Genomic DNA, 68,015 nt, shown 5'->3' with positions numbered 1-68,015 from the left:
GTGGGGGAGAGGGAGATAGAAAGGCATAGATAGAGAGAGTGGGAGAGAGGCCGAGAGAGAGTCATAACTAATTTTATTAATAATCCAGCATTAGTCGTTGCTGAAATATCACTGTTACAAAATGAGACAGCTATATGACAGCAATACCAGTAATGTAAATACATTTACCTTCGTGAAAATTGGCAACAGCATCCGTGTGTATTTGTGCATGCATATGTATGTGTGTGTGTGTGTGTGTGTCTGTATGTGTGTGTGTGTTTGATGTAGTCTTGTAAAGCTGCAGCTGGAGTGGGTTTACCCTGAGAGCCACCATTCTGTACTAGTAAACCACACCACAGAGACACACACACAGACGCACACACACACAGACGCACACACACACACACACACACACACACACACACACACACACACACACACACACACACACACACACACACACACACACACACACACACACACACACACACACACACACACACACACACACACACACACACACACACACACACACACACACACACACACGTGTACAGATGCAGTCTTTAATAAAGCTATTGTAAGGGGAACACACAAGTCATATATAGATTTAGATCCCTCTGAGCAAAATACAACCATGTTCAAATGAATGAGGATTCAATTCAAGTGTGAAACTGGTTCAGAATCAGTATTAAAACAGTAATCATGAGGCTATTTCAAGAATATTGTCAATGTGCTCATGGGGAGGTGTGTGTTTTCTTCCGCTTGGCGTACCGCCTGTCCCCAGAACTAGAGAGCTCTGCTGGCGAGCTAATAGCTAATGCTGGTAGGCTCTTCCTAGGCACAGGTAGGAATAATAGCTTCCATAGGGCTGGCATGATATGCTGAGCGAGAGAATAAACAGATCATGCAAAAACCTGAGACATTTGATCAGAGAGGATTATCCGACGGCTCATATTCCAATAAGGCCCATGGCTATTGTGTTTCAAGTTGTCCATCACTTATCCACATGCTTCTTCAATACATTGCTGCAACTGCCGGATGTTACATGAAGCGGTACTCCTACCTGAAGAGTTGTTTTTCAAACCTACCATAAAAGCATAGGGGTAAGCATACAATAAGTGTGCAGTATTTCTTGTTCTGTCAGGACATTCTTCTTGCTTGGTTCCAGGTATCTCCGGAGCAGCCCCCCCCCCTGCTACACGCACACAATGCAACAGAGATGTGCCGATATTGCAGATTTTCACCGCTCACTTAGTAAATCCAAACAGTCTTGCTCGGCCCGCTTTCACTCCCACGCGTCCGCCTTCCGTCCGTCTGTGGCCACGACTCTCCAGAGCCTTGAGGCAACACAATGCAAGACATCTTTTTGGAACAAGCTCTGGTTGGACGATCTCCCGTCTTGTACTCTGCGTTCATTTACCTTTATTTCCTGGGAACAACGCTGCTTCTGGGCACTGTTGTTGTGAGTCGGATGGTGATCCCGAAAAACAAGACATAACAGTCATGTTGCTATGCTGTATTGATTATTTAATTGAGAAACAATCAGTAAGGCCTAGCCCTGTATATATGAACATGTTATTGTCAGTAGCACTAGTGCAGTAGTCAGTAGTCGAAGAAGACATACTGGCAAAGCTTCCACACATTTTAATTGTTACAGATCAATGTATTGGATCATATAAAGAGCAGCAGGGACAATGAGAGTTTTGAAAAAGAAAAGTGTTTTTCCTGCTATCTGAAACCAAAACGACTTGGGGGACCATCAACCAGCCAGGCAGGCCTCAATACCAGCTTGGAGGCTAGAGAAAACGAGGGGCAGGTGCAAGGATCCACACCATTTATTCTATTTTTCCATTTGCGGCCATGTCTCTGTTTGGATAAACATTCGTTTCGGCCAGACTTCAGAATTAGTCTCCACCGCAAATATCGACATATTTAACCCAAAGCCCTGTTCATCGCACGTTTGCATGTCAACAGATGTCTTTTTTTCTTCGAGTGCTTATATTCAATGACATCATTGGGCAGCTGACTAGGAGCAAACACTCCTATTATAGAGCCAGGGACCGTTTCCAAGGAGATGGTATAATGCATTCCAGATGACTGCCCTTAAAGATTATTTCATTATCATAAACACCACGTGTGTGTGTGGGTGTGTGTGTGTCTGTGTGTGTGTGTGTGTGTGTGTGTGTGTGTGTGTGTGTGTGTGTGTGTGTGTGTGTGTGTGTGTGTGTGTGTGTGTGTGTGTGTGTGTGTGTGTGTGTGTGTGTGGGGGTGTGTGTGTGTGTGTGTGTGTGTGTGTGTGTGAGTGTGTGTGTGTGTGTGTGTGTGTGTGAGTGTGTGTGTGTGTGTGTGTGTGTGTGGGGGGGGGGGGGGGTAGGGGGGTCTGTTACTGCTTAAATCTTTACTTTTCAGACAATTACCAGAAACTTTCTTTTGAGGACTTTTTGTCTGCAAAATGGAACCCTGTGATTTGATGCTTTGCTCAAGGAGTGGAGCTGATAGTCTTGGACTGTATTGACTCCATTTAGCCAACTGCTCATACCACAAGACTACTAATCAACTTAACAGTGACAAGGGACAAGATAAAAGACAGCAGAAGTTATAATAATACACATTTATTCCCAAATCAAATACATTCAAATGTATTGAGAAACATTTGCTAACCATATCTTTTTTCAGAAATGCATGATATATTTTTTACAACGTAATATAACCAAATAAGCAAATATTGATTGGCCTTCTTGACGACCAATTCTTACCGTCAATGTCTGTTTTTCTTCTTCAGCGTGTTCCGCCTCAGTTGCCAGGCCGAAATGCTGCAGGTGAAACGTGTCATCATGAAAACCATGACAAGCTAAGGCTCGAGTGGAAGCAGGATCTATATAGTGTCAGGAAAAACAAAAATAGAAGCTTATATGAGTGTATGAGTGTATGCTCTTTATCGGCTTATGTTGTCCCATTTATCGCCATGTCTTCCTCCCCACTGAGGCCCTTGTGTTGGCCCCCCATTGCGTATAACACATGAGACCATCATTATATCACAACATGCAGCTATTTGTCTTTAGCGGTGACCTGCATCACCGGCCCCTCCTCACTCCGAATGCATAAAGAGCCAACTTCTCCTCCTTCCTCCTCAACAGCACTTTGACTTCCTCTTCATAAAATAAATTGGAAATCGGAGGAGGAGTGAGTGGGAAGGACTGAGATGATGAGGTGGAGAGACGGGAGACGGAGGAATTGGAGGAAAGAGGTCGTAATAGGAGTAGCTTCCAACAGTAGCCCAGACCTGACACACTGCTCCATACACTCCCCTCAGCGCCATAGTAGGAGCTTCCACATGGTAAAACCATCACACACGCACACATACACGCACGCACGCACGCACGCACGCACGCACGCACGCACGCACGCACGCACGCACGCACGCACGCACGCACGCACGCACGCACGCACGCACGCACGCACGCACGCACGCACAAACGCACGCACGCACGCACAAACGCACGCACGCACGCACGCACGCACGCACGCACGCACGCACAAACGCACGCACACACACAGGGACTCACACATGTATGCAGACAGACTCACTCATAGTGAACACGGACACAGATACACACACACACACACACACGCACGCATGAACACATTTCCACACACACAAACACACACCCTGATAGATACGATAGATATTGATTTTTGGTGAGAGGTGGTCGGATAAATTGGCATGTATACATGTAATGTATACACATTCACAGGTATTTATCTCTTAAGTTCAAAAGTTCTAAGGTCGAGGTGCATTAGTAAAGTGCTTGAGGACCAGTGAATAAGATGGAGGACCAGTGAATAAGATGGAGGCCAACAGAACAAGTAAATAAACCCAGGATGAATACCAATTTAACATAATAATATTAAAAGTAATATTAATAATATCAATAAAGTACTAATCTTAATCTTAACACTTGCATCAATAGACCGGGTTGCCTAGCTAATGACACATATTGCTCTAGTGTAGCTTGCTGTCATTCTGGTGGGATCATTCAGGCACTATTGAGCTCTTGAAGCACAAAGGCAGATCTGAGACGTCCAGCTGACTCCTGAACAAACAAGTATTGAATGGTCACAATAACAGCCTTATTAATCAGTTTTTAAGTACGCGTCAGTGGATCCAAAGAGCACCATTATCGACTACAAGTTTGAAGGAACTAATCATAACTCAACAAAAATAAAAATCAATGACCAATTCAATATACTTTCTACCGTTTAAATGATTGATGGTTAGTTTAAAGGAAAATAAAACAGTAGGCTAAATAAAGCATACGGCGTGTCAAAGAGGGTCAAATTCTAAAAGAGTGACCGACTTCAACAGCTCCATTTCCGCAGGTGAAACACCGGTTATTGTGGTTGTTCTTTTTGATTGGCCGTATGTGATATGAATGTGGCCCCTTTCCACCCAAACCAGCCCAAACTGGGGTCCGGTCGGTTCTGTCCCAGAGGCTCCATTGTCACCGTAGGTCCCCTCTTTAAAGGGGGTGTGGTTGTATTTCCCGCCACAAGACGGGGCTAGAGTGGAGAGGGAGCTGGACGGTCTCCACGACGACCCAGCGGTGGTAGTAGTGGTTGAGGAGTAGGGGGAGGAGGCGGGTGTTGTCGGGGAGGGAGGGGGGAGGGGTGTGTGGGTGGGAGGGGGCAGCCCATAATAACTACCAGACATGAGTCATTCACCGTGGAATACCACAGCGCCCACAGACCTGTCTCTGGCAGATCGGGAGCAGAAATCTGACCCAGCAGAGTTTGTGAATGGGGTAGGAATGAGCTAACCCAGAGGAAATTCAGCCGTGCTCCAGCAGCTTTCAAGCATTTCAGAGCCAAGAGAGAAAAAAAACGTCAAATTATTTGCTTTAGCGAGTTTTTTCTTTTTTTTGGTGTGTGTGGGTTGGTATGTCACGTGTCTGAACGGGGGGATATGATTTACAGATGACGTGTTCGCTAATTAGCTAATTAGTTTATGTTCACGTTTCCGTTTAGTTTAATATCTTGTTTTGTTTCACTTTAAATTAAACATGGGTTATGGCAATTCATCAGTAACATTTTCTTTTCTTCCTAACAGACAGCACAAAAACAACATATCACATTGTCAGATGTCATTCAAGCCCTCATCATCATCATTCTTGCATAGACTTCCCCAACGGAGTAAACCATTTAACTTAAACTATACCATATGCTGGATATTCAATTCATTACTCTGCTAGAACACAAATTAAGGTTTTCCATGATAGAGGCCAGACGATCCAACGTGTTAATAATCCCGCTATAGAATTAACATATTTTGAAATTACAGTTTGTAAAAAAAAAAAAGAAAAAGAAAAAAGAAAGAAGCTTTACACGGGGAGCGGGACGGTGAGCCATCAGCGCATAAAAACAGCAGGCAGGAAGTGTTTTGCAACAGCGGAAAATCTTCAGGTCCAGTCCGACCACCAGACGGTCACACTTCATCTGGTCTCGGGCTGCTGCGGTGGACGCATGGATACCTTCCCTACCATAACGGTTGGATATGTTGTCATACATTTCTTCTCTTGCTGCCTCTTTTTCCTTCTCCTACCCCCCCCCCCCCCCCCATCCCCCACTCTACAATTCCCTCTTCTGCTGTCATATCTAATTTTCACATACTGTACCTCCAACTTCCCTCAATCCTTCCACCGTAACTAGCCCCTCTTTACGCTTTCTTAACTTTCCCGGCTACACCTCAGAAAAGGTCTCTTACACTCTAACCCCCCCCCCCCCTCTTCCTCCTCCTCGCAGCCTCCCCCCTATCTTCGTCTCAAACTTATCTTGGCATCCCCTCTCGGTTCCTGGAGCTGACTCTCGCGCCCCCTCAGACATTCATATACCTTCCTCATGTTACTCCATCTCGCCCCCCTACCCCCTTACTCCGTCTCTCTGTTTGTGGTCAGCCACACTTAATCTAGCGCCGTCCATCTGTTTCTCTTCATTTGTTAACTCCGGCCTGGTTTCTATTAAGATTACATCAGGCTTTGACCTATTAGTGGGCCGTGATCCTTTTGAAGCCCTGCTGTGGTTCCAGGTTAGGCTTAAATCCCACCACTCTACCTAGTCCCAATCCTGTGGATAGTATTGGGGGGAAACGTATTAATAACAACGGTCCCTAAACTTTTTGTTCAGCCAGGGCTCCAATTGGTTTTCTTTCCCCGTCTCCTGATCCATGATCATTAAATCATAACAGTATTGTTGTCATGTGGGAGCCCAGTAGACATAGGCCTGGAACCCATTTCAGCTCTCAACCCATAATTTAAGACACTGCTGTAATAATACACCCCCACACCCTTAAATGACAATCTGTAAATTGTAATATATAGTTAATTTCACTTCGCATTGGTGGGATTTGAAACTCATTTTGGTGGTGGTCCTTTTTCATACACAGCGGTTCAGTTCAAAGTAGTGGTAAAAACTGTTGCTTAACTTTCTTTTGGCTTGTTTGAAATTGTACTGTATTAAAAAGAATGTTTATTGAGTGCATTGTTTTAAACTTTTTAAAGCATAGACATTTATTGCCATTTTCAAAGGAATATTACTCTTGAACTATAACTGCAGCATACGTTTACATTTAAAATATTAAGATAATTGTTTTTATTTGTCTTGCAATACAATTGCTCCCATGTTTTAGTCCTTGAAGGAGACAAATCCAATCCTAACAATCCATGCAGTGTTTTCACCTCTTTTCCTAATCATTCCCAATTTGTAAACGGATACAAGGCTGACGTCAACTTTCCAGCTGTCGACAAAGATACCATTTTTAAGTTCCTGAATTAAAGGCTTCCCTTTTTCCCCCCCTCCACATGGATACTTTAGGGTTTGATTGAAAGGTTGAATTGGTACATCATCATTACCTGTGGGGGCGGGGTCAACAAAGGGCTATGAAGCCAATTGACCATGGCGTGATACTTCACTGACATCTATTGGCTGAGTCACCGCGTGGAAATATGCGAAAGTCATTGAGATTCATCAAGCTAAGTGGTCACGGTTGACTCCAAGGTCTTGCAACTCACCACTTCTGGTTGCGGGCTGTCCTCCCTGCCAGCAGTTCCCTGTTCTAGTGGAGCTCAGCTGGGACGAGCTCTGCACCACTGGATTCTAGTCGGTGTTCCTCGCCTATGATAACAATGACTCCTATATCGCTCTTGTTCTCCAGGCAAATGATATAATCAGGTTGAATTTGTCCAGGACTTCTCCCAAGGAATGATTGGGCCGGTTTGCTGAGCCATTTTCCTTCCGGTTGCTGATATCAATAGTTGAATGGGAAGAAGGGTGCAGGCGCTTGACAACAAGCGTTATATCAGGATGATACTTGATATGATATCAGGTATTACGTTAGGATAACATTCGAGCCGCTCTTGCGTTGTGCACCAGCAAGCAGCAACTATCTGTTGTGTCTTGGTGTCCGTTTTATGTTACGTAGCATCAGTACAGTTGGCTAGGCCCTCTGGACCACTGAGACACTAACCCATTCGCTGTTGGGTTGGTGTCTCAGTCATTTAACGTAACGTTAAATCCCTCTTCAGTATAATCCGCATGGGGCACTGCGGCCGGGGGGAGGCTGAGGGAAGTACAACCAGTTTGGTGCAATACAAAACGGCAATGTGGTTAAAGGAATTGGAAGCATTCTTCGAATTGGAAGAATCTTCCAACACAAACAACGGCAAACGCAGACAAAATGATGCTTCTTCTCTAAGGCAAACGCTGACAAAATGATGCTTCTTCTCTAAGGCAAACGCAGACAAAATGGTGCTTCTTCTCCAGGGCATCACAGTTGCCAGCTGTCAATCAACGCTTTTCAACTTTTGTAGAGAGGAGGTCTTTCGGGGTATTGTCACTGAAAGTCCTTGACTCCCCCTATCTTGTAGACTGAGCACGCAATGGATGAGACATAATAAAATATTGTCAAGTTGTTCACAAGCTTTCTTTGTGTTACAAATTAATTTGGTATATCTAAAGTTTGTTTCACTGTTGAGGAGAACGGGGGAGAGCGTCATTCCCAGTAAAAGGTGATTTCCTGTAAAGTTACTGTAAGCGGCTGTTCGGTTCAAACAAACGACTTGCATTAAGGAATCCCCAGACATTTAGAACAGCAGGCAAGATATCCGATCATCTGGTATCGCAAGACTAGCCTGACTGATATTGCACAAAGGCCTCCCAACTAGCAGAACATCAGCTCAGCTCCTTTAACCTTCAGGCCTCCTATTCTCTCCTCTCCTCTCCTCTCCTCTCCTCTCCTCTCCTCTCCTCTTAATCCTCAGGCCTACCATCCTCTCCTCTCCTCCACCCCTCTCCACTAAAACTAAATAAACAATAGCAACCCCCAAATAACAATCTTTAAAAACATTTAGTTTTGAAGTTCAAACTAACTTTAACCAATGTACACCCATCTTGAAACTGGATACATGAATTTAATTTGTGAAACCTGGGATTAAGATAGGGGTAGATTGGAAAATAATAATAAAAATATGCAGCTATATAGAATGATTTAAACTAGATAATCTTGCAGCCCGAACCTCATTGATATTTACAACGGTACATCCTTATCCGATATAATTTGCCATGTATACCATGTCACCCAATTTGGGGGTAGCTTCAGGACTGCATCCCCTTCCTCTTCCTTCACCCTCGCTGGTATCACCTCCCTCTGCTCTACCTTCCCCTTATGATTGGCTGAGGCTGTCCTGGCCAACACTCAACTGTCACCTCTGAAACCCAACCTCACTCAAGACAGCCTCACCGGTACTGCCTGCGACAGGCACTGGTCCCACGGTATTTCACGGCTAACTCAATGAAGCTCTTATAGAAGGTGAGTAGGTCCTGTTGTTTTACTTGGTGACCAGCCGCATGTCCATGTCACGTCCGACTGAGTGGAGCGTTAACCCTTTCATCTTCTGGGTTCTCTGCTGGCTGACGTCACAGTGTCTGAGTCAGCGGAGATGTTGGCAGGTGCACTAGTTCTGAGCACCGTGCTTGCAGCCTTACCAGGTAACGTTCGCCCGGGATTAGGATTCTATTAGGGTTCAAGAATTCACCCTGCATGATGTTACTTTTCAATATAATGCATGTTCATTTCCAGGGATTAAATATTAGAAATGTGTTAAGGGTTATATTGAGAAGTTTTTTTTGCATTCTGTGCCCTAGTGTGTAAAAGCTTGTGACAACATTAGATGAATTCGGGTGGATCATCTGTTGTTCATTCTGTGCTGCATGTTGTTCGGCATCCAGGTGCCCTTGCCTTTACACCTAGGTTATTTATACAGTATTGATTGGATTTTGTGCAAGGTAGTCAGCCAGTCAGCCAGCAAGGCATTTAGCAGGACAGCAAGCCACCATGGTGGCCATCAGATCTTATTATCGGTCTATTAATTGACGCATTCATCTGCCACCCCTTTTGAACCAACACATTTTCAACCTATCCAAAAGCGTACGTCAAAGGGTTTTGGCTGTGATTCTCTGTTTATGTCGATATCAATGGTGTGTGTGTGTGTGTGTGTGTGTGTGTGTGTGTGTGTGTGTGTGTGTGTGTGTGTGTGTGTGTGTGTGTGTGTCCTTCAGGAGCCCAGAGCAGGTGGAGTGTGTCATTTTCGAGGAGAGAGATCTGTGTGTGGTCTGGAACCACCGTCACTTTGCCCTGTCGCTATGACTACCCATCAGGTATCATAGGGACAAATTCCTTTTATCTTATTTGGATACACTGCTGTTATGGACCTCATGTTTTTTTGTTTCTTTTTTTATAAATATAAATGTATTTTATACACATTTATCAGGGAACTTTCCGTTTTTAATTGGTTTTCAATGCCTAGGTCGGTTGATTGATAGGTCATATTGCAGATTTCTTTTTCAGTACAGTATATTGTTTTTGACTCACTTTTTCATCAATCCATTGATATTCATTCATCGATGTCTATCTGTTATTCAACATGCTACTACCATGCTACCATGCTGATGCTATAATTGAATCGTAATGGTGGTGTATGTGAACCAGTGATCTCTATTCCACAGGCCACACGATGAAGCGGGTCATGTGGTTCCGTGTGTCCGTCGACGGTCACAGAGAGTTCACCCACCACTCGGACCCAGACCAAGTCAGCCTGTCCTACAGGGGGCGCACACGGTACAAATACAGTGCTCAAAACCAGGCAATGTGTATATAAGGCCCATTTCAATAATCCAGTGTTAACTAAGGAGCTGCTGTTTGGATCAAAGAATCAATTGTAGTCAAAATCAACTTATAAAAGCCGGGGTTAACCACAGAATATTAGTGTATGTGGACAAACACCCAAAAATAAAAGAGTTAGAGTCAAACAAAGAACACTCAAGACCGGAACATTTCTGAATGAATCATTGACAATCAGCTGAATACGTAACACAATCTCCCCTGGGTCCCCAGCTACATAGGGGGGAGCTACTCCAGCTGTTCGGTCCAGATCAAGGCTGTCAGGCTGAGTGACGCGGGACAGTACCACTTCAGGTTTGAGACGGACCAGCCCAACGGGAGATGGACCTCCCCTGACACAGTCTCCCTCACCGTCACAGGTTGGCCTCAGGTTCATCACAGAGACACTCCCGTGTTAAAGGTGCAGTCGCTGGAGAGATGAAAAGAGTGGGAAAGTGTACCATTTTGAAAAAACTTTCCCTCCCGTCTGTTCCATATGTTTCGCTGCCATTGAGAAGTTTTGCATTACACACACCTGTGAGTGAAAGGCAAGAGAGATATGTCAAACCAATCATGGATTGGTCTCGGATTTGCCTATAATCAAAATGGGCTGATACCGAGGCGGGCGCTGTCATCTCTGAACAGATACTCCCTCCGCGCATTTCCCTCCCTGATGGATGTCTGTGCCATTTCTAACAATCACGCCCACGTTAAGGCCCAATCCCATTTCTACCCCTTACCCCTTTCCCTTACCCCTCCCCCTTGTTTTGAAGGGGTAAAGTGAAGGGGTAAGGGGGAGGGGTAATGGGAAGGAGTAAAGGGAAGAAATGGGATTGGGCCTTGGGCCCAATCCCATTTCTACCCCTTACCCCTTCCCCTTACCCCTTCAAAACAAGGAGGAGGGGTAAGGGGAAGGGGTAAGGGGTAGAAATGGGATTGGGCCTAAGGCTCTTGAATCAAACCTATCTTTTTGCTATTAAGGAGCTGAGATCACTTTTAGGTCTGCACGTTCAGGGTCCAAACTTCTCTTTGAATGTCGTGCTGTTGTTGAAAGTAGTTCGGGTCGCTTTTAACTCACTTTATTTGTTAAAGTATTTCGGTATGGTAACTATGAAGCAAAAGGGAGGGAATTGTATCAAACACTTCGAGCCCCGGGCTTAGGCCCGAGGCTCTCTGCGGGGCGCCTATGAGTCTCTGACCTCCTCCGGGCTCTGCAAATGGACCAAGTAGGCGGGGCCTATGTGAAGTGGGCGTGGCCTATGTGACGTCTTAGCTGCGGTTTCCACGTCTGTCTTAAAGATGCTGCCTTCTGTGGCTGGGGTAGATATTACAGCTTGTATGTTTGATCCTGCTCCCTTGTGGCCGTGTGGGGGCAATACAGCTTGTGTGGTCGATCCTGCTTCCTAGTGGCTATGTGGGAGCAGCTTATCTAGACATTTCAAGTTAAATCCTGATTGATTCCTTTCAGTTCATGAAGTGTTTGCGTTCCAGACCTGCAAGTCCAAGTGCATCCGGTCAGACTCGGCCACATGTTTGCGTTGGGAGACACTGTGTTCCTGGGCTGTCAGGCCAGTGGATGTGCCGCCTCCGGCCGGAGCCTGGCTCTGTACAGGTATGTGATAAATTTTGCTTGGAAAGTGTCATTCTGTCACTGTAGGCGTTCAGCTGTAAACCTGTCCGTTAAGAAATCCCGGCTTCCCAGACAGAAATCCCGATTCCTTGCCAGGCCTTGACTCAGGGACAGGGACTCAGAAGCAAAACTCAAAAGACGGCAGTATGTTTAACCAGAAACGCTTTACTAGAAAATGATAACAAAAACGCTCTCATGGAGGATACAAAACTATAACAAAAGGTGCTCGCTAAGGAGGATACAAACAACAATTAAATGCAGTAGTATCTGCAAGTATCTGGGTACAAAAAACTAGCAAATACTGAGGCTTGACAATACCCAGGGGACGCAAGACGAACTGACATTAGACAAAGGGAAACAAGGGGTATTTATACATGAGGGAGGGGAACACAGGTGAGACGAATCAGGGGCCGGGGAGGCAATCACAGTGGAGGAAGTCAAGTGCCTGAAACGAGAGGGAAAAGGGAACTACAAAATAAAACAGGAAGTGAACGACAAGACATGAGTGATTTTAACTTGACATGAAAATGCTCAACAGAATTAACAAACTTTGCGTGACATGACATTCCTCCCCGGAGCGTGACTCTGTAACGTTTCCTCGACAAGCAAATCCGAATCTGATGTTATTTGGCTCGTAAACACCAAGTCTCGGGAAGTTTCCTGTTCCCTACTCATTGTTATTCTATTTACTATGACATTTAAATTTACATTTTAGGTCTTTTAGCAGAAGCTTTTAGCAGAAGCTTTTATCCAAAGCGTCTTACATTAATTACTTTGTCAGACGAAGAGAATAAACGTATCCCCGTCGGTAAAGAAAGGATGTTCATAGTAGCCTACCAATTACTCTTTGTGTATGAGTGTGTTTTTAAGTGCGTGTTCATGTGTGTCACATCTTACCAGAACCTTCTACAGTGTTCATATGATGATGTTGTCCTCAGGAACGGGCTGAACCTGGGATCCTATGAGAAGTGGATGATCGTCAACCGCTTCGAGCAGCAGAACGCCGGGACCTACACCTGTCGACCGATCCCTCCCCAGAACGTCGAGTCCCCGCCGCTGACGTTGGCTATGGGACGTGAGTGGTCCTCCGACCATGGCCTGATTACCTCATTCAGTATATACACGATTTACGCATGTAAATGAATATGTGGTTTCCATTAATCTCTTCAGACAAGACCAGAAACAGTTGCCAGATCTCACATAAAGTATCAAATGAATGTCCGCTTTGCTTCTATTTTCCTACATGCATCTCCTTTAACGCTATTGCTGCTCAAAAGCATAGACGTAGATGTACAATCGAAGAATAAAACCGAGACACACCGCTTCCATCAACACCTCACTGCGCACGTCACTCTTGCTGCCCATCAAGCAGCATTTATTCGACATACCATGTCTCTGTGCTTTCATCGTGAGCGAATCACAACGTAAAGCCCAGCTTTCTCCCCCCCCCTCCAGATGGACCCCGGACCACCGTCGTCACGGTGTCCCCGGTGGGAGAGCTGTCAGCGGGGGGGTCGGCCACTCTCTCCTGCAGCAGTGACGCCGCCCCCCCGGTCGAGAGCTTCGCCTGGTTCAAAGGTAGCAGTCCTCGCTTTATGTTTGAATGTTAACACAACAGGCGTGTAATGTGTACGTTATGGTGAATGGAGCCAGACGAGCCTCATGGGGCGAAAGAGAGGACACTATGTTACGCTGCACGATATTAGAAGCTTATAGTGCCGATATGACTGAAGACCAGGAATATAAGATCTAGATCAGGGGTGCCCAACCTTTTTTGACCCAAGATCTACTTTTCAAGTAGCCAACCTCCCGAGATCTACCAGCAAACCTACCTTCAAGCGGGGGGGGGGGGGGTAGAGAACAATTGTTGGGGGGGGGGGGGGGGGGGGGGGGGGGGTAGAGAACAATTGTTGACCGGGGGGGGGGGGGGGGGGGGGGTTGTATCGTGAACCTACGGACTTCAGTGGGGGTTTCATTCCGTCTGCGCACGGCACCTTCTCAACGATAATCAATAATCTTCCTCCCACTCAGGGTGAAAATGGTAGGTCTTAGCTTGTTTCCCCTCAGCCATGCCAACGTTTAGGAGTGTGTAACTACTGTTGACGGCTTTCAACTGCTGTTAACAGCACATGCGCTACCGCGCGTATATGTCCCGCGCAAATTTAATTTTATTAAAAATAAAAAATAAAAAAATTTTTTTTTTTTTTTTTTTTTTATTCACCCCTCGCGATCGACTTGGGATCTGTCGGCGATCTACTGGTAGACCGCGATCGACTGGTTGGGCACCCCTGATCTAGATACAATGGAAAACAAGGAGCCAAAGGGTTCAAATGATCTCAAAAGAGTTTTACTTAAAAAAAAAAAAAAACTAGAATTCACATGGTGTTTCCAGAAATATGCCACACAACTAGTGGTCCTTGGATTCAAATGTCCCTATATCATCTTTCACAGTGTCCTTCACATCTGGTGAACCAACGTTCACGCACCAGCTAGTCATGCTTCTTAAGTTATAATTCAGCCGATATTATTTCTAAACTGATGTGTGGTTTCTACTTTTTATATAGATTAAAAAAGATATACATTAAAAAATGATTTTTATAAAATCAAAAGCATTTTATATTCATGCATATTGCATTGTATGCATGTCAAAAATAATGTGAGGTGCATTCCCTTAATGGCCAATGCAGCAGATGATGTTGATAGTCTTCATTTTGAGAGGCAAGGACCTTTATTTAGCATCTACAGGCTATTATTGTAAGACATACTTGATAGTCTTAATTTATGGGATATATACTAACCAGACTGCCCGGGATTCCCAACGGCCTTTACAGAGAGATGATTACGAATGTGTTACACATATTTTGTCACGTTACGTTGTGTGTGTGTTTTTCCCAGATATGGAAAGTCACAGCATACCAGCTAGCTACAGACCCCAGCTTCACCTGATAGGTCTGACGTTCAAAGATGAAGGACAGTACTTCTGCGTGGCTCGGAACTCCCTGGGCACTGACCGATCCCAGCCCATGCTACTGAACATCACATGTAGGTTTCTCATGACAAAACAACAACAATCTAGGCTTTGAATCAACATTTTGGAATCAAATGTGGGAATGATGTCATTGAATGAGTAGCAAAACATTTGGTGAATCTGTGTAGAATTAGAATTGGGTTTGTCGTACATTACAAGACGGTAGGTGTAGTTTTAAGTAGAACCAATCCTAATAGGTTTGATAGATTTCTAGAGATTTAGCAGATTCTTGTGGTGGTAATGCGTCCGAGCAATGTTGGAAATATTGCTAAGCTGAATCTTTGATCTAATGCAAAGCAGATATCTCAGCGGCGATAAGACCTTAAAGACCTTACCACCATTATGTATATCACCATGTGACTTAGTATCAGCTGAACTGCAAAGGATTTGCACCAGTTTGCATTTGTTTTATTTGAGATTATTGTGTTACATTTTCTTGAATGGTTTTACTAATATTAATGGATAAAAGGAAATTCATTATTTATTTCAGCATTCAACTCATTCAACACAATTTCCCCTTTCAAATTACCTTTCTTATTGTAGGACAAACCAACTCCAAAATGTTGGTTAAACACAGGTTTTTACAATAAATTGTTCTGATAGGCTGATCAGAACTAACATGTGAAAGAAGTGCTATCAAATAACCTGCTACAAAATATCCTCCAATCAGAAACTGCAATGGAAATGTCCTGTTTTCTGTCCCCTTTTAAGGTTTGAGTGAAAGTGTATGCTCACACTTTAAGCGGGAATAGGGATAGGCCAAATAGGGAACCTTTCTTTGTGTAATCTAGCTAATCTTCATCTGTGATGTTTCTGTCTGTCTTCCTGCCTTCCTGTCTAGACTCCCCCCAAAACACTCGGGTAGTGGTGAGTCCTCGGGGCGACATCAGAGAAGGCTACCATGTCAACCTCAGCTGTGTGAGCCAAGCCAACCCACCTGCCAACAGGTATCTGTCTCTGTGTCTGTCTGACTACTAATCACTACAAATAGACATTTCACACAATGTCAGCAAATATTTTAAACAGCACGATAAGTCAGTATTTTCTTTTATACTTTAGTGAAAGATGAAACCCACTCAGAAGTGGACTATTCCATTGCCTTCCGTGACCTATCCGGAATAACTTTAGACCGCCTATCATCCTCTGACCACAGGTTTGCGTGGCATCGTATCCTTGGCGACAAGGTGTGGGCCAAAGGAATGCACCAGAACATGTCTTTCCCATCGGTGCGCTCTCACAGTGCCGGTCAGTACTACTGTACGACATGGAACCGCCTGGGCCACCAAACCTCCCCGGTCGCTACTCTCTCTGTACTGTGTGAGTACAGCTCACTGGGTCCATATGCATGGGCAGGTGTGTGTGTGTATGTATGTCTGTGTATTTATGTGTGTGTTTGTGTGTGTGTGTGTATGTGTGTATGTGTGTGTATGGGTGTTTGAGGTGTGGTTTATTTGTTTAAACAAATGATGACACATAACAAGGAAGTTAACCAAAAACACAGCGACATGTCGGGCCTGATATCATTTGTCCTATGACTTGTGCGCCCTGTGGACACTTTTTCTGTCTGATGATAGAAAAATAAACAAACTGAAACTGAAACTGAAACTGAAACTGAAACTCCTTTTCTCGCCATCCTCTCTCCGTAGATCCTCCTAAGAACACGTCGGTCCTGGCCCGTCCCTCTAGCGTGGTGGACGCCGGTCGCCCGCTGACACTGACGTGTAGCAGTCAGGCCAACCCGGTGGTGGACAACTTCACCTGGCATCGGCTTCCACTGGACGGCGCCCCCAGGCGAGGTTTGCATCGCCGCACTCAGAAGGCGAACCACCTTCCGGATGTTTCCGGACGGTCCGCTCACTTTAGTGTTGAGATGTTGCAGTTATTCAGATTTAGACAGAGGCATAGAGTGTTTTCTGAATGCTGAAGTATGTTCTTCGTAAAACGTTACGGTGAAATTTAGGAAAATGTGTTAATTGTGATATTACAAATAATTGTGTCCATGTTTCTTCCCACACTATTTATGTAGGGTTTAAATAAAGAGAAGTTTGGGATTATCATCGTTGAACAGTAACCACCATGATGGTATGTACACCCCCCCCCCCCCCTAGTGTGGGGAGCCAGGACGGGCCCCTCCTACACCTTCTCCGAGGTGGGTCCGGGGGAGAGCGGACAGTACTACTGCGAGGCCCGCAACCGCATCGGCACGCACAGCTCTCCGGTGATCACGGTCCGGGTGAGAGGTGGGTTCGGATCGGCAGCCTCAAAGCGAAGACATGCTTTCCGCGTTCCGCATCCGCACGGGCACGCATACCACGCACACAGGGGCACGCACGCACGCACGCACGCACGCACGCACACAGGGGCACGCACGCACGCAATGGAGGGTCCGCGTTGGCTTAGGGTTCCATGCGTTCAAACGTTCCCGATCCACACTCCATTCCAGTTGGGCGCGGTAATGATCATCATAACGATGTCAGCCAACTGCCACACAAATCAAGGAGAAGAGTTCAATGCCCTTTTAATATCATCAATTTAGAAATGATTTATATTTGGGTGGACCACCCCCCCCTTCCCCCCCCCCCCCAATAATTGTCCCTCTCCAAACGTGAACCTTGGCAGCCCTGGTTATAACATATTAGGTACATGTTGTTACAAGTTATCGCGTTGCTTATTATATGTGTAATAACATTGTAACAAGGAACACTTGTTGTATGAAATTAGCAAGTGAAGCCCTTTGTGTCTGTAACTGTGATTAAGTGCTATACAAATTGAATTGCCTCGACTTGACTTACCAAGTATTACCCAGCTCTATATAAACATGACCTCAGAATACAGATGATGTAACATTTATGAATAAGAAACACGGCGTGACGAAAGCTCCTGTCCTCTCCAGGCCACAGCACGCCAGCAGATATACCGCATGGTATATTATCTCATAATGTTGTTCTGTGAGTCAGGGTGACTCAAATCTCTTTCCCGCCACGAGCATCGAAGCGAGAGTTAATGGGGTGTTGTGGAAAATTACAGCAAAGTCTAGACGGATGATCTGAGGCAATGCAGCAGCAGATTAAGAACATGGAAGCCCAAGAAAGTGTGGTCTAGACGTCCGTATAACGACGTGCGAATGGCCTGGCTTTATTTTCACTGCTGATCGCTTGATTCACTTGCTGCTATCTCACCTTTTCACACTGTTGGCAACAAAAAGAGAAGCTGGTCATTCATTATCCCTTAACCTCATTTATTCCTTATTGTGTGTTATTTTGGGATAATTTTCAAGACTACTCGAAAGACGACAAACCCTCTCAGAGAAGCGAATGAGACACACGCATGGAGTCACACACACACTCACACACACACACACAGACACACATGCGAGCGCACCCTCCTAATGTACACACACACACACACACACACACACACACACACACACACACACACACACACACACACACACACACACACACACACACACACACACACAAACAAACGCGCACACACACACACACACACACACACACACAAACAAACGCGCACACACACACACACACACACACAATCACCCACACACACACACACACGCACACACAAACAAACGCGCACACACACACACACACACACACACACACAATCACACACACACACACACACACACACACACACACACACACACACAAACGCGCACACACACACACACACACACACACACACACACACACAATCACACACACACACACACACACACACACACACACACACACACACACACACACACACACACACACACACACACACACACACACACACACACACAGTATAAACGTCAAGAGGTTCATGTATAATAAACTACAGGTCTCATGTCCTAGCCCAACTGCATTGCCCACATACACACACCTGTACCTGTCTGTTCGGTCTGCAGGACGTCTAAAGGTGATCGCCCTAGCTTCTGCCGTGGGCGTGTCTGCAGCACTCATCACACTGACGGTGGCCATAATGATCAGGTATGATCTATGAATCCATATCTATATGATGATCAGCTATGATCTATCTTTCCATATCTATATAATGATCAGGTATGATCTATCTATCCATATCTATATGATGATCAGCTATGATCTATCTTTCCATATCTATATAATGAGCAGGTATGATCTATCTATTCATATCTATATAATAATCAGGTATGATCTTTCCATCTATACTGATGTAATGACCAAGTATATCTATCTCTATATCGTCCTAATGATCAGGTATATCTATCTCTATATCGATATAATGATCAGGTATATCTATCTCTATATCTAAATTTAGCACAAAAAGTAAGGAAATTTGTGTTTGGTAGATTATTTCTCTGTGGTAACAATGCTTTTTGGCAATAAATCTTATACCGTTGGAAAGCCTGTTTAGTTCCCTTTCAAATGATGCCCCATTTGCCCCACGCGGAGAACGCTATGCTGATTGCTGCACCGATAGAATAACATCTTTTGGTGGAGGCAGTGTGACGGTGTGGGGTGGCATCTCCCTCACTGGAAATACGAGGCTTGTCATCATTGGAGGCAATCTCAATGCAGAGAGATGTAGAGATGAGATTCTGCAACCAGTGGCAATCCCATGTCTCCACAGTCTGGGACCGAACTCTATCCTCCAAGATGACAACGCTCGCCCCCACAGGGCGGGGTTTATCAGAGACTACGTCCAGAATGTGGGAGTGGAGAGGCTGGAATAGCCTGCTAACAGTCCTGACCTCAACCCCATTGAAAACTTGTGGGATCAGCTTGGGCGTGCTGTTCGTGCCAGAGTGACCAACACAACCACGTTGGCTGACTTGCGACAAATGCTGCTTGAAGAATGGGATGCCATCCCACAGCAGTGTGTGACCAGGCTGGTGACCAGCATGAGGAGGAGAAGATATGGCAAATTGTTCATGGGCACAACCCACATACTCTGCTGCTCATCCCACAAGTGGATGTTCCTTACATATGGGGCACTATTTGAAAGGGAACTATAAAGGCTTTCCAACGGTATAAGATTTATTGCCAAAAAGTATTGTGACCACAGAGAAATAATCAACCAAACACAAATTTCCTTACTTTTTGTACTAAGTTTATATAATGATCAGATAAATCTATCTATATATGTACATAATGATCAGCTATGATCTATCTATCTATATCTATATGATGATCAGGTATAACTATCTCTATATCTATAGAATGCGTGTGTGCGTGCGTGTGCATGCATCTAATATTACATAATTCTATCTTTTTCTATATGTTTTTATGCAATACAGAGAGAGTTAGTGACCAATTATTATTACAGTGACTTGTGTATCTTTGATTCCTTCCTAGCAAGAACATGCACAGGGTAGACTTGGAGCTCATAGAGAGCGTGAAGAAGGTATGGGGATGGCCTGATTCTCTAACATACTGAATAATATCGCTGATCCAATGGCTGTCATTGAGACGACGTGTTCTGGACTGTGTGTGTGTGTGTGTGTGTGTGTGTGTGTGTGTGTGTGTGTGTGTGTGTGTGTGTGTGTGTGTGTGTCTATGTGTGTGTGTGTGTGTGTGTGTGTGTGTCTGTGTGTCTGTGTGTGTGTGTCTGTCTGTCTGTCTGTCTGTCTGTCTGTCTGTCTGTCTGTCTGTCTGTCTGTCTGTCTGTCTGTCTGTCTGTCTGTGGCCCAGCGCCCGTCAGTCACAGACCAGACCGTGTTCTATGAGTCAGCCGCCCAGCAGACTGTTCCCTTGAGAACCGACAAGATGTCCGATATCCCGGTACACACACGCACACACACACACACAAACACACACACACACACACACACACACACACACACACACACACACACACACACACACACACACACACACACACACACACACACACACACACACACACACACACACACACACACACACACACACACACACACACAGCTGTTCTTATGACTACACTATGTGTCCTTTGATTATTTTCTCATAATCTGTGTGTGTGTGTGTGTGTGTGTGTGTGTGTGTGTGTGTGTGTGTGTGTGTGTGTGTGTGTGTGTGTGTGTGTGTGTGTGTGTGTGTGTGTGTGTGTGTGTGTGCATGCGAGTGCATTTTCGTGCATCTGTCCTTGTTTGTGTTTAGGAGGAGGAGCCAGAAGAGGAGGTGAGTGATAGCTCCCACCCTGCCATTGTTCCACTGAAGGACGCTCCACCAATCACAGAGCAGGAAAACGTCCCGAGTCCCGCCCCCAACTACATCACCATCCACTACTCCAGAGTACCCAGGTAAACTGGATTTAGGGTTAGGGCTAGGGCTAGGGTTAGGGTTATGACTATGGACCTAGTCCCAAATCTTTTTGGGTTTCGTTTTGGATTCGTGTGGACGCCTGAAACCGACTGAAACCGTAAACCATGACGTCATCACCCCACCCCTCGACCCTCTAGCCAATGACTGTTAAGCCCGCGGAGTCTCACCCTTTATGCGCATGCTCGCCTCTTCTTCTTATTTATTTTCCTTCTGGATTGCTGTAGCAGAAGCAGCGCCCCTTATGGGCCTGGAATGTGTACTACAGCGTTTCTACAGATCTACCCGGTTTCGCTTGACTCCGTCTTTACGGAGATACTCCGAAACCTGATAGATCGAAACCGTAACTGTTTCGGCTTCGTGTGGACGGGGCCTTAGACATTTAAACATCCTTAAACATTTGAAATATGTTTGACAAGTTGAGGTGCTAGCCTACTATCTACATTGTTATTATTATTGTTAGTAGTATCCCTCCAACTCGAGGACTATTTCTACTTTGTGCTCTTTGGGTGGTAAAGTGTGGACCAGGTGGAAGTCCCCAAGCTGCCTCAGGGTAGAAGCAAAGAACCAAAGGATTCTTCTAACGTTGTTTACAACCTGCTGTCGCAGCAACGCCGCTAGACACAGCAGTCAGAAGAACCAATCCAAGGTAGCTCTCTCGGTACCCCGTTTTTGATTCAATCCACTCTTTTAACTTGTGTTCATCCATACATACATTCATTCATCCATTCTTTCATTTAAACGTGTGACATGATGTTGTTTACCTATATGTTTATGTTTTTTTTCTCTGAAGCACTTTGAGATTCTTGAATATAAAGTGCATTATAAATAAAATGTATTATTATTATTATTATTATGTTTAGCATCACTATCGAACCAGACGAAAAAGGAAGGTCTGATATGATGGTTAAGCTTTTGACACCACATGATAGTCAAATATGAAAATAAAGTGTTTTCACTCACTTTCTCTCTTCCCACTTTTGTTTTCCTTGCAGGGTAACCCATCACCTGTGAGCGGACAACACATAATTGGCTCCCGTTTTCCCAAGACCAGAGAGGATTGTGGGATACAAAATATAACATTATATGTGAAGGCTTTCCTAACTTAGCTGAAGCATATTGAACTTGAAACACAAGATACCCCAGCCTTTATTGGACCACGTGGTCAACGTAGGGCGTTCTGTCTCTAGAGGATAATTTATGTTACTACGCTTTTGTCTTCTATCTTTAAACCTTAATGCTGAAGTGAAAAAAGTATTTAAAATACATGTTCAAGAAACAAACAGCATCCTATGTGTTTTTGCTAGCACTCCTGCAGAGGGAAAACAGATGACAACAACTAATTTGCATAATTGATGTCTTTGTTCGAATTTGGTATGCAATTCTAAATGAATGTTGGTATAACTGAATTTGCTTGATTGATGAAACAGCGATAACAGTCATTTAAGTTGTCATTTTCCGACTTTAACGCTAAAAATTACAAAACCTGATAAATGAGAAACTATAAATTTGCTTCACCGATCATTGTGTTGATCAATATTTAAAGCAATTAAAAATATTTTTGCTTGGTTTTGAATTATCTTTCGACATGGACAAAAATAAACACAGACATAAATGATTGCTAGTTAGCCGTCATTTATTGCAGCTAACCGCGTTTGCAACAGAATTAAACCCAATAAACCACCAATGTGTGCAGGGTCCGGGAGGGTAAATCGGGTTTCTAGCTCAAGCAGGCAATTTACCTCGGGGAGTGTAAACGTGCGGGCCGTGCCGCAAAATAGGAATGCATAAAACGGACTATTTGGCAGTGTAAAAATGTTCAGTAGAGAGGGCTGTATCTGAGTAGAACGGCTCCAAATGAGCAACAAAGTCAGTATAAAGTGTCAACTGTGTTCTCTTTGTTGTTCTACTAAGCAGCGGACACTTGGTGGTGACGTATTACGACCTGATGACGTATGTACGAGAGGCAACCGTACTCAGGCCCAGTTGCAGCACAGGCCAGCGCACAGCAGGGCGGGGGCGCAATCGTACTTAAGCACGTTACAGGGGGGGAACGGACTTGGGCACGGTACAGATGGCCTAGTGTGAGTGCGCCCTCAGACGACTCGATTGTCTTTTCCATATCACAGGGCGGCAGCGCCACTTTGTGGATTAACAGGGCTATAACACCACCGGGGCAGATTGCGATGAGCGTAAATGAGAACACATAAACAACTGTCATATAATAACTGCATCTAAAGGCACATAATAACATAGATATAAAGAGCGAGAGTAAATCATGTGAAAGCAAGTATGTCGATGAACAAAGTGCTGATAAGAAGAAGTAAGAGCCAAATCCCCCACTTAGGACACCAAAATGTCCAGAGCCACATACAAACATCAACGTTAAATGAATGTAGATATAATCATTTTAGGGAAGTGGAATTTTTTTTTTTTTTTTACGTTGCCGGTAAAAAAGATACGATTGGCTTAATGTGTGACATAATTTCCTCTGGTTTCCCTGAAGGACATTTTGTAGGCTAGTTTCAATACCGGGTGGTTAAAGAAAATGACTCGCACCATTCTAGGGATTTTACTCATCATTCAAGGTATAGTCCATCTTTTGAAAAACATTTATTGTTTATGGGCTCCGCCTTAGTTTGTTAAACTGTGTTTAGGGTTTCTCTGCGCAGCATCTGCTCATAACGTTAATTTTCGGACTTAAATTCTGTCTGATCTTCTTACTGGTGACCAAAGAGATTACATTTAGAATGGTTATTACATCATTTATACAAGGTGCTAGGTTGCTTTCTAAAGTCATTTAAAGGAAACCTCATGTTGTCTCATGTTTTTCTCCTTCCTATAAAAGGCGTGTGGAGCAGAGACTTGGCTGTTGAGTACCAAAGCCAGTGCGCTTTTAAAGGGACATCAGTAACAATACCATGCTCTTATAGCCATCCACCCGGTAATAAGGTCACTTCCGTCACCTGGTACAGAGGAGAGCCAAGAACTGGCGGGTGGACTGGATATCCCTTCTTCACCTCCTCCTCAATGAATGGTTTTCAATACCTGGGTGACACATCTGGTTCGTGCACGTTGAGGATCAAGAAGCTGCTTGACTCTGACCAAGCAGGGTACTTTGTTATATTAAGGACAGAAGATAAAAAGTTCACTGCCCCAGATATTACTTTGACCGTTCAAGGTAGGCTACATACTGCTTGCTGTTGGTATTTTATAAATGTAATGTTATTTTAAGTTGATTTTGTTAAATAGCAGGCCTGCACCTTCTGTTCCTTCACTAGACCCAGGGATCACTGCCGTTGTACCGACCGTTGTTGTAGAGAGGGACATGGTGACTCTGATATGCAAGACAGAATGTATTGGCTATCCCCCAGCCAACATGGTAGTGTGGTCACGAGATGGAAAAGCAGTGGCCAGTCCAACGTTCCAGGCCGGGCTGGACGATGCAGGGAGTTACCAGTGTGCCTGGGAGGGACTGCTGTCCAACACAGTAACCCTCGATGTTCAATGTGAGTTGATGAGGATCCCTATACATACAGAAGGTCTTTGCATAAGGGACAATTTCTTCATGATTTCATTGAAGGTGAAAAATATATCTGTTTAATTTATCCAATGCTTTTATCCAAAGAAATGTCCAAATGTCATTATTGTGGCAAAACAAAAATAGTCAGTTACTTATCAATGATGACTTTAATTTGAAACCTATGATTGTTTTCCTGACCAGTCCTTCCACGGAACACAACGGTGTGGGTCGAACCCCAAGGAGAGGTGTTGAAAGGCAATAGCGTGAACCTGACCTGCAGCAGTGCTGCCAACCCACCCGTACACAACTACACCTGGTGGTGGTACAGTGGTACTGCACCACCCCCCGCCAGCTCCATGCTGGTCCCCATCGGAATGGGACAGGTGTTGTACCTGGCCTCTCTGGTGACCTCTCAGACAGGATATTACCTCTGCCAGGCCACGAATACTCTGGGGGAGAGCAACTCCTCTGCACTGCTGCAGATTGAGGGAACCACACTGGGTCTGTATGTTCATATGTAGAGAAAGAGAGAGAGAGAGAGAGAGAGAGAGAGAGAGAGAGAGAGAGAGAGAGAGAGAGAGAGAGAGAGAGAGAGAGAGAGAGAGAGAGGGAGGTCCTTCCGATAGAGGGACATCTGATTCGGTGTAGACGACCAAACCTCAACAAAGTAGGCCGATAAAATTGCGCACACTAAAATAACCGTTGTGTAGCATTATGCATGATTGACAATATTAAATCCTATCAACTGCTAGATTAAGTTGATGGTCTGCCTCTTAACGAGCCCCTGGCCCATAATCCCACCCTACAAATGACTACCCTTGCTTACCATTGTTAATTTCTAACTATCTTTCTCCAGGCAGAGAATCTGTGTTAATCTTATCTGGAGTAGGAGTCACAGTCTTCGTAGCCCTCACTGTGCTGGTTTGCCTTTGGTCACGGTGAGTCAAGGAGACGAAAGAAGAAAGAATAAACAGTTAATGGTGAGATTGAAGGAACAGAATAGTGGACAGGCTAAACGCTGCTTATTACAATGGTGGCTACTGTGTAGGGCTGAGGGAAAGGACTGGTCAGGTAGACAAATGCAACTCCAATAACGTGTTATTGCATCACTGATGGTGATAGTACTGCAGTCCAATGTGCAATAGTTGCTTGCCCTTTATTTAACTGAACCTAAATTAAAATGATTTCTCAGAGGCATTTTATATTTTCATGACATGCTGAAACCACCATTCAGTAAATATTCTGTGTGGATTACTGCGATGTCTTTTTCTCAACATTTGAACAGGAAACAACAAAAGACCAAGGAAAACCAACACGTGAGTGCATATCAAGTGTAACGGTTTCTTTGTAGACCCAAAAATCACAATTTATCTTATTAATCCAAGTCTAATGGAAGACAAGCCCCATTCTGAGGGCTTTTCCCTTTCTTTAACTTTATTTTTGTTTTAATAATTCTTCTTGCAATCATGTTGCTGAAGGCGGGTATCTGTAAGAGAGCAATTGACTAATAACACCGAACACAAACTCGGTCATCAGGAGTAAATTGTAAAAAAGTGTCTGTAAAGGTTTGAAATGAACACTGTGTAGCCTGGCGACTCTGTTAATTCACTTCCCTCTCCTCATCCACTCACCCAATTCTGTTTCTCTTTGGTAGACTATCTCTGTTACAAAACAGGAAAAAAGGCATTTTTTTTAAATGGCAGGTTACAAATAACACATACTTTGAAACAAACATTTGATAGATTGAGACATTTCCCCTACCCAGAGCGTGGCTACCAGCAGCCCCAGTGGGAGGAGCCTCACCTCTTCAACCAATCCCGACCCAGACTCCATGTATGCCAACGTACACGTCTCTTCATTACCCAGTCGGTCACTGACTCCTCCCCAGGTTCTCTATGACGTCCACACGCATGACTCAGCACAGGTAGTTCTCTTCTCTTCTCCAGCACTAAAAACAACTCTGCTTCATTGCTCATTTTCACTCTCACTCTATAGACCAGGGGTACTCAAGTAGAAATGATGAGGGGCCACAATTTTTTTTTTCAGTGACTCAAGGGGCCGGTCGGTATACGTGTGACTGAGGCCGTTATATGCTCTGTTTTAGACGTTACGCGTAAGCACGTAAGATACATAACCCCCCCTTGCGCGGTAAAATATCCCCCCTTACGTGCTTAAGTGCGTCGCCCAAAATTCCTGACTATGCGACTAAAACACTACGGCCCTACGCAGCTCGCAAAGACTGTGATTGGCCAGCTAACCACATCCTTTCAGGAGTCTCACATTTCCGGTTATACAGCATAATAGCGCCATTTTTAAAAGGCCGTGACAGAAGCAAATGAAGAATTTTGAAGAAGGAGAAGAAGAAAACACAAGAACGAATTATGATAATTATAAATATAAACAAGCCAGCGTTTTCCACTTCCACGCCCACAGATTCGTTCGTTGCTCCCCCTACTGTTCTGGCGGAGAATCCCCTTGCAACACGCGCAATCCTTAAGGAACCTTAAAGGAACCGTGAATCAAAACTTGTCTAAAACAAGGTCCTTGTGTAAATTACGTGCTTACGTCTCTGCGTCTAAAACGACCCTAAATCGGCCTTGACTGCTGCTGAGATGGACTGTCTGCCTCGAGTTTGGGAGGGCTGGAGCGGTCTGTGGGCTGGAGTGCTATCTGTTTATCGTTGCAACCCCCAGCCTCGTAGTGAGATCGCGGCGCGCGGTTTCAAAATAAGAGCGCCCAGCACGATTTTTTTTTTTTTTTTTTTTTTTTTTTTTTAATAATTAAAAAAAACTTTTCAAAACAGCTCGAGGGCCATTAATAGACACCCCGCGGGCCACAAAAGGCCCGCGGGCCGCTACTTGAGTATGACTGCTATAGACCCTTTTCAAAGAGGCAGCCCAAGTTTTAAATCATAACACTAACTATTTTTATGTACCAGACTTATCTTCACTAGAGCAGCCTGCGCCCTGATACAGAACAGGGACCATCATTAGTGTTATGATTGACACCTGATTGTCATGAGATGACGCCTCTATAAAAAGGGTATATACTGCCTTCGCTGCCCTCCACAGATATCTAAAGACTTCTGATCTTCTATTTTCCTCAGGGAGGGGAAATTGCCTATTCCATCCTCGGCAATTTTGGTGGAACCAGACCTGTAAATCCCGGAGACCCAAAGCAGCAGCCATTCCAGTGGGTTGACCATAATGGTTCTATGTCCTTGGTACAGGGATACGAGTCTGTTGGTTCATTGCCCTGTGTCTTGTTCTCCCTCAGACCAACAGAAGCCGGGGATGCAGCAGGACACTCTGTGATCTACAGCTCAGTGGCTGAAGCAACATGAGAAGAGTGCAGCCGGGATTGGAAGGCCTCGATTGGAGGCCTCTGCATGCTTTTGTGTTTTAGCAACAGTCTTTTGTTTGTGTTATGACGGGAATCTACTGAATTTAACCCTTGATTAAACAAAAGATATAAGAATCATCGATGGTTTGCAGTTTTTAAAACCATTTAAGAGTGGTGGATTGGCTGAATGGGTCAAACACATGAGTTGTATCCTGGAGACCAGGGTTAAGGTCCTGTATTATTCTTTAGACTAAGGTGACCTATTCATTTACAAGTACTTGGTTAGGTTCAAGCAACAGAACAACTTGGTTAGGATTAAGCAACAAAACAAATTTGTTAGGTTTAGGCAACACGACTACCATGTCAACATAACTACTTGGTTATGTTGACATGGTGAGGGTTAGCCACGACGAATACTGCCAGAAAAGGCCGTCAAACTTCCCCCATGATTAACCGGATGTGATAGTGCACAAAGATCACAGAATGCGGAAGTACTACGTATCAGCGTGATAATCCCCTATTAGGGTATTTAGCAAATGCTTTTATCCAAAGTGACATACATCGGTTAATGCACACATTGACACACCATTAGCAGAGTAAACCATGCAAGGCGACAGCTCTACCTCCTGAGCTAAGACAGTTTGTAGGCTATATATAGGCTTTTAATAACGGATGGTTAGAAGAAAATGCCAATTCTAGGGATTTTGCTCATCATTCAAGGTATAGTCCAACTTTGTAAAATGTATTGTTTAAAATTATGGGCTCAGCCTTAGATTGTACAAAGGAATTTAGGGTTTCTCTGTGCTGCATCAGCTAATAACGTTCATTTTCTGACTTACATTCTGTCTTATCTTACTCTTACTACTAACTGGTGACCAAAGGAATTATATTTAGAATAGTTATTACATCATTTATAAAAGGTGCTTGGTTACTTTCTTAAGTAATTTAAAATAAAACTACATCTTGCCTTATGTTTTTCTCCTTCCTACAAAAGGCGTGTGGAGCAGAGACTTGGCTGTTGAGTACCAAAGCCAGTGTGCTTTTAGAGGGACATCAGTAACAATACCATGTTCTTATAGCCATCCACCAGGTCATAATGTCACTTCAGTCACCTGGTACAGAGGAGAGCCACTACCTGGCGGGTGGGATGGATATCGCTTCTTCAACCCCCCCTCAATGAATGGACATTTTCAATACCTGGGTGACACATCTGGTTTATGCACATTGAGGATCAACAGCCTACATGACCCTGACCAAGCAGGGTACTTTGTTATATTAAAGACAGAAGATAATAACTTCACTGCCCCATATATCAATTTGACCGTTCAAGGTAGGCTACATACTGCTTGCTGTTGGTATTTTATAAATGTTATGTTATTTTATGTTGCTTTTGTTAAATAGCAGGCCTGCACCTTCTGTTCCTTCACTAGACCCAGGGATCACTGCCGTTGTACCGACCGTTGTTAAAGAGAGGGACATGGTGAGTCTGATCTGCAAGACAAAATGTATTGGCCATCCCCCAGCCAACATGGTAGTGTGGTCACGAGATGGAAAAGCAGTGGCTAGTCCAACGTTCCGGGCCGGGCTGGACGATGCAGGGAGTTACCAGTGTGCCTGGGAGGGACTGCAGTCCAACACAGTAACCCTCGATGTTCAATGTGAGTTGATGAGGATTCTTATACATACATAAGGTCTTTGTATAAGGGACAATTTCTTCATGATTGCATTGAAGGTGAATTTTCTTTTTTTTTAATTTATACAATGCTTTTATCCAAAGAATGTCCAAATGTCATTATTGTGGCAAAACAAAAATAGTCAGTTACATATCAATGATGACTTTAAGGTGCCGCTTTTAATTTGAAACCAATGATTGGGGGTTTTCCTCACCAGACCATCCACGGAACACAACGGTGTGGGTCGAACCCCAAGGAGAGCTGTTGAAAGGCATTAGCGTGAAGTTGACCTGCAGCAGTGCTGCCAACCCACCCGTACACAACTACACCTGGTGGTGGTACAGTGGTACTGCACCACCCCCCGTCAGCTCCATGCTGGTCCCCATCGGAACGGGACAGGTGTTGCACCTGGCCTCTCTGGTGACCTCTCAGACAGGATATTACCTCTGCCAGGCCACGAATACTCTGGGGGAGAGCAACTCCTCTGCACTGCTGCAGATCGAGGGAACCACACTGGGTCTGTATGTTTATATAGAGCAAGAGAGAGCGAGAGAGAAAGAGGGAGGGAGGGAGAGATAGAAAGAGGGAGGGAGGGAGGGAGAGAGAGAGAGAGAGAGAGAGAGAGAGAGAGAGAGAGAGAGAGAGAGAGAGAGAGAGAGAGAGAGAGAGAGAGAGAGAGAGAGAGGGAGGGAGGGAGGGAGAAGAGAGAGAGAGAGAGAGAGAGAGAGAGAGAGAGAGAGAGAGAGAGAGAGAGAGAGAGAGAGAGAGAGAGAGAGAGAGAGAGGGAGGGAGGGAGGGAGGGAGAGAGAGAGAGAGAGAGAGAAAAAGAGGGAGGGAGGGAGAGAGAGAGAGAGAGATAGAAAGAGGGAGGGAGGGAGGGAGGGAGAGAGAGAGAGAGAGAGAGAGAGAGAGAGAGAGAGAGAGAGAGAGAGAGAGAGAGAGAGAGAGAGAGAGAGAGAGAGAGAGAGAAAGAGGGAGGGAAGGATTGAGAGGGAGAGAGAGAGAGAGAGAGAGAAAGAGATAGAGAGAAGGAGGGAGAGAGAGAGAGAGAGAGAGAGAGAGAGAGAGAGAGAGGTCCTTCCGATAGAGGGACATCCGATTTGGTTACATGTTTACATGTTTCGGTTACATGTGTAGACAACCAAACCTCAACAAGGTAGGCTGATAAAATTGCTCGCACTAAAATAAACATTGTGTATCATTGTGTGGAGTAAATACGAAACCATTCTGTTCAATTCAGATTGACAAGATTATATCCTATCAACTGCTAGATTAAGTTGGTGTTCTGTCCCTTGACACGGCCCTGGTCCATAGCAGTAATCCCACCCTACAAATGACTACTATTGCTTACCACTGTTTATTTTTTAACTATCTTTCAGCAGGCAGAGCATCTATATTCATCAGATCTGGAGTAGTTGTCACTGTCCTTGTGGCACTCACTGTGCTGGTTTGCTTTTGTTCACGGTGAGTCTATCAGACCAATGAAGGAAGAATAAACAGTTCTTGGTGAGATTGAAGGAACAGCCTCGTAGACTGGCTAAACGCTGCTTATTACAATGGTGGCTACTGTGTAGGGCTGAGGGAAAGGACTGGGCAGGTAGACAAATGCAACTCCAATAACGTGTTATAGCATCACTGATGGTGATAGTACTGCAGTCCAATGTGCAATAGTTGCTTGCCCGTTATTTAACTGAACCTAAATTCAAATGATTTCTCTGAGTCATTTTATATTTTCATGAAAAGCTGAAACCACCATTCAGCAATTATTCCGTGTTGATTACTGCCTCTGCTTTTTCTCAACATTTGACAGGAAACAACCAAAGACCAAGGAAAACCAACACGTGAGTGCATATAAAGTGTAACTTTGTCTTTGTATACCCACAAATCACACTTTAGGTTATTAATCTAAAGTATGATGGAAGGCAAGCCCCAGTCTGAGTGAATGGGGCTTTTCATCTTCTTTCACTTTATATTTGTTTCAATAATTAGGGGTCCTACGAACGACGTAGGAACCCTATTGTAATCGTTATCATTTATTTATTTTGCCTGACTTTTTAGCTCCAAAGGTTATAATCTGCAGGCTTGAAGAACTCGTAAAATGAAAAGATGGGCCAGAATAACACATATGTGGCGCTATAACAAGGCCTGGAAGTTCAGCATTTGCATGAAGCTTGTTATACATGCACCATTCGTCATGATGAACAACTTTCAGAGTGCAACCAACATAAACTTCTTTGGTGCCGAAAGTGGTTAAAGCTGTAAACTCGTCGCACATGTGCCAGGTGACTGTGCGACTATATGCTGTGAAACTTATAGCAAGAAGGCTAAAGACGGCAGAGATATACATTTTAAAGTGAAATAAATGCATATCTCCGATGTTTAAACAGCTCTAACATTGCGTCAAAAAAACATAGGCACGGCGGTCGAATTTGGCATGCCAAATCTCAAGTCTATATCTGAAAAGAACAATTTGATGCATTTGTTTGAACTTGCCTTTCTGAACTGCGGGCTCTCTACAACGCAGGCTGGGCCTTAAAGCGGTACACATGTAACTTAACGTTTTGACAGTGGGATTTGACACGGTATGCGTATGCTTTAGAAACATGGATGGTGATTGTTTTGATCTGTTAACTTCCGGTAAACCAGTTTTTAAGGCATACTATGTTACCATACCGACCAAGCTCACCATACCTCCACGTACGGAAGCCTTGGAGAGAGACAACGTCGCGGTTTGTTTAATTGCAGGATACAAGTAACACATACTTTGAAGCAAACATTTGATAGATTGAGCTGTTCCCCCTACGCATGGCTACCAGCAGCCCCATTGGGAGGAGCCTCAACTCTTCAACCAATCCCGACCCAGACTCCATGTATGCCAACGTACACGTCTCTTCATTACCCAGTCGGTCACTGACTCCTCCCCTGGTTCTCCATGACATCCACACGCATGACTCAGGACAGGTAGTTCTGTTCTATTCTCCAATACTATAAACAACTCTGCTTCATTGCCCTTTTTCACTGTCACTCTATAGACCCTTTTCGAAGAAGCAACCCAAGTTTTAAATCATAAAACCAACTACTTTTATGTACCATGGCAAAGTTAGTAGACTTACCTTCACTAGAGCAGCCTGGGCCCTGATACATAACAGGGACCATCATTAGTGTTATGAGTGACACCTGTTTGTCATACGATGACACCTCTGTAAAAACGGAATATACCGCTGTCGCTTTGCTCCACAACAATCTAAAGACATCTGATCTTCTATTTTCTTCAGGAAGGGGATTTTGGAGAAACAGATCTGTAAATCCCGGAGACCCAAAGCAGCAGCCATTCCAGTGGGTTGACCATAATGGTTCTATTTCCTTGGTACAGGGATACGAGTCTGTTGGTTCATTGCCCTGTCTCTTGTTGTCCCTCAGACCAACAGAAGCAGGGGATGCAGCAGGACACTCTGTGATCTACAGCTCAGTGGCTGAAGCAACATGAGAAGAGCACAGCCGGGATTGGAAGGCCTCGATTGGAGGCCTCTGCATGCTTTTGGTTTAACATTTGTGTGTTTTAGCAATAGTCTTTTGTTTGTGATATGATGGGAATCTACTGAATTTAACCCTTGATTGAAAAAAAGATATAAGGATTGGCTGAATGGTTCAAACACATGAGTCGTACCCTGGAGACCAGGGTTAAGGTCCTGTATTATTTTGTAGACTAAGGTGACTTATTAATTTACAACTACTTGGTTAGGTTTAAGCAACACAACAACTTGGTTAGGATTACGCAACAAAACAAATTTGTTAGGTTTAGGCAACGCAACTACCATGTAATCATAACTACTTGGTTATGTTTACATGGTGAGGGTTAGGCACGACGAATTCTGCCAGAAAAGGCTGTCAAACTTCTCCAATGCAAGGAGACCACGATCTAACCCAGTCTAACTCAGTTACAGTGGACATAGTATTCATGAATTACACAGCTTCAAAATCATTCTCATGATTTTACCATCAGGATTTGTTTATGAATGTGAAACAGTAATAGGTTGTGCATAACTTTTCCCTTTTAAAGTGAAAACACAACCAGAACACTTAAAAATTAAGGCATTTATTACCATAATGAACATAAAATCATGAAAATCAATGATGCATAAAAGCTCAGTAACAACATTCTGCTTCAAGAATAATACTAATTGTGAACATCATGGTTGTTTAGGGGACCGTATCGGAACTTCATGCAAAACGACATTTATTGAAATGTAAAGAATCCATTGTCCAAAATAATTAATGCTGCACTTCTTTAACTTTTGTTTCTTAAAAATGCCATTAAAATCTTCCTTATAAACTGTGGCTTCTGTTCTGAAATTGTGTGTTATCAAAAATAATATTGGAATGTAAAAAATTCATAGTCCAAAATGATTATTGCTGGCTGCACTTCTTTAACCTGTGTTTCATAAAAAGGTCATTACAATCAGCCTTATAAACTGTTGCTTCTGTTCTGATATTGTGAGTTATCACAAATAAATAGTTAAAAAGAATGACCTCCTTCCATGAGTCCTTTGCTAAAAAATGTCAAATCGTCGACCATCAATCAAAGCAATTCGGAATTACCCTCGATACACAAAATGAAGATTTAATGAGCTCATTACATCATCATAGGGCTACAGTCGTTCCTGCTTCTGTGTTCTGCACTGTAAAGCAGAACCCTTTCAGCAGACAAAACACGCTTTATTACACATTAGTTAAAAGACAAGTTAGAACAAAATCCATATCTGATATGTATTATACATATTGCAATATTTATTCCCTCGCTCAAGATGCGGTTGGTGAAGATTATATTTGGTACATTTGCGTAATGCTAATTGTTACAAAATAAATTGAACATGAGCTTCAATCTCTGCAATGTATTAAAAAATTGATGGATCACTGAATGCATAAGATAAAACATCCTCATTTATTGTTATTAGCCCTGTTTAAACAAGAGATTTAATATCATCGTTTAATATCATCAGCCCTATTAACAAGTGAGAAATGTGTGGATTCTCTATTTGTTTGTTAAATCTAGATTGTGTCCGGATTCTAAACACGAAGGGCTCAACATCCTCACCACCGCCTCAGCCTGTTTCCACACACACACACACACGCGCGCACACGCACACACGCGCGCGCGCACGCACGCACGCACGCACGCACGCACGCACGCACGCACGCACGCACGCACGCACGCACGCACGCACGCACGCACGCACGCACGCACGCACGCACGCACGCACGCACGCACGCACGCACGCACACACACACACACACACACACACACACACACACACACACACCCATGGTCTGCACAATCTCCCTGAACGTGGGCGGTGGTCACAGAGCGACCAGGGGGTTCCAGCTTACATTGCTTTTGACAATGCCAACGCAGATAATGTTAAGTAATACACTGCAAGCCCTAGGAATAGGACAGTTGCATAGAGAAAGTAAGGCGCGGCATGGTGTTGCTTCACAGAAAAATGTTCACGTGACTTCCCCCCTAGCTTAATACTCTGCTTGATGACCGGCGACACGAGCCAAGCATGTGACTTGACAACGCTACCGTGAGGAAGGCTGTCTACACGAAAAACCTGTCTCAAGTCAACCTAGATTGAATGTGTGTTACACCATCCGCAGAGGTGGTATTCACAGTGGTGGGCTACATCCCCCACCAGGGGCGTAGTTATGGATGCTGCTTCCCCCGATGGGGCTCACGAGGCCCCCCAGGGCCCTAGAGGTACAGAAGAGAAAAAAGCCCCTTCAGGGTCAATTTCTTCAATGGCAGCCTGGACATTATTATCAATCAGCTACTGCAGACGTTGTTGCTCTGCGTAAAACCAGTGAACTTTTCCAGGCTATCCAACCCTCAGAACTGAATAGTGCCACTGATGAGGCCCTGTATGAGCATGCACAGCGCCTTGCTGACCGCTACAACAGGGACATAAGCCCATGTTTCTTACCAGTTACCAGTCAGTGGTCATTATCCAAGCTCAAATTGATGAAGACCTATCTAAGGATTGCCATGGGGCAGGAACGATTGAGTGGATTGGCCGTACTCTCCTTCGAGAAGTAGAGAGCTAGGAAATTGGATTTCACCTCTATTGTGGTTAAATGGCCGCTGTGCCAGGAGTACGTGTCCATTGGCTATGTTTGCTTTTTGGATTATTTGCATTCTGTTTTTGATCGTAGGCTAGTGTGTCACTGATGCAACAAGTCACTGTCCGTGGTTCTGATAATCATTGCGCTTGCGTCCTTTTCCCTCTGTGCTCGGATTTTGTCTTGTGTGATGTAGGGATGCTAAGTCACTGTCCATGGTTCTAATAATGATTGTGTGTTCTTGTTCGTCTTTGGGTCCTCGGCTGTAGGCCTAGCCGCCAAGGCCCTATGGGGAGCGGAAGCATGTTCGTGATGCGTGCGGGCGGATGGTGGGGGGCCCACCGCAAGACTTGCACCAGGGCCTTGTGCAACCACGCTACGCCACTGTCCCTCGTGCAACCGTTCACGCCTGTTTAGACAGAGAAAACATCTCTCTTTGCATCAATACAATTAGGGCATTTAGGAAATGCTTTTATCCAATGTGACATAGATCGTTTAATACACACATTAACACACCAACGGCAGAGTCAACCATGCAAGGCGACAGCCAGCTTGTCAGGAGCAGTCAGGGTTAAGTGTCTTGCTCAACACAGCAGACAAGACAAACACGACACAAAAATAGGAAGCCATAGAACATTACATTTTGAGAATCATTCTAGGAAGAGGAACTTTTTTTTACATTTCCTCTTGCCTGCAGCAAAGACAGTTTGTAGGCTATAGTTGCAGTAACGGATAGTTCGAAGAAAATGACAATTCTAGGGATTTTGCTCATCATTCAAGGTATAGTCCAACTTTTATTTTTTTAAATGTATTGTTTATGGGCTCAGCCTTAGATTGTTCAAAGGTATTTAGGGTTTCTCTGTGCTGCATCTGCTAATAATAATAATAACGTTACTCTTACTCTTACTACTAACTGGTGACCAAAGGAATTAGAATAGTTATTACATCATTTATACAAGGTGCTTGGTTAATTTCTTAAGTAATTTAAAATAAAACCTTATCTTGCCTTATGTTTTTTTCTCCTTCCTATAAAAGGCGTGTGGAGCAGCAACTTGACTGTTGAGTACCAAAGCCAGTGCGCTTTTAAAGGGACATCAGTAACAATCCCATGCTCTTATAGCCATCCACCCGGTAATAGGGTCACCTTGGTCACCTGGTACAGAGGAGAGCCACTACCTGGCGGGTGGAATGGAAATACCTTCTTCAACTCCTCCTCAATGAATGGTTTTCAATACCTGGGTGACACATCTGGTTCGTGCACATTGAGGATCAAGAAGCTGCTTGACTCTGACCAAGCAGGGTACTTTGTTATATTAAAGACAGATGATGATGATTTCATTTCACCACATATTACTTTGACCGTTCAAGGTAGGCTACATACTGCTTGCTGTTGGTATTTTATATATGTAATGTTTTATTTTATGTTGATTTTGTTAAATTGCAGGCCTGCACCTTCTGTTCCTTCACTAGACCCAGGGATCACTGCCGTTTTACCGACCGTTGTTGTAGAGAGGGACATGGTGAGTCTGATCTGCAAGACAAAATGTATTGGCTATCCCCCAGCCAACATGGTAGTGTGGTCACGAGATGGAAAAGCAGTGGCCAGTCCAACGTTCCGGGCCGGGCTGGACGATGCAGGGAGTTACCAGTGTGCCTGGGAGGGACTGCAGTCCAACACAGTAACCCTCGATGTTCAAAGTGAGTTGATGAGGATTCTTATGCATACATAAGGTCTTTGTAGAAGGCACAATTTCTTCATGATTGCATTGAAGGTGAAAAATATATTTGTTCAATTTATCCAATGCTTTTATCCAAAGAAATGTCCAAATGTCATTATTGTGGCAAAAGAAAATAGTCAGTTACTTATCGAAGATGAGTTATTTTAAGAAGATGAGATATTAAGATGCCACTTTTAATTTGAAACCTATGATTGGGGGTTTTCCTGACCAGACTTTCCACGGAACACAACGGTGTCGGTCGAACCTCAAGGAGAGGTGTTGAAAGGCAATAGCGTGAACCTGACTAGCAGCAGTGCTGCTAACCCACCCGTACACAGTGGTACTGCACCACTGAGAGAAGAGAGAGAGAGAGAGAGAGAGAGAGAGAGAGAGAGGGAGGGAGGGAGGGAGGGAGGGAGAGAGAGAGAGAGAGAGAGAGAGAGAGAGAGAGAGAAGAGGGACATCCGATTTGGTTACATGTTTTGATGTTTCGGTTACATGTAGACAACCGAACCTCAACAAGGTAAGCTGATAAAATTGCTAAAACAGCGAGGATCTCTTTATTGTTGAACCCGATTCTGAAACACAATTTTACCAAATTATCCACACAAGCCATTGGATTCAGTGCAGGCCCTGTGGAGCGGTTGCTATCTCTCACAACTAATTTCAACTGTATCCTAGACATTTTGAGTTTAATGTCGACTTTAAAGTCGACAAATCGAGATTAAAGTCGACATAATATTTCAACTTTATTCTCGACATTTCGAGTTTAATGTCGTCATGTTGACTTTAAAGTCGACGTGTCGACTTTAATCTCGTCACGCCAAAAAAAAAAAAATCTTCATGTGTGGCCCTAATATTCAGTCGTAAAATACGCAACCATTCTGTTCAATTCAGATTGACAAGATTATATCCTATCAACTGCTAGATTAAGTTTGTGGTCTGTCCCTTGACACGGCCCTGGTCCATAGCAGTAATCCCACCCTACAAATGACTACTATTGCTTACCATTGTTCATTTCTAACTATCTTTCATCAGGCAGAGCATCTATATTCATCAGATCTGGAGTAGTAGTCACTGTCCTTGTCGCACTCACAGTGCTGGTTTGCTTTTGTTCACGGTGAGTCTATCAGACCAATGAAGGAAGAAAAAACAGTTCTTGGTGAGATTGAAGGAACAGCCTCGTAGACTGGCTAAACGCTGCTTATTACAATGGTGGCTACTGTGTAGGGCTGAGGGAAAGGACTGGTCAGGTAGACAAATGCAACTCCAATAACGTGTTATAGCATCACTGATGGTGATAGTACTGCAGTCCAATGTGCAATAGTTGCTTGCCCTTTATTTAACTGAACCTAAATTAAAATTATTTCTCTGAGGCATTTTATATTTTCATGAAAAGCTGAAACCACAATTCAGTAATTATTCCGTGTTGATTACTGCCTCTGCTTTTTCTCAAAATTTGACAGGAAACAACCAAAGACCAAGGAAAACCAACACGTGAGTGCATATAAAGTGTAACTTTGTCTTTGTATACCCACAAATCACACTTTAGGTTATTAATCTAAAGTATGATGGAAGACAAGCCCCAGTCTGAGTGAATGGGGCTTTTCATCTTCTTTCACTTTATATTTGTTTCAATAATTAGGGGTCCTACGAATGACGTAGGAAACCCTATTGTAATCGTTATCATTTATTTATTTTGCCTGACTTTTTAGCTCCAAAGGTTATAATCTGCAGGCTTGAAGAACTCGTAAAATGAAGAAGGGAATAAAAAAATGGGCCGGAATAACACAAAGGTGGCGCTATAACAAGGCCTGGAAGTTCAGCATTTGCATGAAACTTGTTATACATGCACCTTTCGTCATGATGAACAACTTTCAGAGTGCAACCAACATAAACTGCTTTGGTGCCGAAAGTGGTAAAAGCTGTAAACTCGTCGCACATGTGCCAGGTGACTGTGCGACTATATGGTGTGAAATTTATGGCAAGAAGGCTAAAGACGGCAGAGATATTAATTTTAAAGCGAGATAAATGCACATCTCCGATGTTTAAACAGCTCTAACATTGCGTCAAAAACACATAGGCACGGCGGTCGAATATGGCATGCCAAATCTCAAGTCTATATCTGAAAAGAACAATTTGATGCATTTGTTTGAACTTGCCTTTCTGAACTGCGGGCTCTCTACAACGCAGGCTGGGCCTTAAAGCGGTACACATGTAACTTAACGTTTTGACAGTGGGATTTGACACGGTATGCGTATGCTTTAGAAACATGGATGGTGATTGTTTTGATCTGTTAACTTCCGGTAAACCAGTTTTTAAGGCATACTATGTTACCATACCGACCAAGCTCACCATACCTCCACGTACGGAAGCCTTGGAGAGAGACAACGTCGCGGTTTGTTAAATTGCAGGATACAAATAACACATACTTTGAAACAAACATTTGATAGATTGAGCTATTCCCCCTACACAGAGCATGGCTACCAGCAGCCCCAGTGGGAGGAGCCCCAACTCTTCAACCAATCCCAACCTGGACCCCCTGTATTCCAACATCTCTTCATTACCCAATCGGTCACTGACTCCTCTCCAGGTTCTCCATGACATCCACACGCATGACTCAGGACAGGTAGTTCTGTTCTCTTCTCCAATACTATAAACAACTCTGCTTCATTGCCCTTTTTCACTGTCACTCTATAGACCCTTTTCGAAGAAGCAACCCAAGTTCTCACTCATAAAACCAACTACTTTTATGTACCAGGGCAAAGTTAGTAGACTTTTCTTCACTAGGGCAGCCTGGGCCCTGATACATAACAGGGACCATCATTAGTGTTATGAGTGACACCTGTTTGTAATACGATGACACCTCTGTAAAAAGGGTATATTCTGCCGTCGCTTCGCTCAACAGAAATCTAAAGACATCTGATCTTCTATTTTCTTCAGGAACGGGATTTTGGAGAAACAGACCTGTAAATCCCGGAGACCCAAAGCAGCAGCCATTCCAGTGGGTCGACCATAATGGTTCTATGTCCTTGGTACAGGGATACGAGTCTGTTGGTTCATTGCCCTGTGTCTTGTTCTCCCTCAGACCAACAGAAGCAGGGGATGCAGCAGGACACTCTGTGATCTACAGCTCAGCGGCTGAAGCAACATGAGAAGAGCACAGCCGGGATTGGAAGGCCTCGATTGGAGGCCTCTGCATGCTTTTGCTTGAAAATATGTGTATTTTAGCAATAGTCTTTAGTTTGTTTTGTGATGGGAATCTATATAATTTAACCATCTAAGCAAAAGATAGAAGAATCATCAATTGTTTGCATTTTTTACAACAATTTAAGAGTGGTGGATGAATGGAGGTTTTGCTGAATGGGTCAAACAAATGAGTTCTTCCCAGGAGACCAGGAGACCAGGGGCAAAGTCCTGTGTTATCTTTTGACTTGGCTGACTTATTACATTAATTCACTACTACTTGGTTAGGTTTCCGCAACACAACAACTTTGTTAGGCTAGGCAACACAAAAAGACTTTGTTTGGTTAAGGCAACGCAACTATTAGGTTAGGCACGACAAATTCTGCCAGAAAAGACCGGCAAACTTCTCCCATGTAAGGAGACCACAATCGAACCCAGTCTAACTCAGTTACAGTTGTCATCGTATTAATGAAAAAAAAAAAGTTCAAAATCTATGTTTACGTATGCGTAATACTAGTACGTTTTGGATCACTTTTCCCTTTAAAAATTAAAACATCACAACACTTAAAAATTAAGGCCTTTATTACAATACTAAACATAACATCTTGAAAAATCAATGACGAATAAAAACTCAGTAACAACATTCTGCTTCAAGAATAATACAAATTGTGAACATCATAGTTGTTTTTAATCAATCACATTAGGGGACAGTATCGGAACATCATGCACAACAACATTTATTGAAATGTAAAGAATCCATTGTCAAAAATAATTATTGCTGCACTTCTTTAACTTTTGTTTCTTAAAAATGCCATTAAAATCTTCCTTATAAACTGTGGCTCCTGTTCTGAAATTGTGTGTTATCAAAAATAATTCCTTAAAAAAGAATGACCCTGCTTCCATGACTCCTTTGCTAGAAAATGTCCCGTCGACCATCAATCACAGTAGTTCAGAATTACGCTCAATACACAAAATGAAGATTTAACGAGTTTATCATCATAGGGCTACAGTGGATCCTGCTGTGTTCTGCACTGTAACGTAGAACCCTTTCGTCAGATAATCCACACTTTATTACACATTCACATTACTGTTGACAAGTTAGAAAATATTCCATATCAGATATGTATTATACGTATTACCATATTAACTCCTACATAGATGTGATATTGTTCGCTCAAGATGTGGTTGGTGAAGATTATATTTGGTACATTTGCGTAATGCTAATTGTTACAAAGTAAATTGAACATGAGCTTCAATCTCTGCAATGTATCCGAAAATAAGACTGAATGCATAAGATTATATATCCTCATTTAGTGTTATTAGCCCTGTTCAAACAAGAGATTTAATATCATTCAATATCATCAGCCCGTGAAAAATATGTGGATTCTGCATTTTTTTTTAAAATCTAGATTGTATCCAGATTCTAAATATGAAGGGCTCAACACCTTCACCACCGCCTCAGCCTGCTTCCACACACACACACACACACACACACACACACACACACACACACACACACACACACACACACACACACACACACACACACACACACACACACACACACACACACACACACACACACAGCACACACACACACACACACACACACACACACACACACACACACACACACACACACACACACAGCTTTCTATCTGCACCACACCCATGGTCTGCACAATCTCCCTGAACGTGGGCGGTGGTCACAGTGCGACCAGGGGGTTCCAGCTTACATTGCTTTTGACAGTGTGACTTGACAACGCTACCGTGAGGAAGGCTGTCTACACAAAAAACTCTTCTCAAGTCACCCTAGATTGATTGTGTGTTACATTCATACATCCCGCATACAACGGTTCACGCCTGTTTAGACGGAGAAAACATCTCTCTTTGCATCAGGATCTCACAACCGCTTTCAAAACGGGATTTGGAAAGCGAATCAAGATGCCATTGAGTGTGTTCATTATTTGACCATGGCATTTAAAATGGTAAATAAAAGCAAACTGGGTTGGGTTATCTATATACATCATGAAAGGGTTTGTAACCGGTTGACTTCTAACAGTTCACAAAATTAGCGCGAACAGCCATATTTATTCTTTATTTTTCACAGATACATCTAAATGCTGTGAATGCCGTGAAAATCTGTGAGGGTGACGCAAGAACTCATGCTTAGAAAAGCATGAGTTTCATCCAATCAGCTACAGTACGAGGTCACTCACGCTCTTCCTCCTCCCAGATCAGCAGAACGAGATGCAAGGGTCCGTTCTCCTCATGTGCGAGACATCTTGTGAACGCCTGGTGAGTTGTGGTAATTCTGGAGAGGGGGTTTGGATCAAATGATTACTGATGATTACCACGACACTTCAAACGAGGCGTGGGTGGGTTTGTGTGTTTGTGTGTGTGTTGGGCTGAACGATTAATCAAATTCAAACCAACATCGCAATGCAATTTTATTTTATTTTTTTTGTTACTGTTACTGACTCGAGATCACTACGATTTGTAGTTATTTTAATTTTACAATTCAATAGTTAAAGGTTGGGTATGGAATTCTCTTTTTTGGCCATTTTTGCAAAATTACTTGAAATCCTTATCCCACTTACAGCCACTGAGTTAGAAGTACTGACATGCAACACAAATTAAAGTCAATCATCTGTGGAACGGGCAGGGCTCCAAAAACTCCAGCCAATGATTTCCAGAACCACCGAGTGGCATTGGACAGTAAGTACGTCAAATCAAACGGATTGACTGCACTCCCCCTCCCCCACTCCCCGCTCGCGACCCCTTCGTGCACGTACTCAAAGCTCGTGACCCAGAGCAAGTTTCTGTTTGTTTCTACTGGAGCTAGCTAACTAGCTAATGGCTCACTCTCGCGCATCTGTGTTCGCGCTCGTGCATGATTGCGCGTCCATGTACTTGGAATGGGTGGAGTCAGAGTCAGCGTTGAAGGAGAGGGGGTAGGACCATTTGAGTTATGTATTTTCAAAATCTGCTGGCGTTTCGCAAATCCCATACCCAACCTTTAAATAAAGATGTTATAATATCAATTCACGCATTCATTCATCTCAACAAATAGCCCTGGGCTAAAGAAAAGCAAAGTTTATATGTTGACTGCCTCCATTGTTGTGTTGGTCATACATACTCTTCTTTTTAAACATAAACCAAAAATATGGTCACGTAAATAAAATATACAATCGAACAGAGCTTCGTCTCCCGCGACTTATATTGATTGAGTCTACAACGTTCTCAAAGATTCAGCCAATGAGAGGTAGGGTAGCAATGGTGTTGCAATGGCACCTGGGTAAACCAATGACAAGGCGGTACCGTCGAATATGCGCGCTTCTGTCTGACGTATCTTGGGTCATACCATTCGACGTGGGGCCACTCATATATCCCCCTACATTTTTTCGAAAATAGACTTGACCTCCATCTGTTTATTGGATAAACGCATTTCCCAATCCCAGGAGTCTTTGCTCCATTCTACGTCAATTTAAGAACAAACAAAGAAATTAAACTGCAGTTCGTATTTTTTATTTATGACCATGAAAGTTCTGTAATGCCTGAACAATGTAGAATTAAATGTAAAGTAAAATAAAATTATAAATGTAAAACCATGAATGAAATATAGAAAGTAAGCAAGTGGTATAAATATTGGTGGGACGTTCAGCTATACTATATAGTGTATCTTCTCGATTTCCACGGGGTTTAGAGCCTAGAAGTGGTTTAAATTATGCTCACGGCCGTCTCGCGCGGGGGGGCGGCGGCACCAAATGACGTAATCTGACGTAACGAACGAATCAAAACGAACGAATCAAATAAACGAATCGTTATAGTGAACTGAACTGAAAGAACTAGTTCCCGGAAAATAATCATTTTGCCCATTCCTAGTGTGCGTGCGTGTGTGCGTGCGTGTTGTGTGTGCGTTGCATGTGTCCCCGCCCCCGTCCCCCGCTGTCTCTTACCCTCAGAGCGGTGGAGATCCAGGGCAGGAAGCGGGACACCCGTGTGTACACGCCGGGCTTCTTGGCCGTGGCACAGCCGGTCCCCCAGCTCACCACCCCCAGCAGGCGGTAGCGGCTGGTCTTCGAATGGCAGTCTGGGGCCACGAAAGGCCCCCCGCTGTCCCCCTGCAGCAGAGAGGGGAGGGACACATGCATTCAAAACATGGATAAGTGCACCCCGTCCCTCCCCTCCTGCCTGTTGTGTGTTGGAGGTCCCGGACCTTGATGCACACAGTTATGGTCTGTGTCATATTTACCTAAAGTACTTGGTTAAGTAGGGTCTTATCCTAAGCTGTCTTTGATGATTACGGGGAATGGGTTAACCTAGCGATTGTTTGTGCTTTGCATTTCGTTCTTATTGTACCGACAGCGATGTATTGTTTCACTTTTCTGTGACAAATGTACTTTTTGTAAGTCGCTTTGGATAAAAGCGTCTTCCAAGTGCCCTAAATGGGATACATATATTCAACACGATGTACGTACAGGAGGGGAGAATACGGAGACAGGATTGACGTCGTAAGCACGTTGAGGGGGGGGGAGGGGGGGGGAGAGGTTTCTCACCACAAGCTCTTTGGTTTGTTTCTGGTTTGCAACTTTGACTTCTTCTACTGTTTTATTACAGCTGTGCGTAATGCAGCATCTAGTGCCATCTTCTGACCAACCAACGCCATGACAGACAGACGTGCGTGTGTGTTGTACCGAGACCCCCACCGACCTGGCAGGAGTCTGTGCCACCCTTCTCGAAGCCAGCGCAGAACATACTGGTGGTGATCTGGTTGTCGTAGTAGTCGGGGGCGTTGCAGGTCGTGTCACTGATGATGGGCACGTTGGCCTCCTGCAGGACATTGGCTTGATGACCTGTCAATCAGAACACAAGCAGTGGAAAACTTCAGGATCATGACACTCTTTTTTTCTTTTTTTTTTTTAATATTTATGCAAATTTTTAAATGCATAATGTTTCAACACAACACAGAAAGACAAGCACATACAAAAGACGTGATGACACTCTTTAAAGGTGGCATTTTATACCGCCAGGTGAGGGTGTGATTAGCTACGTTACGAGCTGTTTTGAAAATCAGCCTATTCTGACATCACAAGTGGGCGTGTCCACCTCGATGTGTGACGGATAGATGAGCAACGTTTGCTACAGTCCACTGGGTAGGCTGGTAGACTGATCCATCCAGCATACATCTAGGTGGACACGCCCTCTTAGGATGTCAGAAGAGGCCCATTTTCAAAACGGCTTAAAACGGCTAATCACACTCACACCTGCTGGTATAATGTCACCTTTAATACTGGACTGTAGTATCTGATTATGATCTACTAATGATCAGGTGATATGTAGAAGCTGATTTGTGTCGGCTCAATTGTTACTGTCTGATCATTTGAGTCTGGTTCAACAAAGTGCCATGTCTTGCTCCTGGTGGCCTGACATCTGTATCCTGCGATGTTACTTCCCATTCAAGCTAAACAACTGATATCTATTGCAATGTATATTTCTATACCGATATCTATACCGCTAAAAAACATGATAGACAGCATTGGAGCATCATTGTCTCTTAATGCAATTGCTTTTGTTGTACAACTTGTGAAGAAATGTTTTAGGAGTGCATCTCTTTCTCTCCCTCACTCACTCACGCATTCTAACCAGCCGCGTGCCGTCCATATGGGCAGGTGGGGCGGCGAACTCCCTGCTAAAGCATGCTCCCCAAAAAAATAGTTCCTCAGTAAATCATTGCTCCAAGTTTATTGTTAATAATGTGATTGTCACATTAACTATCTATAGTTTCTGTAGGCTTTCCTTCATTGATAAACGCTACGCAGCGCATTTTTTTTTTATACTGCTCGTGGCGCCCCCCATGTGATTTGCCGCCCCCCACAAATATGCCACCCCGGGCGGCTGCCCGGTTCGCCCGTGCCTAAAACCGCCACTGACTCCGCCTGTATCTTTCGGCATTGAAGACTATTTATTTATTTCAACAGGTATTCAAATTGCATAGCCGATTTCATACCTGATTTAAACAGCTGTTATTAAGAAATATCTGATTTCAAAAGTGTTGTTATTGAGAGATTTGCACACATCGTCGGGCCAAATCGAAGGTCTGCTTGATTGATGACTTGTATTTCTACTTTTCATGTATTTGCAATGCACTCGCTAAGCCTGTTGTTAAAATAAAATATGGAAGAAATAACCTCCTTTTACTTTTACTTGAGTATAGATTTTCAGTACTCTACCCACCACTGTGTGCATGTGTCTTTATATGTATGTAAACAGTATGAATATGAACATTACAATATCATATATGTTCACTTGTTTCAACCATAGTCATGGATTTCGACCAACTAACCTAATTCTAAATCAAAACAGTGTTCAGGATTGACTGGCGTTGAAACATAGTGAGGACGTACCGTTATAACCGACGTTTCCCCAACCTGTTACTGTCCCCATCTGTCCGTCAATCAGTCTCTGGCCGTAGGTGGGAAGACAGAGGGGCTGAATATATTCTATGCATGCAAACCCATCACAAACACACAGTATGCAGACACACACACACACACACACACACACACACACACACACACACACACACACACACACACACACACACACACACACACACACACACACACACACACACACACACACACACAAGCAAACGTGAACGACAACAGCAAACTGCAATGTAGGTGGAATACAAAGGAAGGGACAGACGACTGTTTGGAATGACATTTAAACAGAGGAGCTCAGGGATTATGAAGTGACTCAGAGAAGTCAGGTGACCATTTGGATGGGACAAGAGGAGCCTGTGCCGACAGGTAGGGGGAAACAAGAGACCTCAATAAACACAGGGACTGACAGGCTGTTGCTTCCTTCCTCCTTCTCGCTCTCTTTCTCTCTCTCTCTCTCTCTCTCTCTCTCTCTCTCTCTCTCTCTCTCTCTCTCTCTCTCTCTCTCTCTCTCTCTCTCTCTCTCTCCCTCTCTCTCTCTCTCTCTCTCTCTCTCTCTCTCTCACTCTCTCTCCTTCCTTCTGTCCCTCTCACTCTCTCTCTCTCTCGTGAACCAACGTCTCTGATGGTTTGTGTGTTTAAGCGTGTGTGTGTGTGTGTGTGTGTGTGTGTGTGTGTGTGTGTGTGTGTGTGTGTGTGTGTGTGTGTGTGTGTGTGTGTGTGTGTGTGTGTCTTCTTGTCTGCAAGGATGCAAGGTGAGAAATCAGTCCCTTTCGCTGAATGGCTGTTGCTTACTTCCTCCTTCTCTCTCTCCCTCTCCCTCTCTCTCTCTCTCTCTCTCTCTCTCTCTCTCTCTCTCTCTCTCCTCTCTCTCTCTCTCTCTCTCTCTCCTTCCTTCTCTCTCTCTCTCTCCCTCTCCCCCCTCTCTCTCTCTCTCTCTCTCTCTCTCTCTCTCTCTCTCTCTCTCTCTCTCTCTCTCTCTCCCCCCCCCCTCTCTCTCTCTCTCTCTCTCTCTCTCTCTCTCTCTCTCTCTCTCTCTCTCTCTCTCTCTCTCCCTCTCTCTCCCTCTCCCTCTCCCTCTCCCTCTCCCTCTCACTCTTATGAACCAGCGTCTCTGATGGTCTCCAGTCTGATGGTCCTTGGCCATCGCCCCGTACTGACCGCTCGCGGCGGCGGCGGCGGCGGCGGCGGCGGCGGCGGCGGCGGCGGCGGCGGCGGCGGCGGCGGCGGCGGGCTCTCACCTGAGAAGGCAATGGGCTGGGAGAGGGCGAGCACGGCGAGGTCTCGGCTGTTGTCGTCGATGTTGGCGTCCACGAAGGGCAGGTAGCTGCTGTGGTAGACGATGGTCTTCACCTCCACCACGGTGGCGTTGGCGGGGTTGTTGTAGACGGAGCCCAGCAGCACGCGCCAGCGGGACACCGAGCGGAACCGTCTGGCGGGTAGAGCGGCCATGTTGTTTAGCACTAAGCAGAGCTACACTCACGGTTACAGATAGAGAGAATAAACACACTTATTAGTATTCAATTTGTGTGTTAATAAATAATAACATTCTATTTGTCACATACTCGTACAGGATGTGCGGTGAAATGTTTGCGTGACATACTCTGTATTTCTGTGCTTAAAATATAAATAAAATACAATAGAATAAAAATAGAATAAAATACTACATACGTTTTAACAGAAATATATACACACAAGGAAGTAAAATTACATATGTGGTCGACGCTAAATCAACTAAAGTAAGTGACTCTAAATTTGTCACCTAATCTTATCTCATCTCATGACCCCCTGGGCTTAAAGTAAAGCCCAGGGTGTCATCTTTATTTATTTTTTACATTCAACGGCGAATGCATTGTTGCTGTCAAATACTCTCAATATAGCGTCTGCTAAATTAGGGCATTTAGCAGACTCTTTTATCGGACTTACATCGGTTAATACACACATTGACAGAACGACGGTAGAGTCAACCATGCAAGGCGACAGCCAGCTCGTCATGAGCAGTTAGGGTTGAGTGTCTCTCTCAGGGACACACCAACACTCAGCTAGGAGGCACTGGGGATCGAACTAGCAACCTTTTGGTTACAAGACAACTGCCCTACCTCCTGAGCTAAGCTGGTGGGCCAGCACGGTCATGATCATCATTACCACTGTGCTTATCTTTAGTGCGATGAGGCGACCACTCCGCTGCACTTACTCACGGATGCAGTGCGCCGCAGACACGATCCAGCGGTCTGAGATGAGGGACCCGCCACACTGGTGCACCCCGTCGTACCGCAGGCTGACCTGCCAGGGCCAGCTGCCCTGCCGCGAGTCAAGACCCCCCACGATGCGGTCCTCCGTCAGACTGCGCCGGCCGCAGTCTGGGGGGGGGGGGGGGGGGGGGGGGGGGGGGAGAGACCGGAGGGGGGGGGGGGTTGAGGAAGATACGTTGAAGAGAGAAAGAGAGAGAGAGAGAGAGAGAGAGAGAGAGGAGAGAGAGAGAGAGAGGAGAGAGAGAGAGAGAGGGAGGGAGGGAGGGAGGAGAGAGAGAGAGAGAGAGAGAGAGAGAGAGAGAGAGAGAGAGAGAGAGAGAGAGAGAGCGAGACAGAGAGAGAGAGAGAGAGAGAGAGAGAGAGTAAGTCGGCCGGCCGTAAACCTAAACAGCATTAATGTGATATTATCTTAGCGATACGCTTATCAGAAAATGTAAACCGGGTGTCATGAATAAAGGAGGACAAGATGTCATATTTTCGTCTTTCACTACGTCAGAGTCCTTCCCATTTAGCAGTGTTGTTTTCGCCCTATGGCTCCGTTCTGAGCTCGTTTCGGAACAGCCAGCCCTACCACAAGGAGTGGCTCCTACGGGAGTGTGAGCGAGTGAGGACAGAGGCAGAGTAGGAAAGGAGTCAAGCGTGAGGGTAAAAAGACCGGTTTAACTTTGACCGTACCTTGGCACAAGAGTGTCAGAACCTCCCTGCTCTCGCAGTCACTGAAACAGAGAGTCAGGTGAGAGAACACACACAGAGTCAAGAGTCTGACAGGGTCACTGCAGAAGGCACCTCCGCAGGCCCGGGGTCCTATAACAGAGACAGCTCCATCAGTAGTTACCATGGGAACAAGGAGTCTCTGATCTTCTTTCCGTAGCTCAACTCTTCCGGTTTGACACAGAAAAAGTCGCCAGGATCGCTGCTCCCTTCTGGGACCGACGCGACAGAGTAGTTCACGACCCTGAAACACGAACACAATAAAAAATGTAGACGTCAGTCTCGATGATGTACGGGGTGCGTACTATAGTTTGGTTGACGATGCAAAGTGCAGTGGGAAAGTTACAAGTGATCTTACCTGACGAAGCCAACTTCCTCGCAGCTTATGCTAGCCAGAAGCTCATTGGCCGAGGAGGAGCATACCTGCCGCCATCTTTTCTGGGCGGAGTCAAAGACCTGGAGATGCTGGTCGGCAGAGTTGACCTGAACTAGATGAAGATTGTGAAAGAAAATACTTAACATTTCCGCAAACAATCCAAATCATTCTCATGTCCATAGTACCACAATTAAGTATAAAAATGTGCAGAGGGCAGTGTGGGATATAGTGTAGTTTTAGAGATCTAAATTAGTTTACTGACTCATTACATGAATGGCCGGACTCACCTTCATAAAGTCCTGTGTCTTCTTCCATGGTGCAGTACGTGACTGCAAAAAACACAAACACCAGATGATTTATGGCTCTAAAGTAGAACACAAAAAGTATATAATATACAACCAGAAACAGAGTTAAATACATAGACAGAAATAAATACAGGAGGATCAAAACACAAGAAACAGGGGAGACACGTGTGACAAAAATGTCACGACGATAACATAATATGTTAATCTATCACTTTGTAAAAGTTGGAAAAACACAAACACAGAAAACAAATGCGTGTTGTGCATGCTTCGTTTGTGCGTGTGTCTGTGTGTGCGTGTGTGTGTGTGTGTGTGTGTGTGTGTGTGTGTGTGTGTGTGTGTGTGTGTGTGTGTATGTGTGTGTGCGTGTGTGTGTCTGTGTGTGCGTGTGTGTGTGTGTGTGTGTGTGTGTGTGTGTGTGTGTGTGTGTATGTGTGTGTGTGTGTGTGTGTGTGTGTGTGTGTGTGTGTGTGTGTGTGGGGGGTGCTAACCTACGGCCCAGACGGCGGCTCCCATAGCCACCAGGGTCATCAGCGTCACACACACCCCCAGGGCGCGGCAGGGCGTCAGCACACAGGTGAGGTAGATCCCCCGATGGACTGGAGCGCACACACACACACACACACACACACACACACACACACACACACAAACACACACACACACACACACACACAAACACACACACACACACACACACACACACACACACACGAAAATACATAAAAACACTAGTACACGACGAAGATACACACACGCACGCGATAACAAACACACACACACACACACGCAACAAACGCAAGCACTGATACACGAAGATACGTGCATGCACGCACACACGTACACACACAAACGCAAGCACTGGTACACGAAGATACCCGCACGCACCCCCTAACCCCCAGTATTGAGCAGGCCTAATACAATCCATCATCAAAGCACAATGTAGGGTTTGGGCGACTGTAAATGACGTGAATTAAAATTTGTGCTTAGATTATAAGTGCGTATCCCAATTATGTTCATATTTAAATTGACCATTTAATCCTAAAATCAAAAATAAATTAACCCGTTTAAGGCCGGTAGAGGGTTCGTAGGATAAAAGCAAATCTGATAAATAACTAGCACTAAGACCATTAAGAGCTTCATAAACCAATAAAAGGGTCTTAAAATAAGTTCTGAATAGCAAAACACCACAGAAATCACTATAGTTTTGAGTGTTTAGGAGTGGAATCCTAAATATAAATAAATGGCTGGTCTCAGCTAGTCATTACACTTTGTGTTGGACAGATTTGAAGCTCTCTCTCAATCAATAGTCGTAAGTCCACCATGTCTCCTGTGAACTAGAACAAACCCAGACATGGGGCCATAACTGCATCAGTGTGGCAGTGTGTGTTTCGCTCCAGGTACGACCCTTATCGCCTACCGGCCCGCACGGTGTCACCCTGACATCGTGAAATGTTCAACATTCACCGCAAAACACTTGACATAAATTTCCTGGGTCATTTCCGTTAGTAATTCAGTTTAAAAGATGTATATATCACGTGACCTCTAAAGGTTGTGTTGTGCACCTGTGCACCTGCAAACAAGCGCAACAGACTTGGGTTATGTTCAGTTTGACTATAGAGTCTTTTGTTTGTTAAATGTCCTCTCACATCGTTTATAAAGTCATATTTAAATTACCATACACACATTTCGAGAAGAGCTATTTCAATATTCCTGTTCTCCGACAATTGCGCATGCACAAACAAATGGGGCGACCGTGGGGTCGCTGAACCTAGAACAGGCCGGACAGAACACCGATGTGCAGTGCTTCCCCGACCACACGTCAACACGGTTACTGGCATCCCGTCTGATCCTAGGGCTGAACGATTTGGGGGAAATGATCGAAATGACATTTATCTCCACCAATAATTAGATAGCGTTTTACTGTGCGATTTTTCACGCAACATTGGAAGCAGTCAACATATAAACGGCTCTTTCCTTTAGGCCAGGACTGTGTGTTGATTTGAATTGATGCATAAATTGATATTATAACATCTTTATTCAACTATTGAATTGTAAAAGAAAAATAAATAAGAATCCTTCTGATCTCCAGTCAGTAACAGTAACAACCCCCCCCCCCCCCCACCCCCCCTTCTTCAGCCCTAGCCAACACTGTTACTGGTTCCTCGTCTAATCGAGGAACCCTGATTTGGGGACAGATTTGTATTATCTAGCACTCCTCGTTATGTGTTTAGCACAAATGTACTTTGTCTTTGTGATAATCACCTTCATCATTATCGTTATCTTATTTATACTCATCTTCAGTCATTACAGTTCACACAAAGATGGGAAGCTGAGGTTGGCAGCTGTGTTGCAAAAGACTTTCCAACATTACACATCAATACACTTCTTCTTTTGTTGTTTTTCTTAATAGCTTGGGACATCCTTGTTATTTGGACATATTCAACATCGAGCCAGTACCCCAACTTCAGAAATTCCCAGAGAGTATAGATAAAGTGCTCTCAGTCTAAATCAGTTTACATCAAATGTAGCACTAAGTGTATTGAGAAGATAAACAAATTAAAACGTTAGGAAATTTGATTGGCTAGAATGGCCAAATGACAACATTTTGGGTGAATTGGTATATCTGAACTGATCTTAATGTAGTGAGGTAAAATCTACACACCTGCTGGGAAAGCGAGCGTGTTACAATGTGTTCTGATTAAAACAACAGCGTTAGATAGGAGAGTGGGGGAAAACACACTGAATCTCCGTAGGGCCTAAAAAAAAACCGACCGACCCTGTCAATTTATGTGCGACCCAAATTATTTTATGAGCTTTAAAAAATATATATATATTAATAATAATGTTTTTTTATTCAAACTATAATTACGTTTTGGTACAGCACCTCTTCATTCTGTACAAGGATGAGCGAATTTTCTCGTTTTTAGATGAAAACAACCTACCTATCATTCGCTGCCGCTGGAAAAAATAAAATAAAATAAATTCCCTACCTACCCCTGACCTCAACTGACCACCAACAGGAACCAAACTTTTTTTTTTTTTAGGCCTAATGAGTTTCATCCTGCCCCTGTCTCCCTCTCGTCATCTCCTCCTCCTTCTTTCCTGTCCCACCATGTCAATTTCTCGTCTTTCCTCGTCATACCCGTTCCTCTCCGCTCTCGCTTTCCTTCCTGATGTCCAGGCAGCTGTTATTTCTGACAAAGAGCAGCCAAACACAAAGGTTTAGATCCCATTAGGGGGGGGAATCTCTTGGCAACTCACGATTTGATCCGATTATGAGGTCAACGATTAGATTCTAAAGCGATTATCGATGCAACTTTTTAATGTACATTTCCATGCGTGATTTCTAATGACTTCCTACTTTTGTGATGATCATTAAAGACATCAACAGATGAATTAACTTATCTAATATTTTATTCGAGGGAAAGCTTTTTTCACAACTATGACTTTCTGTGGACAATGCAATAATCAATGCAGCTTGTATTACAACACAATATGGAAGTATGTAAAAAATAGGTTTCAGTTTTATCTTCTTTCTAATCTTTCTTTTCTACGTCATTAAAAGAAAAAGCTTCTCTTGAATTAGAAGGAGTTCTTGTGTCTGGCTGTGAGTTTGCGTGCATGCTATGCGTAGGCTGAATCGCAATCGTGTCAAGACAAATCAGATTGGTCAATACACACTGAAGATAAATTAAATAATTTTAAAATTACTAAAATTATCCTTCTCTGGCGAACAGAATGTTGCAGCAGGTGAACAAATAAAAAAACAAACAATAATAATAATTCTGATTATTAATTTATCTACATCGAGACAAAATCGTTCTAGAGAGAATCGCAATGCATCGAAGAATCGATTATTTTTCCCACCCCTAGACCAAGGTATTTTGCTCCTTAGTTCATTAGTTTATCTGCTGTCCCTTTCATAGTTGCACACAACGTATTGTTCAACAGGTCAACATTTACAGGCACAAAGGTTATTCTCTACAATAGAATAGTATACTGTCATATAATGTCATTCAGCAATCCTTTCCTAGCCCTTCAGTTGTAGGACAGCAATGCATATCAATTATGCATTGCTGGCACATGAATACACTCTGATGTCAAACTTTCCCCTCTGGAAATGTAAAGACCATTTTCTTTTTTATTCCACAAAAATGACATAATGGAAATCCAACACACAGCATTCAAATCCGATCAAGGTCTGAATACCAAATGAACTACTGCTATTGAAAGAGAAGCAGCATTTATTTTGATTGAAGCAAGCAATCTTTACAGTGATATGTTTTCCTATGGCTTATTCAACTGAATTGAATGGATGAATTGACCTTCATCCATATACAATGTTTTGTTCGTATCACCCAAAGCACAATTGGAGAGGGTTAAGACTCATCAACGTAATTCAGTGCGAATGCATATGCTGTCCTGCATACGTCATCTGAATCTTAATACCAAGTACAGGGATGGTGAATATACAATTTAGAGACTAGTCTTTTTAGATTTTTCATCTAGTCCTTTTGAATGTCCACATTCATATATATATATATATATATATATATATATATATATATATATATATATATATATATATATATATATATATATATATATTCATATATACTGTGTATATATTATATATTCTTTTAATGATCAATCTTATTTGTTTAAAAAAATAATCTTTGAGAGATCCCAAACATGAGTTTAATCTATATTCATTGTTTGATCTATGGATCTTTTATGGCCTTTCAACAGAAAACTAGACTGTAATATATGGACTGTAGACTAGAATGGAATCTTGCCACTGCAGCACCTAGACTATAAGTAAGACTGGCTATACAAATAAAATGTACTTGATGTGTGAACTGAAAATGAGCGTTCATCCCACGAATGTAATCAACGTTTTCAAAGGGCTGGGAAACGGCTGTGATAATAAACGGAAGGCAGTGTTCCCTGCAAACCAAAGAATCCCAGCTCCTCTATCCCCCGTCCCCTCGCACATACGGTCGTCATTCCTCGTGCACAGATTGTCCTCAACGTAGAAAAGTGGCAAATTGGCGTGGTTCTGATGGCGACATCACACATTATTTTTCAGTGAAGTCCCGGGGATAAGAGACTGGGGTAAGAGACTGGGGTATAAGAGACTGGGGTAAGAGACTGGGGTAAGAGACTGGGGTATAAGAGACTGGGGTATAAGAGACTGGGGTAAGAGACTGGGGTAAGAGACTGGGGTATAAGAGACTGGGGTATAAGAGACTGGGGTATAAGAGACTGGGGTAAGAGACTGGGGTAAGAGACTGGGGTAAGAGACTGGGGTATAAGAGACTGGGGTAAGAGACTGGGGTATAAGAGACTGGGGTAAGAGACTGGGGTATAAGAGACTGGGGTAAGAGACTGGGGTATAAGAGACTGGGGTAAGAGACTGGGGTATAAGAGACTGGGGTAAGAGACTGGGGTATAAGAGACTGGGGTAAGAGACTGGGGTATAAGAGACTGGGGTATAAGAGACTGGGGTAAGAGACTGGGGTATAAGAGACTGGGGTATAAGAGACTGGGGTAAGAGACTGGGGTAAGAGACTGGGGTATTTGAGACTGGGGTAAGAGACTGGGGTAAGAGACTGGGGTAAGAGACTGGGGTATTTGAGACCGTTCCCCCTTTCCTTCCCCCAGTGATTCTCTCTCCCTTCCTTCTTTTCCCACAAAACCATTTAATCATAGTAGCTCTCAGGAGAACAAACATCCTATTGTACCTACCCGAAACCACTATTGCTGTGTGTCTGTCTGTGTGTGTGTGTGTGTGTGTGTGTGTGTGTGTGTGTGTGTGTGTGTGTGTGTGTGTGTGTGTGTGTGTGTGTGTGTGTGTGTGTGTGTGTGTGTGTGTGTGTGTGTGTGTGTGTGTGTGTCTATGTGTGTATGTGTGTGTGTGTGTGTGTGTGTGTGTATGTGTGTGTGTGTGTGTGTGAGTTTGACCAAGATATTTAACATTCAAGAATTCTAACTGCAACTGCGCCTCCCTCAGTCACTGATTCTTTGAACATGCGCAGAGGCCTGTAAACACAGAATGCTTTTATTGTGTCTAATCAGTTTAAAAGCTACTTCCTCCCCTGCAGACCTATTGAGATATTGCTTTGCACTGGGAATGCTGAATTATCACACTGCCTGAAATGCAGTCACTATCTTTGTACAGAATTCTATCCCGCATCTGCAAGGATGCACAGTGGCAGGTAGCCATGGTATCGAAACATGTGAATTGATTGGTTTGCTGGCATTACTGGAGAAGGTTGCATAAGCCAGGACAGGGTGTATGCACCTACCATGGCTTGACAAAACAAAGATACCGTTTTGAGAACTGCTAAACACTTGTTTGGAAAATAATGGATTTTATAACGTACCCATTTTCAGAACATATCTACACCGCAAGAAGTGGTGAGTTGAACAAAAATCATTTCTGTTTGTTAAGAAACCAGCCAAATCCTTTAACCACCAGATCAGTCACTATCCACAGCTCCATTTGGGATGATTGCCGGCTAGTTGCTGCTTGCTGCTTGTGTTCTCTGACTGTGTGTTTCTGCCTCTAGGGAAGAGCGCTAAAGATTTAAGAGATATAATTGGAGTGTTCTATGTGAGAAATGGCAAAGTCAACTATTAGTGAGTGAAATTGGCTGTGATAATATCTGTTTTGAGTTGACTGCATACGCCTTTTTCTCAGCGTGTCTCTTCCGTGATTGGACAATGTTATCCTTCTTGCCTGTCATTCACAGATGTGTTAAATGCAGCACTTCTCAATGGCGGAGAAACATGGCGAGTGAGTGAAGAGAGACGGAGGGGATCACACATCCCGGATCAAATAAGGGATACATCTCAAAGCAGGAATACATCTCAAAGAACTTAGTTGTGTTGAATGAAGACCAAAAAACATTCGGCCGGCGAACATACCATGCTGTTGACTCACGTGTTATGACGGTAGTTATGGCAGTGAAGAAACACGCATATGCACACAGAAACAAACACAGATGTACACACACACACTCTTATAAACATAGCTAGACAGAAAGAAGGAGTGGCAGCCATAGTGTAAGCTACTATTGTAGGATAATTATAGCAACAGGCACCAGGGGCACAGAATGATCTAGAGTCTAGACACCCACACGGTCTTTGCTGCTGCTTTAAAAACCTATTCCAAAGGGGCCGCTTCACCTGAAGGGATACAAGACAACACGAGAGCAAACCAAAAGTAACCTTTTCACCGACCGAGTCCCATGGGCACGAATAAACTACCGAAGGATGAAGAACACAATGGAAGCCTTTTGAAGAACAGGAGGATAATGTGTCCTATCATTAAGGTAGGCTATTCATACATAAGGTGGACCATACAGAACACAATCATGCGCACAATGCCTTTATGTACTCAATACTGTGACTTTGCCGTTTCTGAAACAAAACAGCTGATCTGAATCTTATCGGAAATGACTGTATTTATACACGGAGGTCGGACTGAAATCCTGACGAGGGATTTAATATAGAGAAACAGATGTATGCGTTTAAAGTTTTTACCCGCCGTGTGTATTTAATAAATAGAAAATTGAGGCTCAAATAGATCATGAGAAAGGGTTACTTTCTACTGCATGGCTCATGAAAAGCCATAAAGTTGTATAAATGATGTCCTTTTTTTTCATTCATACTGTGTCACAAAGGTATGAAACCATGCCATCATCCATTCAACACTGGTCCATTTTTAGGACTGATAGCCACCATTTAGAAAACATAGGGGGGAACTGTTCTGATTATCCTGCTGACTCCCGTTGTTATAGTGTTGTAGTATTACAATAATAAGTCAAATATATGTAAGGACAAAATGTTCCATTCCATTCCAACTTCAAATGATTGACTTTTGAAAATATTTAATCCTATTCCCAGTGTGCATCCGAAAAAAGGGCATTCTACCAGAAATAATACACACCAGTTAATTTTTAACTGCCAAGAACATTAATGTTTGGTACAGCAAACCGCGAGAGATGAACATGTGACATGCTCCGCTAGGATGGACGTGCGTGCGCGCCTCAGTTGTGCGTGTGAACGGGACTGTGATTGGACGAGACTCACCCATCTTCCCTTCCTTCGCTGATTTTTCTGCATCCATTTTATGGGATGCAGAAATCATCCGATTTTTCGCCAGTTTCTTCTGCTTTCTTGCCTTGTGGTGTCCTTTTCTCTCACTTCCAATGACTCACCGTCCTTTTAAACCAAAACAACAGAGACACACCAATCCTGTATAATCATTGACCAACATTACAGTATCACAGCTGCACTTCATTTGGGTTGTTAGGTGTCTTAAGTCATTCAAGGCTAAATTAGTCATTAGAAATCCATTTACTCATCAATGATCGACTAATTGGTTCAGCAATATTCTATGATAGGGTTGCATTTAGTAGCTTCTATGAAAAGTTTGTATTAAGGCTCAGTCGTTCCTAACTTTGTTATTATTACGTGTTGATAGATGTGAACTATACTGGCACCTACACATAAAATTATGCATTTACTATTCTTCCATCTGTTCATGGCTTTTTCTTGTTAAATTATATCCTGTGTCTGTAAACACACATTTTTTCTCCTGTCTACAGCCTTGGTTACTTCCGAATAGCATTTAGGACATTGACCAATAATACCCTATTTTTAATGATTTGTTAAGTAAGTCAATATGATGAGGCCATGACATGGTATCAAATATCAAATAATGATAATACAAGAATACATAGCCTATCTCTATTATGTCAATAAAGGGGCAATCTTGGTTCAGACATAGACATAGGCATGTGAACCTGACTTTGGGTTCGCAGGAGCTACTAGATATCTATATATGGTTTTCCTTCAGACAATTGGACCATTTTTCCTTTTCGTTTAAAAAGAGCTTAATACAGTCTCATCCATGAGCCCATCTGACGATAACTTTTAATGTGCGCAACAGGCCTCGTAAACTACTAAAATAATTAAAAAAAATCTGGGTTTGGAAAAAAAAGTTTACCGAAAACATCTATTAACTTTATTAATGTTTAGTTTAGCGCCATTTTTTGATTGGGTGTGAAAGATAATCGCCTTTTCTTTATATTTTTCTATTAATAATCAACGATCCTTAGACGAAACACGATTTCATCCACACTGCAGGTTGTCATGTTTAGAGCAGGCTACCTGCATTCATTAAACAATTGCCTTTCCTGAATCACAACTCTTTGATCCCATAGATATGTAGCTATAAGTAGTTTTGTGGCTATATTGAATGGTCATTTTTAAACTTCAGGTCTGTAACTTATAAGGGTTCTTAAAATTATTTGTAAAGTCCCTCACCTGCGTCTCAAGCTGCGGGCCAGGAGGAGCAGGCATGCGAGGAGCGAAACACTAGTAATCCATTCCAAGTGGTCTCTGTTCACTTCATCAAAAGCAATGCGGGGGACACATTCGAGTTTCTACTAAGTTCTCCACTTATTTCTTTGCAGGTGGATCCCCTCTTAGTGAAATTCAGGACGGGGTAATTCTACTGGCGACCTTCAGCCACTCCAGTCATCCAAAGCCAACGGACTCCGCCTCTAATCGAAACGAGAGGAACATTTGGAGGATTATGAACCAAAACAGAAGCCTTTATGGGATTTTTTTGGGGTTGTTGCGAGTATGAAGTTCGTTTAGTGTTCTGTCGGGGTACTGGTTGCGCGCTACTAAAAAAGAAAAAAGCCTCATAGACCACAAAGGGTTAAAGGGAGGAGGGGGTTACTGATGACGTCACCTTATTGCGATACCAGCAGACAAACAGCCAGGGCATTAAGTGAAGGCAGGGGGCCACTGGAAACCATTTGTTCGACACTCACTCCGTCCACCAAGATAGAGTGGAGAGATAAATAATAAACTAAATAATTGAATCTAAGTGTGTGTGTGTGTGTGTGTGTGTGTGTGTGTGTGTGTGTGTGTGTGTGTGTGTGTGTGTGTGTGTGTGTGTGTGTGTGTGTGTGTGTGTGTGTGTGTGTGTGTGTGTGTGTGTGTGTGTGTGTGTGTGTGTGTGTGCGTGTGTGCGATGGACAGACAGAAAGACACACAAACAGACGGACAGAAAAAGGAAACAAAATGATTTCCTGTTTGTTGCGGGTATGAAAGCACTCACAGCATCACTTCAGTTAACAACAGAAAAAGGGAAGCCTGACACATATTGTTCTGCTTGGAGAAATCTTGAGAAACGATAACATCAAGTGTGCTCATTCTTGACTTGGGGAGAGAGTAGGGGAGACCCATAGACACTATAGGGATCAGAACGACAATAGAAACACACACAGAGTTGGTGGGATAAGAACAGAAGGAGAGACCATGGCTAAAGAAGTGACAACGGCACTCTGGATCCTGACAATCTTTATTTTGAAAGGTAAGTCACAGGAAGGTGGGACGCATGGGGGGGCTTTCAAGACCACCTGACACTCAGTCATGTTGTGATGGATAGACATGTTTATTCAAACTGTGAGATACTTTGCAGTCTGTCGGAAGAGGATTACACCTAGCACCTGACTACCGTTTTGAACCACTCTCTCTCTCTCTCTCTCTCTCTCTCTCTCTCTCTCTCTCTCTCTCTCTCTCTCTCTCTCTCTCTCTCTCTCTCTCTCTCTCTCTCTCTCTCATTACACTTTATGTGATGCACAATTAAAATGTGTCAAGAATTCGTTTCTGGTCTATGTTAAAACATGTATCATAGGAGGAAACATTTACCATTCATACTGCAAAACCACCAATGGCTGCTCCGTGCTAGGACTTGAAAATGCAAATGTTCTACCTCCAAACCCAGAAGAAGATCTCTTTGAAATGTGACCAACACATTTCCAGACTCCAGTTCACGGTATTGGTGGATTTGTCTTGTGTTACTGCATGGTTACAAATTGTTTCTTCCTTCTCTTGAGGCGTTTTTGCTGGCCACTGGTCTGTTAACCTGCCCATCAACCCTATCTGCGCTGTGATTGGTTCGACTGTGGTCCTGCCTTGTTCCTATGAATACCAAGAGGACTCCTCCAGCCAGGTAAAATTAACAAAAATGAAGGATCTATTGTTTGTTCTCATCCATCCCCCCATTCTTGGCTTTGAACCTGCAGACGAGTGGACCAGGACGTCGTCGGAGATACAGTGTAGCAATAGAAGAAGTCAAACATAGGCCACTACCAATATGTGAAACCAGCTAAAACATTGTGTAACAACACCCTGAGAGAACACCCACAGAGAGCTTGGTAGGACTAGTCTCTCAGAACGATGCACTGAGGCGACAGACCCCCTTTGATTTGTGTCTTTAAGCCCCTGAGGGACGGGGACGCCCACAGCGTGCGGTCTGAGATGTGGTGCCTGGGGAGCAGTCGCTGTATCACACCGAGGTGTGGACACGCACGCACGCACGTACGCACACGTACGCATTAAGAATGTTTGTTTACTTAAAGTATTTCAAGTAATATTTTGATTTGGAAAGATGAGGGAGTATTATTAAATGGATATGTTTAATCGACAGAAAGTTCTTTGTATTGTGTTTTTGGGCTGATCCTGAGAGTTGATTTGAGAGAAGTATTTCACTTGGCATGATGTTGCTAATGAGGCACACACACTTTGGAGCTCCGCTGGAGCATTAGCTACAGCAATAAAGCTATGAGCATCTTGAATCAATAAAACATAAAAAAAAAAAAAAAAAAAGTTATTTTTTTTAGGCCAGCGGGGCACTTTAGCCTACAAAGGTAGCCTTCCACTGGTGAATGGGCCTGCCTGTCAAGCACTTAGACCTACTTAAGACAGGGACGGTGATTAAAGGGAAAAAATAAAGTGGACCTGACCTGACTCTTTCCTCTCCTCTTAGCTATGTGTATCACAGCGACGGTGTCTTCCTGGACCCCGCCTATAGCAACAGAGTCATGTTTCTGGGGCAGCCTGGGACCAAAAACTGCTCGCTGCAAATCTCGCGGGTCAGGATGTCCGACGGTGGAGCCTACGTGTTCTACGTCATCCCCGACCTCCCCACCCAGAAGATGCCGGCGCAGACTGGTGTACAACTCTTGGTGGCAGGTAGGCCCGGGTTTTAATACGTTAAAAACTGAACACTTGGTCTAGACAGGGTTTCAAAACACAAGCAAATCAGAGGAATAGGTTCCTGAGGCCTGGGTAGACAGTTCCTTGAACCAGCCACCTGTTCTGCCCTTTATTTAGTCTCGGAGGAACTGAAACTGAACTATGATAATGGTCAGCATAAAAATAATGAGTGACTGCTTTGAGGATGTCATCACCAATATCTCCATGTAAATAAAGTCTGCTAAGTCGCTATCTATTAATTATATTCTAATATCTATATTAATCTGTTAATTCATCAATGCAATATTGTAAATGTTGAGAAATGGGTGTTGGTGGCGACACTGTTTGTAACACATGGAAAATGACCGCTTATCACCAAAGGTGTCTCAAAAGAAGACTAAATAGACATTTTTAGGTAAGCACTTTAGCGTGAAGTGTGCAGTACAAACATTGCTAAGTATTGTCCTCGTTCGCATGATAATTAAAGGAACAACCTAATAACAACCGAACATTCAAGTGAAAGCATTTATTAAAATGTGGCAAAATGGCAACGTTGCAAGAGGCATCGACATCCAACCCTCCCAGACACGTCCGTACCGATCCACTTCTGAATCCTTCGACCCGATAGGCTCTCCTGAGGCCGTCACAGCCTCTGTGAATCCCTGCGGGGGGGCCCTGAAGGGAGCGCCCCTGCAGCTGGCCTGTTGTGGCCCTCCGGTCGGCCCTGTGGGACGGTACCGCTGGCTCATGGATCCTGCTGGGGACAGCACCACCCAACGGGAGCACCCGGGCCAGGTCTGGACCATGGATGAGACACGGGCCGACGCCAGCGGGAACTACATGTGTCAGGTTCAATCGGCCGAGGGCTGGAGGAGCTCTGCCAACATTACGGTGGATGTGCAGTGTGAGTGTCACCGTTGACTTTTGGAAGTCCCGTTCGTCTCATTCGTTTGTTTCAGGTTTTCAGGCTGTCCAAATAATCTTTTTTTGTTGCAAAGGTACAGAAAAGAAACGTAATATTCAGATCCAGAGCACTTTTTTTTAATATCCACGGGGGGGGAAATTGATACAAAGTATATAATAATGAATGCAACAGAAATAAAATAACCCCAAACTATCCTCGCAATAAGTAAAGACACACAATGTATACATGTGAAATAAAGACACATGCATATTTACAGGAGACTACATGAGAATTTAGTTTTGGTTTTGGTTTCATGTCATGTTGATCATCTGTTTAACCCTGCGGTGACACCATTGCACCCCCCCACCCCTTCCCCCTCCGGCCTTAGATCCACCCTGTAACACATCTGTGCACGTCACATCTGTGGACGTCCTCTCGTCTGGAACGGGCGTGGTCCTGACCTGCAGCAGTGACGCCAACCCCCCTGTTGAAAGCTACACCTGGTTCCGCGGTAACGGCTGTCTGACCGCAGTAGACAGGAGGACGGGGGCTACACCCATGGGGCCGACCCCGAAGCTTCACGCAGACCCCCCCACGGGAGAGTCTGAGCTGTACTGCTGTGTGGCCGCCAACACACTGGGCTCCCAATCCTACAATGTGACACTCTACGGAGGTGTCAATGCAGGCGAGTCTGGTTGGGATTTACACGTTTCTTATTTATATTGATTATTTATGGATATCTGAAAGATTGGCAATGGGTGCCATGTTTTGGTTTAAGTCCTGCTCTGCATTACAGCGAGCATAACCTTTTTAGTTATGAAACAGCTAGGGAGCACAGTTTGCTTTATGGCTCCCTTTGTAGCCGAATGATATCCACATACCGTAATCATGTGTAAATAGTATGTAAATAAAGAAAGCAGTCCGTGCATTACAATCTAAGAGGCCAAACAACCTTCTGGATAACTCTGAGCGAGCAAAGCGCTGGGTCCAAGTGAAGGATCTTCGATTCAACAACCTTTTGATAGTTTCCCCTCTTTCCTCTCACGCCATAAATAACCCAGGGCAGTGACACTTACCAGAGATGAACGAGCTTATCCTGCAATTAGCTTTTGTTTAATACCAATGCGGACCAAGAATTTGACACAAGGCCCTCACATGGTTTCCCTTAAAACAAACAAAAGCACATTCAAATATTCCAAGATTATGTTCTAATGCTATAACAAGCTTTTTACATATACTGCAATGACGTGATGCCAATTCAACTGTTCTCACTGTTGTGTTTTTCATGGCAGGCGAACCCCAGTTGGCCAGAAAAAAAAGAGTGATGATTGTTGCAACTACTACCGTAACTTTACTAGTAGTCATTGGCCTTGTTGCATTTGCACTTAGATGGTATGTATAAGACCTGATTATCATATACTAATTGAACCTCTATATTATCAAAAAATAATATTTTAAAAAGATTAAAAATATATAAAATCTGCGTTTCCCTCTTTTTTTAAGGAAACTGAAGGAGTCTCCCTTGTCCCAGTCCTATGGCCTTGCAGGAACCACTGTTCCAGTATCTTAACTGGACATTTCATATACAATGAATTGGCTGCTGAATGGCAAGATAAGAAGAAAACTAAATACGCACAAATAATACACAACCAATTTAAACACTGTGCATATATAGACATTTTATAGGATATATTTCTGTGCAATTTTTTTTTTATTATTATTTTTGTATTTATTATTTTTTCACTGTGGTATACTTTCTGCTGTGACGTCCAAATTGAATGTTACTGGAGAAGAATGGCCTTGTGGAGGGTCCAGCCTTGGCCGTGATGTTACAATAAATTAATGACATGAATAACTACTAGGAAGTTATATGACGCTTGGAACCAACTGTCCGGCGTGATACGGCAAGATAGGATGCAAGGCAGAACCCAGGACATCTGGGTGGGAGGTTGAGAACCATCAGGACATTCACTTTGTTTATACTTGACTTGAATTTAGGCTTGAACTGAATAACCTCCTTTCTGAATGTTTGTTTCTGTGGTCATATTAATTAGCCATGATACAAAATAAGTGTACTGTTTGGTTATGTCAGCTTGATAATTAGAATTCATAAACAATAACTTAAAATAATATGTTTTTAAGTTCGTTTTTTTCCCAGGTTTAGTTTCATATGCCTCATGTCATCTATTTTTGATTTCATTGTTGATTTCCATGATTGTATGATCCAATCTAATATCTGAGTATAAAATGTAAACAGAAGACCAATTAAGTTATCCACTGTGCATTAGGCAAAAATATGAATAAAGGAATCTGTAAGATGCAAGTCATTAATTATTGATCCAACTGTATCTTCCTTGCATGCATACATGTAAAATATCCGTCAATGTTTTGGTTGCATTGGGCAGCCTGGTCATCAGCCCTGATAGGGGAAGATGCATGACTTGCATGAGTTTGGGGGGGTGGGGTGGTGGTGGAATTATGGGAGTCCCAGACGGGGTCTCTAACATTCTCAACACTCAGCTCCTCTTTCTGCTATTTAATTTGTGTCATTTATGTTTAAAGGTGACTTTTTCTTAACGAAGAATCAAAGTGTTTATTGCAATTGTCAAGTGACTTTGAGCCTGTAAAAAACAAATGTAATTATTACATTATAAATTTGACAGAAAGCAGTTTGCTTTGGATTGCAAGTATGTCACTTAAAATAGATTTGAATACATACAAATTGAATATAAAGATCATGTGTGTGTGTGTGTGTGTGTGTGTGTGTGTGTGTGTGTGTGTGTGTGTGTGTGTGTGTGTGTGTGTGTGTGTGTGTGTGTGTGTGTGTGTGTGTGTGTGTGTGTGTGTGTGTGTGTGTGTGTGTGTGTGTGTGTGTGTGTGTGTGTGTGTCAAAATAGACCTTTGTTGTGTAAGTATGAATTGCAAACACTTGTGGGGAGCATAAGGTACACCGATTGTTAACACATATTTTACAACACTTGGATTATGTACATGGTTACATACATTATATGGCAGTCAGACTGGACAGATATCCCGTCTACAGGAAAGATGTCCTGTCTGAGAAGGCTCCCGATATGGTGCAACACCGGTTTTGTGCAAACCTGGACATGGGGATTGATGAGGGTGTAGTTTATTTTTACCACCACCAGGTGTAGCTGTTGACCTTTGTGCTGGCAACGCTGCTGCAGGTCAGGCCGCCCCGACACGCAACTCCACCCATTCCTCCAAACCGCAGAGAAGAAGACACTTGAAGGCCTGTTTATTCATCTGCTTTCTAAGCCTTGAGTTCTGAGCAGGCGACCAGATGCCCATCCCAGTTATCTCAGCTTGTTTGTGCGCTGAATGCGTTTTCAAATACATTTAGAAAAGTGTGGAAATGGCCACAAAGAATACCACACATCCTTATCCTTTATCAGAAAGCCAGCAAAACTGCTATCACAGAATAACGCGTAAATAGCCTTTTATCTCGAAGGGTATTGTGACAAAAAATATGATAAAAATAACAAATGAGTGAAAATGTCAATGTCAGCACTGGAATCTTTTACTTTTCTCAGAAGATTAAACATCGCAGGCCTAATCATTTATCGAAAAAGAAAAATGATTGCCAAGCCTTGGCCAGACTTGAGAACGCAAACTTGAATATCATGATGGTCGTCTGACAAGGCTAGAAGGTCCATGGATGAGTTCAGTCTTGCTATCGAAAAAATAATAGCTGTATATTGGCCAGTAGTGGCCGCTAGAAACGATATTGAGAGCAGAATTAGATCAGAGGTGCGGGCCACCAACCCATCAACATAGACAAAACTTTTTTTTCCCAATTTGTTTATATCATAATATTTTTTATGATGTTTGCTTGTAATATACGCATATGTGAATTATGGCACCCTTTGCAGTCCTCACCATCCCTAGAAGGAGGAATCCTAAACTCTGCGACTGCGTTCCTTCATGATAATTCCTCTGTTGAGCTGAGGTACAATTGAATTGACTACTGGGATGTACTTTATTAGAAATGAACTTTTGTCCTTAGGATTAGGGGGGTGTCATAGATGCATGACATGTAAAGCCCTTCAGACTGTGTCATTAAAGTCAGTTAGAAATACAATCAGGTCTTAATAGACTGAGCTACCATCACAGCCTCGTAGACTGCTCTGTGTGTAAGGTATTTAAAGACTGGCTAGCCTACCATCACAGCCCTGTAGACTTCTTTGTACACAAGGTAACTCAGGTCTTTAAAGATTGGCCAACCATCACAGCCTTGT

The 68,015-nt window shown here is 43.6% G+C and overlaps 4 protein-coding genes and 1 long non-coding RNA gene across 6 annotated transcripts; 4 read left to right on the top strand and 1 right to left on the bottom strand.

Annotated features, from left to right (window-relative positions):
• Positions 1–20,986: 20,986 nt before the first annotated feature.
• On the top strand, positions 20,987–22,632 carry LOC130391337 (uncharacterized). The gene is made up of 3 exons (XR_008896886.1): positions 20,987–21,121; positions 21,659–21,789; positions 22,136–22,632. It is a non-coding gene; the product is annotated as an uncharacterized LOC130391337 (long non-coding RNA).
• Positions 22,633–23,639: 1,007 nt separating this feature from the next.
• LOC130391326 (B-cell receptor CD22-like) lies at positions 23,640–34,334 on the top strand. Of its 2 annotated transcripts, none has more exons than XM_056601396.1 (9): positions 23,640–23,728; positions 23,989–24,321; positions 24,422–24,649; positions 24,865–25,164; positions 25,520–25,601; positions 25,949–25,979; positions 26,429–26,587; positions 27,770–27,855; positions 33,099–34,334. In XM_056601396.1, the coding sequence occupies exons 1-9, from the start codon at positions 23,689–23,691 to the stop codon at positions 33,163–33,165; spliced, it is 1,326 nt and encodes a 441-aa protein (XP_056457371.1). In that variant the 5' UTR covers positions 23,640–23,688; the 3' UTR covers positions 33,166–34,334. The 2 variants fall into 2 exon arrangements, with proteins under 2 accessions (XP_056457371.1, XP_056457370.1); XM_056601395.1 differs by lacking the exon at positions 33,099–34,334 and adding an exon at positions 27,940–28,275.
• Positions 28,394–42,209, top strand: LOC130391329 (nectin-1-like). Its single transcript, XM_056601400.1, has 9 exons — positions 28,394–28,725; positions 29,000–29,335; positions 29,436–29,663; positions 29,896–30,195; positions 31,061–31,142; positions 31,489–31,519; positions 39,990–40,142; positions 40,457–40,517; positions 40,602–42,209. The coding sequence occupies exons 1-8, from the start codon at positions 28,692–28,694 to the stop codon at positions 40,484–40,486; spliced, it is 1,194 nt and encodes a 397-aa protein (XP_056457375.1). The 5' UTR covers positions 28,394–28,691; the 3' UTR covers positions 40,487–40,517; positions 40,602–42,209.
• Positions 42,210–42,261: 52 nt separating this feature from the next.
• Positions 42,262–60,497, bottom strand: hpn (hepsin). The gene is made up of 13 exons (XM_056601397.1): positions 60,126–60,497; positions 58,887–59,018; positions 51,278–51,385; positions 50,772–50,813; positions 50,467–50,596; positions 50,233–50,352; positions 50,073–50,113; positions 49,340–49,505; positions 48,387–48,577; positions 47,107–47,202; positions 45,413–45,555; positions 44,659–44,823; positions 42,262–43,013 (listed from the first exon to the last, which is right to left on the bottom strand). Exons 2-13 carry the CDS (start codon positions 58,942–58,944, stop codon positions 42,969–42,971), a joined length of 1,305 nt encoding a protein of 434 aa, XP_056457372.1. The 5' UTR covers positions 58,945–59,018; positions 60,126–60,497; the 3' UTR covers positions 42,262–42,968.
• Positions 60,286–66,074, top strand: LOC130391328 (cell adhesion molecule 4). Its single transcript, XM_056601398.1, has 8 exons — positions 60,286–61,185; positions 61,712–61,827; positions 62,097–62,173; positions 62,644–62,849; positions 63,481–63,756; positions 64,145–64,441; positions 65,049–65,148; positions 65,260–66,074. Exons 1-8 carry the CDS (start codon positions 61,131–61,133, stop codon positions 65,324–65,326), a joined length of 1,194 nt encoding a protein of 397 aa, XP_056457373.1. The 5' UTR covers positions 60,286–61,130; the 3' UTR covers positions 65,327–66,074.
• Positions 66,075–68,015: the final 1,941 nt, after the last annotated feature.

The sequence above is a fragment of the Gadus chalcogrammus genome, chromosome 11 (assembly GCF_026213295.1).
Source record: "Gadus chalcogrammus isolate NIFS_2021 chromosome 11, NIFS_Gcha_1.0, whole genome shotgun sequence".
Lineage (NCBI taxonomy): Eukaryota > Metazoa > Chordata > Actinopteri > Gadiformes > Gadidae > Gadus > Gadus chalcogrammus.
The sequence above is the reverse complement of the archived record's forward strand: the minus strand, read 5'-3'. Positions and strand labels throughout refer to the sequence as shown.

Excerpts from the sequence above, each read along its gene's own strand:
- LOC130391326 (XM_056601396.1), top strand. The coding sequence starts at position 23,689 with ATGACTCGCACCATTCTAGGGATTTTACTCATCATTCAAG. Across the intron at positions 24,322-24,421 it reads TATTACTTTGACCGTTCAAG|ACCCAGGGATCACTGCCGTT; the intron begins GTAGGCTACATA and ends TTCCTTCACTAG. Across the intron at positions 25,980-26,428 it reads AGACCAAGGAAAACCAACAC|AGCGTGGCTACCAGCAGCCC; the intron begins GTGAGTGCATAT and ends TCCCCTACCCAG.
- LOC130391329 (XM_056601400.1), top strand. The coding sequence starts at position 28,692 with ATGCCAATTCTAGGGATTTTGCTCATCATTCAAG. Across the intron at positions 28,726-28,999 it reads GATTTTGCTCATCATTCAAG|GCGTGTGGAGCAGAGACTTG; the intron begins GTATAGTCCAAC and ends TTCCTACAAAAG. Across the intron at positions 29,664-29,895 it reads AGTAACCCTCGATGTTCAAT|ACCATCCACGGAACACAACG; the intron begins GTGAGTTGATGA and ends TTTCCTCACCAG.
- hpn (XM_056601397.1), bottom strand. The coding sequence starts at position 58,944 with ATGATTTCTGCATCCCATAAAATGGATGCAGAAAAATCAGCGAAGGAA. Across the intron at positions 48,578-49,339 it reads GCGGCGCACTGCATCCGTGA|ACGGTTCCGCTCGGTGTCCC; the intron begins GTAAGTGCAGCG and ends TCTACCCGCCAG. Across the intron at positions 43,014-44,658 it reads GGATCTCCACCGCTCTGAGG|AATTACCACAACTCACCAGG; the intron begins GTAAGAGACAGC and ends CCCCCTCTCCAG.
- LOC130391328 (XM_056601398.1), top strand. The coding sequence starts at position 61,131 with ATGGCTAAAGAAGTGACAACGGCACTCTGGATCCTGACAATCTTTATT. Across the intron at positions 61,186-61,711 it reads GACAATCTTTATTTTGAAAG|GCGTTTTTGCTGGCCACTGG; the intron begins GTAAGTCACAGG and ends CCTTCTCTTGAG. Across the intron at positions 61,828-62,096 it reads AAGAGGACTCCTCCAGCCAG|CCCCTGAGGGACGGGGACGC; the intron begins GTAAAATTAACA and ends TGTGTCTTTAAG.